The sequence below is a fragment of the Lycium barbarum genome, chromosome 4 (genome assembly GCF_019175385.1).
Source record: "Lycium barbarum isolate Lr01 chromosome 4, ASM1917538v2, whole genome shotgun sequence".
Taxonomy (NCBI): domain Eukaryota; kingdom Viridiplantae; phylum Streptophyta; class Magnoliopsida; order Solanales; family Solanaceae; genus Lycium; species Lycium barbarum.
Window position 1 is genome coordinate 140,871,135 of NC_083340.1, and position 72,089 is coordinate 140,943,223.

A 72,089-nucleotide genomic window follows, 5' to 3' on the forward strand; every position below is an offset into this window, starting at 1 on the left:
TCGGTAACCTGAAAATTTGAGATTTGCAATTACACTTGTTACCGAGGGACTCTATCGGTAAGTCCCTCAGTATTTCTGGTATTATTTTGGCAAGCAGTACCTATTTTTTACCGCACCACCTGCTATATAAAAGATTTCAATAGAAACAAAAAAAGCCAATAATAGCCATCAAAACAATAATAAAAATACCCTGAAATGATTCAAGCATTAAAATTAAGCCAACAAACATCGTACATATCCAACCAACTTCGACGTTATGCAAACATATATCAAAAGCATCCCACTAGACTTCAAACAATCCAAAATAACAGAAGTCAGAAAAAAAAATAACAATTGACACCCAATACTCCATTTTTGCCTCTCGATGCTCTCTATTCTCCTGATCCTCATCGTCTCCATGCTTCTGATCACCTCACCTCTACATCCTCTCCAGATTATATCGATTCTACATGAAAAGTAAACTTTAGAATATAAACAAACGGTATAAAAGAAATTCTGAAAAGGGAAAAAAACAATACAAGATAACTTCATTTTACTTGAGTAGCTTTTTAGCAAGCTGCCCAGCCGATGTTCGGATGGGCAGAATATCGAAAGTTTCAGAATATTTGAATCTTAAACCAAGGTGTCATGCAAGATAAATCTTGTTTTCACTTGTCAACATATATTTTCAAAGCAGGTTTATGTCAATGTGAATAAGACTAATATAAGTATGAAATGTCCAAGCTTCAAAGGTATTAACCTGCAATCTCTTTCTATCTTGCCACATATATTTGCAGAGTCAATAGAAAAGGCCCGTATACATCTCAGGTGAAAAAAGTAAGTCTATGAGTATTTCGTGGTATAAGCATGTTATTAGGTAGGTATAAGAAGTGAACGTCTTGAAATACACAGTTTTGCATCTGTTTTCAATTTGATAGTGCAATAAGAAACTGAGAAGTGATAATCAAAAAATGTATGCCATTGCAGTTTTGCATTTGATTTCAATTTGAGAAAGTAGGTAAGACTAAGTGACAGCTAACAAATACATTTGTCCTTCAGCAAAGATTAATAGACAAGGTTCATTTTTATGGATCAGGGAGGTAAGAAATGATAGCCAAAATCATCGATAAATGGCAGAAAAGTATTACCAAAAATCAAGCATTGCTCTAGTTTGCCTCAACACCAAGATGAGGAGATAATCTAGGAAGTACCTCCTGCACAATACATTCAATGACGACAATTAATAATTCAACATTTCCTAATTTGCTATAAACATCGTTATATAAATGAAAGAATAACTGCACGAAATAAACCAAAAGTTCAGAGGGTAGAGGATGTATAGCCTATGGCAGCTTCAATTCTTTAGAAGAGCTTACAGTTCATACAAGGCTTGTCATAACGTGTCCATTTTCAAGTTTTCCCATAGTCTTTTTCTTTTCCTATTCCCTAGCCTTACTAGACACAAGTAATCTTGTCTATTGGAACCAAATAAGCAAAAGCCAAATCACCAGTTTGATAAAATTCTAACATGCCTTAGCTAACGATGCGTGATGCATTAATCAACAAATATCTCAGGTTTTACTGCTGTAATCTCTTGCTATCTTGCCACATATATTTGCAGTCGGTAGAAAAGGCCCGTATACATCTCAGGTGAAAAAAGTAAGTCAATGAGTATTTCGTGGTATAAGCATGCCGTTAGGTAAGTATAAGAAGTGAACGTCTTGAAATACACAGTTTTGCATCTGTTTTCAATTTGATAGAGCAAAATATAGAAGTAGAGTCTTAACTCTTACCAGGAACTATAAAATAATATTACTAGTCAAATATATTCCAAGTAAGTTTAGAGCTTACATAGGTATCCTCTGCCCATGGCTCGACCCAAACTTCTTTTCCGTCTTCGATTTTCGTATAGGTCTTCTTCCATACCTCATGACGGGTGGGTGGTCTATCAAGAGAAACTTCCTGCAAATGAAATAAACAAAGTTAATGTTGTTTAAGTCATTATTTGTATTTGCTACCATCTAAATGCTGAAACACATACCAATTTTCTCCGAGCAGTCCCCATGGACACTGAACCACAAGGGTGTAATGAGCCACCCTTCTTAGACTTTCGTGCTGCCTTTGTCTTGGCGCTCTTCTTTTGAAACTCTGGCGTAGCCCAATATTGATTAAGCTCCTTCCAGTAATCTGTCCCAAGTCAGCCAGGTTTTTGACCCTTTTTTGAGCTCGTCATAGTCTACAAACAAAAGGCTTAATCACATAAAAGGCAGGGAACAACTGGAAAAAGAGGTAAAGGAAATGTTCAATCAACAACAAAACAAAAAATATAAAGATTTCAGGAATTAGAAAACAACCCCCTAAACAGAGACGAGGGTGAAAAAAATCTCAGAGAACAAAACCAACTCATTACGAAAAAACCAGACTAGTTCATCATAGATTTTGAAAGAAACATTAATAGAATTCTTGGGGTTGGGGGGGAGGGAGGGGAAGGAGAGAAGGGAACCACGACTGGCGGGGGCAACGGCGAAAGGGTTATGGTCTTTCTTTTTCAGCAGCAGCAGCAATACCGAAGGCAAGAACTCTAACGGAAAGATGCTGAAAATTAAGCAACCACAATTTGCAAATTAAGCAACTACAATTTGCAATAAAATTTATACTTTATGGGTTAATTAATAACACAGTTAGATATCTTAAATATTATGCTGACTATGTTTAGTTGTAAAGTGAATTCCTAAAATTTCAGAAACTTAGAAGGATCTCCATAATTTGCAACCAATTCTTCATAATCCAAATGAGGGGGGGGAAGTGACATAGTCGTGAATAGACAAAAATTGGAAATCTTAATTTCAACAAACAAAGATAAGTCCCAAAAAAAATGAAAACTTTAGACACAGACAATATGAAATTTCGATTATATACATTCAGTATAACAAAAAATGCCCTAAAGAACAAAACATTTTGCATTTCAAATCCAGAAAAAATCAAAAAAAAGAACTATGTGATTGGAAACCTTAATTTCCCAAACAAAAAATAAATCACAAAAAGATGCAAACTTAAGACACAAACATCTGAAATTTCACGTATTTACATTAATAAGAAAAATTCCCTAAAAACACGAGAATTAGATATTCAAAATAAAAAGGCAGAAAAGGATTATCTAACACAGTTAAGATCAAATAAATTTCAATTCCGAACAAATTAGATAGAATTTCAGGGTATATTTCGCAATTAGGAAAATTATACCTGGTGTGGATTGATAGAAAGGGGTTTGGGGGAAGATCTAAAGAAAAGCTTCTAAATACCAATTGAATATGTTGCAACTTCAATCTTAGCTTCCCTCTGTTCGTAGTCTTGTCTTTTTTCACTTCTTTTCGTGAAAATGGAATGGATCAGTGAAAAAGAAGAGTGGAAAGGTTTTTGCGGAAAAAGAAGTGGAAAAACCTAAGTTGAAAAGGTTCCCTCTTTCTTTTTGCTGAAATTTTTGGCGCTTTAAGTTTCCAGCTTTTGTTCTTTTCCCTTTTAAGTTTTCTCTCAGTTTTTTTTTTTTTTTTGGCTCTAAGTATATAGCATTAAAAAATCTCTTATAATCTTGGAGATAATAAGTAAATAATTTTTTAAAATTTAGATAATAACCGTAAAATTATGTAGAAAAGTTACGAAAAACTCACTTTAAATATTTATAAGTTAAATCAGAACTGCTTTAGATCGAACAACCAGTTGAAAAAAAATTTAACTTGACAAAATATATTTTATACTCCCTCCGGATCAAAAAAAGAATCCACTTAGCCATTTGCATACCTCTTAAGAAAACACTAACTCCTAGACAAAAATAGGTAATTTGACTAAATTACCGCTAATTAAATAAGCATTGAGATTTAATCATATAACACTTAATAGGGGCAAATATGGAAAAACATGGTTAATTTTTTCTCGATTTGATAAGTGGACTCTTTTTTTTATCTAAGAAAAAAAGACTAAGTGGACTCTTTTTTTTTATCCGGATGGAGTATTTGTTAAGACAAAATTGAGATTCTTTTAATAAAAGATGAATTTATCCTAAAAGAGTGAAAAATATATTATTATTTTTTTTGAAAATGTCAAATCAAGTTTTCTCCAAACACAAAAAGACTCACTAAGGTCTTATTTGTTTTTATTAAGATTAAGAGGTCAGAATCTGAATGAACGTCTGAATATTGAGATTTGCATTAAGAATTATATGTCTAAATCTAAATACACATATGAATACTAAGATGTTGTATTAAGGTCTGAATACCACATTATCAAGAGTTAAGACTTAAGACTGTTTGTTTTCCGACGTCTGAATGTGTAAAATATTCTTTATTTTTAAAAATTAGTATGCAATTTAATACAATACAAAGTTAATCTAATATGTTATTAAAATAAAATTAAAAATATTATATGAAGGTTGGTGGTAGCAATGACTAGTTGTGGTGTTGTGGGTGTCAATTAAAGATGGTGTCGGCTAATGATGGTATTGTGGATAGTAGCTAGTGGTAATGAATGTCGGTAATAGAAGTTGATAGTAGTGATTGGTGGTGATGATTGATAGTGATAGCTAATAGTGTTGGTAAATGATGACGGTAATTGACGATTTATAGTGGTGAATGATGACGGTGATTAACAATATATAGTGGTGACTGATGGTGGTGATTGTAGGTAGTCATGAACGATGGTTATTGTAGAAACGGTGGTTAATGGTGGTGATTGTAAACAGTGACTAGTGACAACGTACGTTGATTGTAGTAATTGACAGTGGCAGTGGTTGTGAGTAGAGATAGTAGGTGATGATGATGTCACACCCCATTTTAACCGCGGGAGAGTTAATTTTAGAAGTATGACGTATTGGAGATTCCTATTTTTTGTGTTTGTTGTTAAGGAGTCGCCACCTAATTATTTACGGTGAATTAGGACACCTAAAGTTTATTAAAGTAGTTATCTAAAGTTGATATTATTGTAAAGTCTACGAAACCAAAAGATCTGAGTAAGGGTTCAACTAGTCTATAGGGAAGGTATTAGGCATCCTATAAGACCCATTAACAATGGTTAACCGACCAGACTTATAATTAGTTAGGCTAAGTGTAAATATTATAAAAAGAAAATAGCTTTGTAAGTATTGCTAAAGTTATGAATAGATATAGAATGTTATTCAAAATAAAACTTGTAGAAAAATAATAGTTGCATAAAGGTTTAAAATAAACTAAAAGAAACAGGACATGTGATATGTATTTGAAGGAAAAGTGAGTTATGCCGACTTGCATATTGAAAGAGTTATTGTAAGATTAATGTTAAATAATTTTTTAAGGTTTTCATATAAAGACTAATAGTTTAAATGTATATGTTCCACTAAGGTTGTTTCAACAAAAATATGCATTTCAAGTGTTGAAAAAGAATCGAAGTGAAAGCTATCCGTTAAAACTAATTGGCTTTTATTTCTTAGAATGAATTAATGTTAGTGTGAGATTTGTTATGTTTTAAACTTCTAAGATAGTAAGAGTGGATATTGATTCTTTTAGCTTGAAGATATGTAGGCATACCATTTTGAAAATATCAATTACTCCAAGTAAATATTATAGGTACTATAACAATTTAGAAAATAGAATGGAATGTAATTTTTGTGGAATTAACTACCCATAACTAAACTAAAACTCTTAATATTACTAAAGTTTATCTTAATTAACAAGCATAAATGTTAGTCATACAACATAAATTAGATGCACAAAAGTAAGATAGAAGAGCAAATAAATCAAATGGGCTCAGCCCATTTCCAGGGACTACTGCTGTGGGCTGTCCGTTTACTGTTGGCAGTTATTGGGCTTGGGCCCAAATTGTATTTTCCTCATTTGACTTTAGGTTGACTGACTTGGAAGAGAAATTTGCGTTGGGTTTTAGCCCAACACCGAATGCGGGAGAGAAACGAGTCGCTTGGACTCATGTGCGAGATGTCATGCATAAGATGAAAAGAAAAGGATTAGTATGCGATTAATAAATAAAGCTAAAATATACTCGCTACGAGCTAGAAATTTGGAGACACTGTTTATCAACAAACTAACTCGAATTTTAACGGAAAACGAAATGACCATAGGAGGGTAAAAGAAAGGGGAAGAAACCAGCGAACTAAATCATGCTTCTCAACAAGCGTTTCGGGGTAGAAAACCAAAAGTAAGGTACACATATGCTTTATAACTCCATTGTAACTTAAGCAGGAAATAAACAGGCAAAATGTCTAAACCAGTAGAATTCTAATATCAGAACTTCTATGGACAACAACTAAAGAAGAATTTCCAATGAAACAGCAAGCACGAAGCGGATTCAGACAATACATAAATAGGCAGAAAGCCGAGCCGTTTCTTTTCATCCAAGTCGAAACAAACATTATGCAAGAAAAACATACCAATCTAATTCGTGCAATGTCCCCAAGTGCATAAACAGATTCAAATTTACCAAGAGACAATCGTATAGAATGCGATCAATTTATTTGCTATTTAGGGAACATAGAAGAGATCTGTTAATTGCTCAAACCCTTAGTTAATCAGTGAAATGCTCAGAGTTAGTATGTTACGATTCCCAAGCCAGCAGTAAGAAAAGAGATTGGCAAATGCATCCTCGGATAACAAGATGCAGTCGAGAGTATGACACTTTGATCCAACAATTGATTATAGCAGAAACAGGTTCAAAACACAGTAACATGTGGCAGCTAAGTTTAAAAAGGAACTACTGCAGACCTGATCATTCAAAGACTTAGGCATGAGTCCTTATTGTTCTCTTGCCAAAGGATTTAGACTAGCAGCAATGAGGCAAAAAATATATTAATTTTCTGGACATAATCATTTTGATGGGGCAAAATAACATAGAAGAAAACAGGCAGGAAAATGTCAGGAGACTCACAGATATAAACATGGTTACATACTCACGGGCAGCTTGGGAATAACATTTGGTCAAACAGTGAGAACCACATGATTTGAAATGCATTTTTTATCTTAGTATAGAAATAGGTTTATCAACTTTTAATAGAGGATGGATCAAAACTTGATCAGTGAGTGTTCTTGCGAACTCAGATTGAAACAGTTTAGACTAGAAGCAATCACAAAAAATAGGAGAATTTTAAAGAACACTAAAGGGAGCTGAATACAAGTCCTAAGGACCCGTGTACTAACAAATGACAGCACAGTGATAAATCACATGGAGTTGCATCAGTTATCACTTAATAGTTCCATGATCATGAGAAAAGAAGGCTATGCAGATTCTTGGACATAATACAACCTACTTAATATTAGGTAAGTTTAGAGTTAGTACTTTTACTCCTTTGGTCAATCAGGGAGGTTTGGGAAGTGTAGCTTTAGATCAATATTTGACAGTTGACGCGCATGAACTACAAGAGCTATAAATACTTAATCAACAAACAAACATGCTTGAAATTACATTCCTATTCACTCTGTAAAACTACCAAGTTATGCCCTCATCATGGTTTTATAAAGAGAAGTTCATGTTTTTCGGTTTCATCAGAATCAGTGACTTTTCATAGAGGTCAGAACACCATTGCTTTAAGTCTACGAAACAGCTCTTACAGAAACCTTAAGGATGAAGGCAGCTAAACATCTAGGTGAAACAAGACGACACAAAGCAGGTGAAACACTCATAAACTATGGCATTAATCATTTTAAATGTCAATGAGGCATTTTGAGTCAATCTCATATATGCATATCCAAATGAACAAAAATCCAAACAACTAAAATGGCACCAAGAACTTTAAAGTGTCGAAAATTGACAAAATGTATGCAACTAACATCTAATACATGCTCCTAAACTAAACTCATATTAGTTAAGCAAGATGTGTGTATCCGAACAAACTTTCGAAACCAAAACTTTCGTATTCTTTTTGAGATGGATAAGATCCAGATAAAGCAACAAAGTAGAGACTAGACAGGATGTTCCCACATTCTCATTTTTATAGTCTTAAACATTATAGCAATCAGTGGGCATATCAGGCTGATCCTGAATTTCAATATGTAATTTTGAGGTTCCAAACGAGAGGACAATCACTCAAAACTACAGATTCAATTCAAATATGATCCAAAACAGAACCAATATTCAAACAAATATTAAACCACACCAAACCAACATATCTTTCACAAAACAGATCAGAAATCATCCATATTTTAACTCTATTATAGAATAACCAACTAATCTAGAATACATGTTTAGCACAAATTGATTACATAATGCTTGGAGATATATTTAGACTCGACAGGCTAAACTAACAAATGGCGACGCTTAACATAATAGACCATAACGCGTAGAATATATATATGATAATCTCATAATGATCCATGCGGTCAAATAAACCAGATTAAACCAACCCATTAATACGTGCTTAACTAACTAAACAGACACAATTATTTAAATTACGCTAGTACATAAACAAATTTCACAGCACCACAAAAACTGAACCTAACACAGAATCATTAACACCTCTCAAAATCTGAACCAAATGACAAGAGAAAAAATAGCGCTGACCTTTTGTTGGCGCAGTGAATTGGGGTCGATGTCTCGAATCTACTCGAACACGACGAGCTCGAAACCGATTGAAATAACTAAACTTCAAACCAAAAAAAAAAATAGAATGATATGTTGGCTATTTTTGTCGATTTTACTTGTGTCTTGTAGGGGATTTTCGTGGTTTCTTTTCCTAAAGTTGATTAGGTTTTCCGATTCCTCTCTTTTATTTTTTGTTCTTTGATTTTTGATTTCCAGATCTTTTTCGATCTGTTCGTCTCTTCCCCAAAATCCCGTCTGATTTTTTTGATCTCCCCTTTTCTCTTCCTCTGTTTTCTCTTCTTATAGGTTTTGTTTCTTTTTGTGCCGAGGAAAGGGGGAAGGAGGAGCGGGAGAGAGAGGGAACGAGGGAACAAGTGTGGGGAGCAAGCGGGGAACAGGGAATAGTGGGTGAGGCGGCCAGGGTTTGGTCGCGGAGGAGGGAGAAAAGAGAGAGGAGTGAGCGGCGGTGGTGGAAAGGGAAAGAGAGAGAGGGAGGCGGAAAAGAAAAACGGGAATGGAGGAGAAGAAGAAGGCGAAAAAGAAGGAGAAAAGGGAGAAAGGGAGATGGAGGCGGAAAGAATAAGAGAAAGAGAGAGAATAGGTTTAGGGGAAGAAGGAAAAAGAATGGGCCGGGTCGGGTATTTTTGTTTTGGGCTGGACCGGGTAGAATTAGGTAATGGGCTGGTAGGCTGATTTATTTCAATGGCTAATGGGTTGGGTATTTAAAATGTGGGGTTGTTTAATTGGGTAGGGGAATAACATTGTATTTGTATTTTAAGCCATTAATTTGGCTGAAAATTGTTGATCCTTCCTCCGCTATTTAATTATTTTTTGGGCTTCTAATTTAATAACTGGTATAATATATATTATGCAAAGATAATAAATAATTCATATATAGAAAAAAAAATATTTTACAAAGTGTTGTCTTGTAATTAATTTAACGAGTCCAAACCCGAAAAAATAAAATGATGACGAATCATCTAAAATTTGTAGTAAAGTAATGCTCGTAATGTTGAAAATAAGAGTAGCGAAAATAATAGTAGTGAAGTAAAAGTATTTAGCTCGTCAGTAAATTTAGAAAACCGGGTAAATTAAATAGGAGAGGGACAAAATTGGGTGTCAACAGATGATAATTGATAATGATGGGGGATGTCGTAGCGGTAGCGATGATTAAAGGGAGGAAGGGGTGAGCTGCCCTCTTTATAGAATTTTTTTAATTGACATGTTAATGATTTAAGACTTTGTTATAGATCTTTAATAATCATTCAGACTCATTAAGTGGTTGTAACATGATAGAATATCACAAATACAATTTCAATTACTATAAATATTGACGTATAGGCTATTCAATAAATAATATTTCTTAAAGATACCAATGATTGACTGTTACTTAGTGTATTGATCAGTTTATAAGTTACAATAATATTACTTAAGAATACCACTAATATACTTCTACCTTTTCCCAGAAAACGTTTTCACTTTATTTGAAAATCAATGTTTGGCCATGAAAATTCCAAGTTATATTTGGAATTTGGAAAACACCTAGAAACATGTTTTTCACTTTCAATATATTCAAACAACCAAATATTCTTTACAAAACTCTAACCAAACACAGCTTCATCTTTAACTCTAACTTCAACTCCAACTTTAAAATTTCAAATAACGTGAAAAATATTTAGTTTTCATGGCCAAATGCCAACTTAGTACAATAAATAAGTGGTACTACTAAATTTTCTTACGGTAAGTCTAGAACGGTAATGTAACTGAAAAAGGAAAAAATAAACCTTTAAGCAATTACCGAGGGACTTATCAATTGACAACTCGCTATATATATATATATATATATATATATATATATATATATATATATATATTAAATACTAAATTTTACATAATTAAATATACCGAGAGACATCCCTCGGTACTTTAAAAAAGAAAACTCAAAATAATTATATCTATTTTATCGAGAGACTCCCTCGGTACATTTTGTTTAATTTCATTTACTTTCTATGAATATACTGATGGTGTCCCTCGGTACAGGAAAAAAGAAATTCAGAATGTTTGTATTTATATTACCGAGGGTCTCTCTCAGAAATTTTAATTGTTTTTTATTATGTACCGAGAGAGTCCCTCGGTATAGTCAAATAAATGTTGACTGTAAAAAAGTCATATAATTTACCGAGGGACGTACCTCGGTATCTCTAAGAAATAATAAAAAATTAAAATATTTGAATTTTCCGAGGTACACCATGGCAAAGTCCCTCGGAATAGCTACATAGAATTTGTCCATCGGTAAGCCCACGTAGGTAAATAGCTAGTTTTTAGTAGTGTAAATAGCTGCATAATTTCATTCTTATAGCACTGGTTTGTAAACTCTTCAAGAAAACACTTGGAGCCCAATTTGCAAAGAGCAAGGTAATATTTTTTTTTCTCTGCTTTATTTTTTCTTGTTATATTATTTCATTTTTTTATTTTTTTTTATAGATCAAAAGGATCCATTCTTTAACCACAACGATGGAATGTTCATATCCATGTAATATCCATTATCGATGGAATGCCTTTATAAACAGAATGTCCTTATTGATGGAGTGTCCTCATCAACGGAATACCCACTTTGACGAGGTGTCCTTATTGACGGAATGTCCTTATGATGGAATGTTCATATTGCTGGAACTCTTATATTGACAGAATGTGTTTATCGACGGAGTACTCTTATCAACGGAATAACAAAGGATAAAATCATGTCTCCAAATTTTCATATCGATGGGACATCAAAGGACAAATTCACGACACCAAATATCCATATCGACGGAACATCAAAGGGTAAATCCACGATGCCAAATATCCATATCTTAAGGCATAGAAATTTAGAGATCCTCAGCTTGAAGACTGTACTTGGCAATCTTTGAAGGCTTCAACTTGTCACGTGTTGGGTTTGAGATTCCAACTTGAAGACTCAACGAATTTGAAGACTTCAACTTGCAAACATGGTGGTTTTGAAATTTCAAATTGAAGACTCGTTATATTTTAAGACTTCAACTTGCAAAGATGGTGGATTTGAAAGTTTAGCTTGAAGACTTGTTGTATTTTAAGACTTCAACTTGCAGACATGATGGATTTAAAACTTCAACTTGAAGACTTGTTGTATTTTAAGACTTCAACTTGCAGAGATGGTGGATTTGAAACTTCAACTTGAAGACTTGTTGTATTTTAAGACTTCAACTTGCAGACATGATGGATTTAAAACTTCAACTTGAAGACTGACAGATTTGAAGACTTCAACTTGCAGACATGGTGGATTTAAAACTTCAACTTGAACCGTGATAGATTTGAAGACTTCAACTTTCAGATGCAGTGGCTTTGGACTTCAACTTGCACACCCGGTGGATTTGAGGCCTTCAAATTGAAAATCGACGGATTTGCAGAATTCAACTTGCTTATTTGAACACTTGCTAAGAGATTACAATGATCCCATTGGAGAAACCCATTTGCTATGGAGATTCACCCCCATTGAACCGTCAGTGTCTAGTGAAGGTCCTAATTTCAACAAAGGATGCTTGTATATATGATCTGTATGTGTCTGGTCGCGAATTTCATTCCATCATAACAACACTTGGAGTGACGCATATTTTTAAACTTATGAGACTGAACTTAGAATAAAACTCTAAGTGTTTACGTACCTTTGTGAAGAATGCCTCTTGCGAGATTTTCAACCTAGCGAATATTTTTTTTTTTTTGCCATGCACAGTTTATACCCTTGGGGGCTAGGAGTAACATGAAGTTTATACTCGTACATCATGGAGTGTTTTAACTTGAAGATTTAGCTCAAATTTAAGGAGCTTCGCAATTTCAAGATTAGCGCGAATTTGATAAGCTTCGTGATTTGAAAATTTGTCTCCTAATTTGATGAGCTTCATGACTTAAAGATTTAGCTCGAACTTGAGGAGCTTTGCGACTTGAGATTTAATTCGAATTTGAAGAGCTTCTCGATTTCAAGATTTAGCTCGAATTTGAGGAGCTTTGCCACTTGAGATTTAGCTCGAATTGAGGAGATTCGCGATTTCAAGATTTGGCTCGTAGTTTGATGAGCTTCGTCACTTGAAGATTTAGATCAAATTTGAAGAGCTTCGTGACATGCAGTTTCAGCTCGTGCATTAATAAGCATTATAACTTGCAGATTAGGCTTGTACGTCGAGAAGCATTGTAACTTGCATTTTAGGCTCGTTCGATGAGAAGCATTGCAACTTCAGTTTAGGCTCATGCGATGAGAAGTATTATAACTTGCAGTTTAGGCTCGTGCGTCGAGGAGCATTGTAACTTGTAGTTTAGGCACGTGCCTCGAGGAGTATCGTACTTTGTAGTCTAAGCTCGTGCGATGAGGAGCACTGCAACTTGCAGTTTAGGCTCGTGCGATGAGAGCATTGTAACATACAAAGACTCTTCAGTTTCATCTTCAGATTCATACTTGCCGCCACCATGGGGTTGTTCTATATCTTCATCTTTGCGAGGCTCAAAGATTGGCAACCATTGATCTCCACTTGTAGCCATGCTCAATTCCATATCATGTGCACGGGTCGCCAACTCTTCAAATGTATTGGGCTTTATTCCTTGCAAGATGTAGCGAAGACCCCAATTATGCCTTGAATGCACATTTCAATGCTAGAAATTTCACTAAGGCGATCTTAGCAGTTGAGGGTCAAGCTCCTCTAGCAATTGATAAAGTCAATAACTGGCTCACCTTCATGTTGGCAGGCTCTTGTAAGTTCAATCATACTAACGATACGTCTTGTGCTATAAAAACGATTGAGGAATTCTTGCTCCAGCTGCTCCCAACTATCTATAGAACCAGGTTCAAGATCAGTGTACCAATCAAAAGCATTTTCTTTAAGAGATCGAACGAACTGCTTGATGAGATAATCACCATAAGTCCCAGCATTATTGCAAGTCGCGACGAAGTGCGCTATATGTTGTTTGGGATTTCCTTTACCATCAAATTGTTGCAACTTAGGAGGTTGATAGCCAGCATGCATCTTCAAGTTATCAATCCTTCGTGTATAGGGCTTTACATATGTAAGAGGTGATTTGGATGAGGACTCAAATTTATCATTGATGGCCCCCATGATGAAATTCTTTAATTGGTCAACAAGAATCAAACCTTTAGCCGAAGCTTGGATATCTTTGATCGTTTTTGTTTGCTTTATGGAATACTCTCTTTTCTCTTGAATTTCAAGAATCTTTATAGGTGTTTGACTCAATTCTCTCTCAGCCATACTTTCCATCTTATTTGTCAGCTTGAAAAGCTTAGCATCCTGTTCTTGCACATGTTTTGTCAAGCCTTCAACTGCCTTAGTCAAACTTGAAAGTTATTCTTCTATAGTGGATGCGTCAATCATCATTGTCTACACGACCATCATGGAGGATGAAGAGTGATATTGATCACTACTCGAATAGAGCTTGAATTGAGGAGTGACTTGATAGGAAGTTGGAGCATATCCATCGTTTAGGGCATCATCATCTTCTTGCAGGAAGGGGTTGTTCGACTTGCAATGGCATTCTTGCGGTTGATTAAGTTGAGCCAAAATTCTTTTAAGCACCTCAGCAATATTATTCCCTTCTTCTAGCATGCAGGATGGGGATATCATTCCTTTTGGAGAAGATGAACTAGAAACATGAGTTGGCTTGGAAAGTACTTGAAGCACTTGTTGTCCTTGCATTCCAGTTTTACTCCTTTTGATTTGTACAATGATCTCCATGGCAACTTCTAATCCACTTTTAGGTTGAGCAGTCACAATAGCATCAGATTTGGGGTTGATATTCATTTGAGTCATTTTGATGTTCGTCAACTTCTAATGGAAGAGATCAGAGGTAAAGATTGTCCCACTGGGCGTGCCAGAATTTGTAGACAATAAAATTCGCGTCGAGAAAATGATAATCAAGATAGGAAAATATCGCAACAATCGTATTATTTGATTTCAAATATGAGTGTTACAATCTCTATGATTCCTCAGATTCTTCTTTACAAATATAAATACAAGGGTTTTCGAGCTTAATCTTGAATTTGATGGATTTTGTACTTGAATTCAAGGGCCTTTGAGCTTGATCTTGAATTTGGTAGTCTTGATCTTGAACTTGTATTTGAATTCAAGGGCTTGAAGCTTGATCTTGAATATGGATTTGATTTTGACTTGAATTGATACATCACGAACACTTTGATGACCTCCATGAACAATAATTCTCAGACGAATAGGTGAATTTGATCTTGAATGCCTTGGTATTTAATTTGCCTTCGTTGACTTTGATCTTGAACGCCTTGCAATTTGATTTGCCTTCGTTCTTGATCTTCGGGTAATTGAAACTTGTAGAGGAGTGCTTGAATGCTTGCAGCTTGTAGAAAACTTATAGCGTTTGATCCACGAGCTCCCTCTGGCTTCTTGTTTTGAATTCTAGTCCCTCCTCTAAATTATAAGACCCCTATTTATAGTTGTAGGATGGAAGAGTTGTGATAAGGACAAATCCTTTCTGACCGATCAGAATGAAGTGACATGGCCACATTTGATTGGCCGGAACATGTCATTTGTACACTAGGCATGCTGCATCATTTTGACACGTGGCATGATCCAACTTGCTCCTTCGTTTGACTTGGCGTGCCACGTCATTTGACACGTGGCGCCAATTTGGGCCTCCCTGGATAAGATGACATTTTGGGCTTAACAAAGTGGGCTCATCATTTGTAACCCAATTAAAATAGGCTAGCCCAATGTATTTGGACCTTTTTAAAAATAAATCCATATTTGTTGGACTTATTAATTCAATTATATTAGCCACTCATTTATTTGGACCATTATATCTTGAATTTAATATAATCCAAATTATTTCACGGATTTGAATTTACTAAAATTTACAGGCTTACAGCCTACAATTGGACATGACGTTCCGAAAAAAGAAAAGAAAAAAACTAGAACTGTGGTCTTAAATTGATCATGACATTTTTGTGCCAATATAATGATATTAAGTAAAACATGAGAAATTTAGAATTAAATAATTTTTAAATATAAAAAGATATAATTTGTTTAAGTAGACTAAAAAGAATGAGGGTCACATAAAATGAATCATAGGAAATATTAATTTATAGTAAGGGGAAAAGTTAAATTGTAATTAGGAATTAATTTGACAAAAGAATTTCTATTAGAATTAAGGTAAAACTATTAAATGAAGTTAAAACACCCTCTTCCCTTTCCCTATCCCCTATTAAATTTTTTAAACAAATTTAAATGAATTTAAATTCTTAAAAATCTGAACATGAAAAATATTAGGCGTATTGTGCATGGGAGATGTTAAATATTTTGCAATGCTCAAAACATTTTATAAATTGAGATAGAGGTAATGCTTTTATATTGTACTGACATGTTTTCTTTTCAACTTAGCATTGTTATTGAAATTACCGAAAGAAAACTGATGAATCACTTTACAAATGAAAAAACATTCAGCCCATAAGACTTCTAAAATAAATAAATCCCTTTTTGTTTACATGTCAGTTTCCTCTTTGACACTGAATCTTAAAATCCCTTCTTGTATGATCCCTAAAAGGGGCAAAGGAAAAAACTTACATTTATAGCCTCTTATTCTGTGCAAATTAGATCTTTACTTTTGTATTCATTATGGGAAATTTCTGAGTCAAGATAAAAAAGAAGAAAAATATTGAGAGCAGTTATCACATGCAGAGTAATTTTGATAGTAATAAAGTATTTCAATTCCTAAGGAACATGCACAGCAATAACATTATTATTATGTCTAATTTTCTCATGCGTAGATTAACTTGCACGCACCTCAACTATTTCAACACATACCTACTACCTTTCACCAGCATAAATACCGGGAGACTCATTAGGGCTTAGATGGATTGTAAGAAATCACCTACGAGTAATACATTTCATCTCCATTAAGATTTGAACCTGAGACTTCATGTTCAACCTGTGCTATTCAACACTACTTGAAGGAGATAAATTGTTGTGGAAAACTCAATTAATTGGTTCAAATAGGGAACTTTTCTTTAAGAAGAAGCTTGTTAAGGCTCATTTGTAACATATTATCCATACAATGCGGAACTTATATAGAATTCTGTATAGTCCTTGAGCAGACACCAAACGTAAGCACTTCTTAACATTGATATTGTAATATATAATACTGTTACCGAGCTTAGCTACATGAATCAGAAACCAATATTCCAAACATAAGATCATTGAAACAAACAAACACTCATGAAAATATACTAACCATATACTATTGGTTTCTGTAGATCTAGTTCACTCTACAGTGGATGAGATTCGAGGACCTTTTTCGCGGCTCCAACGACGGATTCGGGCATACACATATTAGCATAATATTATGAAATTAAATAAGTACATGAAACTCATTTTTGTTACTTATTGGCACAAGGAAATTAAATAAATAACCTTATATGATATTGTACACACACTAGTACAAGGGCATGGAATCCTTCAGGATGAAACACTAAACAAGATAAGCACCTTAAATTACTTACTTCACAACCACTTGGTATCGAAGCTTATTCTATTTCATGGAAAGACACCTTTACATCTTGGGGAATATATAGGTCACCTTACATGGGGTTGTCTGATAAATAGGTGGATCCATTGATAACATATGAGAGATGAAGTACATTGTTGGCCTTGATTTTGGAGCTTTAAGCAAACAAGAACTTGCTAGCTTGATGATAAAAATCAAAACCTCTTTTACTTCATTTTCAGGATACGGAAGGCGTTCATCTAGCAAATCACTAAGCTGCACATCTCTGGTCGATGAGCTTGCTAGCAGAGTGATGTATTCCCCAAGATGCTTTCCTTTGATTACCTCCAAAGCTAATACTCCAAAGCTATAGACATCACACATTTCTGTAACTTTCAGTGTATAGGCAAGCTCTGAAACAATACAATGTCCAAAAAAGTACAACATTTTAGACTTGTAAATAAGATAAAAATTGTGTAGAGTGTGCAGCTATAGTTCATGAAGTTAAAGAATGGATAAAAATCATATCCTACCTGGTGCAACATAGCCAAATGTTCCTGCAAGCATAGTACAGTTGGATGAGTCTGGCTTGAGAAGCTTAGCTATTCCAAAGTCTGAAACACGAGCTTCATACTCGGCATCAAGCAAAACATTATTGCTTGATACGTCTCGATGAACAATCGGCAGTGAGCAATCATGATGCATGTAAGATAAAGCACAAGCAACACCTTTGATGATATTCACCCTTCTAAGCCAATCCAATTTCTTGGACTCTACTTCATTGCTCAAAACACTATATAAACTCCCCCTCTCCACGTACTCATAAACTAAGAACGAGTGTTGTGCATTTGAACAAAAGCCATAGAGTTTCACAATGTTCCGATGTTTAATCATTGTCAATGACCTTACCTCATTCGTGAAGCTTTTGTGATATGTAATCTCAAATGAAGAGTGAAGTCTCTTCATTGCTACATTCCCTAGTGATGGAAGGTATACCTTGTAAACACTTCCATACCCTCCTTGCCCAATGCAAAATGTTGCATCAAACACCTCTGTAGCGTTTAAGATATCCCGGTATAATGCACTTCCATGTAACATGGATATCGAAAGCAAACCATCATCTTCACCAACATCAATGGCATCCTGTCTTTGAATGTCTCTAGCTATTTTTCTTCGACCACACATGAGAAGAACACCAATGAAAGCAAAGACGAGTACTAGTGCTCCCATAATAGGTAGTACAATGATGAGAATGAGTTTACGTCCTTTCGCCATTGAGTGCTTCTTCACCAGAGAAGATGGACTATCGCACGGGTGGAATCCTGTTACATTGCCACAAAGACCTTTATTACCTTCTAATGAGGCATGCATAAAAGCTTCATTATATGGTATTGGACCTTCCAATTGATTGTACGACAAGACGACTTCCTGCAAACCAGTCAAACTTTCAAATTCTTCAGGAATGCGACCAAAGAATCTATTGTAGGAAAGATCTAAGTTTGCCAAGTCCTTCAGATTGGCTAACTGAGGGGTTATTTCTCCATCAAGAAGATTATGACTCAAATCGAGTACAGTAAGATGAGTTATTCCCCCTATCTCCATTGGAATTTTTTGGCCAAATTTATTGTTGCTCAGGTTCAAGTAAAACAGGTGCATGTAATCTCCAATAAATGTAGGGATTGACCCATTCAATCTATTGTCTGATAGATCAAGGGACTCTAATTTTGTCAGTGACCCCAGTTCCTTAGGTATGTTGCCAGAAATGTGGTTTTTCAGCACAGAAAATTTAACTAGAGTGGTCAATTTTCCGAATTCCTTAGGAATCTGCCCAACCAAATGATTTGATGAAAGATCAAGTCCCTGAAGCCTTTTGAGATTGGAAATCTCTGGAGGTATGCTACCACTAATGTTATTTCTAGCTATCCGCAGGTCAGTTAATTTCTTGCATTTCCCCCAATTACTGCCTAGTTCACCATGAAAATCATTGTCACTCAAATCAATGAAATGAAGCTCTGGATGGATACCAAAAGCTTCAGATAAATTGCCAGTGAAACTATTATTATCAAAGCGAATCCTCTTTAAACTCAAGCACTTCTTCAAGCTGCTTGGTATTGGCCCCGTCAGCTTGTTACTATACATCGATAAGTTCACAAGTTTCCCGCCTTGGAAAATTTGCTCTGGCAGATGGCCCGAGAACTGATTATCACCCATTGATAGCCTAACCAAGTTATCCAGATATGCAATTTCTTTTGGAATGGAACCAGAAAGTTTGTTGTCGCGAAGATTCAAAGTTTGCAAGTTTCTCAAATTGCCAAATGAAGGGGGAATTGAACCACTAAGATGATTTTTGTATAATCCCAAATAAGTAAGATCTTTCAGATTTCCCAATTCTCTGGGAATGGAATCAAAAAGTTGGTTAGCATAAAGGTATAGACGTTTGAGCTTAGTTAATTCACCTATAGTTTTTGGAATTGGACCAGAAAGATTGTTTGTGTGGAAGCTTAAATGTTCAAGTGACTTCATTTTCCCTATTTCAGCAGGAATGGGACCAGATAATTCATTGTAGGAAGCATGGAACAATTTTGCACTAATCAAGTTACCTATTTCCGAAGGAATATGACCTGTTAACTGGTTGTTTTTAAGACAAGCTTCAACAAGATTGGCAAGTTTTCCTATATTCTACAGGAATGGAACCATTTAGGTGATTGTCAGAGATGCAGAGGGTCTCAAGATTTGTTAGTGAGCCAATTTGTGGTGGGAGTGTGCCTGAAATCTGATTAGTCGACAAGTTAAGATAGACAAGATTAATGAGTTTACCAATCTCAGGTGGGATGGTACCAGAAAGCCGATTCATGCTAAGATCAACATATTCAAGAAAATGGAGAGATGAAAATGGAAAATCATAGAGTGTACCAATAATACTAGCATTTGTAACATTCAACATGTTTACCCTACCGTCAATGCATATAACTCCATACCAGTCCCTGCATGCATCAGAACTTCGCTCTCCAAGGCTCGAAGAATTCTTGGCACTAGCAAAACTTAGTGTCCATGAATCCAATAAGGAATTATCCTGGTTTTGGAAAGTCGATTTCCATTTCAGGAGAGCAGTTGCTTCGTCAGTGGAAGCGAAAGTAACTGAGAAAAGATATAAGAGAGTGAAATACTGAAGTAAAGAAAATATTCTGGGTGCCATCATCATGGCTAAATGATTATTTTGGTTTTTGATGAACTTGTGCAGAGTGCATAGTTTTATATTTATATATTAGCAAATAAGTAATTACAAGACTTGCAAGTCAATGGCATTTAAGTCTCAGCCTGTGAAATGTACACAGGTAAAATAGTCAGCATCTCATTTTCCATGGAAGTAGAGATCAAAGAAAATTAAGGAGTTTGGCGATTGATTACATCAAAGTTCAATTGCCCAAGCTTAAAGTCAAGGGTTGCTATCATCTTTGCGGGCCATGTAGTGTGGAATTATTGCATTTTTCCAAGAAGGAAAAGTCACATACACACACAAAGAGTACTTGTGCTCACTTGGTCAGAGAATCAACATGAAAGTTCTCCAAGCTGCCGCCTCTGCTGTTTAAATTATTTTCTAAAGTGTTTCAGTATTCGTTCTAAAACTTGTCTACTTCTGTTTAAGTTTCAGAGATAGTATTTAAATGGTAGTTATGAAGCCACTCGTTGTCATAGCAACAATATTACAGATATCAAAAGTCATAAAATTACAATGACGAAGGTGAAAAGAAGATAGACTCAATGAACTCATGTCTTGTGATTTTTGCTTACAATGCTTTATACCCTGTAGGAATATCCCCAGAGAAAACTACCTTTTCCTATTTCCAATTTATACAGCACATAAATTGGGAAAGAGTGAGTATAATTTATGTATTATGACAATTGGAACTTTTGACCTAATTAATACTCCCTCCATTCACTTTTACTTATCCACTTTGGACATTTCACACTGTTTAAAATATAAAAAATGAAGTGCATGATTTACCAATGTGCTCATATTAAGTAGTGCATATTTTTATTAAATTTGAAAAATAATTTGAAGTTAGTAATTAATATTATGGGTAAAATAGGAAAAATAAAATTATCCTCTCTTGATATGTTAAAAGTGACAAGTAAAAAAAAAATCTATTTTTAAAATACTGGACAAGTAAAAATGAAAGGAGTGAATACTACGTAAACATATAATGGTAATGCCTTCATATAAAATGATTCTTGTTTAGGAAAGTTCATATTACTTTTTGTAAGTTGCAACAGACTAAGAGCCTGTTTGGATGGACTTAGGCCCATAAGCTGCAAATAGCTTATAAGTTAAAAAAATAAGTTGGGTAGTCTAACTTATTTTTTTTGGCTTATAAGCTGTTTTCAACTTATAAACTGCTTTAGATAAGCTAAGTCAAATGGGTCCAATTATTTTTTTGAGCTTATTTTAGGCACAAAATAACTTTAAGCTGGCCAGCCAAACACTCAAAAAAGCTAAAAACAGCTTATAAGCAACTTATAAGCCAATCCAAACGGGCTCTAAAAGAAAGATTGCAAGACGTTTTATTTTGTATGGAGTAAATAACATCTTTATGCCATAAAAAAAAATATACCGAAGAAAAGTAGAATCTCCACTAGTCATAGCTCATAGTTTTGTACCATATCACTACAGTTGACAATTATGAGTATTGTTGTTTGTTTGACTCTCATTTTTCTCCATAAAAACTGCTCCATCTGCCCCAATTTATATGACACCATTCATCTAGACACAATTTAAAGGAAAAAAAAACAGTTTTGAAACTTGTTTGAAACTTAATCAATTGATTCATGTAGGAAACTTTTTTTTTTATGGAGGAGCTTGTCTACTGCAGGCTCATATGTAGCATATGATGCTGATCATGAGAACAGCTTCTCCATATATGCTGATTTAGTATAGAATTATGTAAAGTCCTTTAGCAGACACTAAATGTAAACACTTGTTAACATTGATAATGTAATATGTGATACTTTTACTGAGTTTAGCTACATGATCCAGAAACCAATATTCCAAACATAAGATGATTGAAACAAACAGCACACATGAAAATATATAACTATATATACACACACAAGCCAGAACTGTTTCTAAGCAACTAGAGGTTTCTCTTGAACTAGTTCACTCTGCACTTGATGAGATTCAAGGACCTTTTTCACAGCTCCCACAATTGATTTTCCACTGACATAGTGTTGTCGACAGACGGGCATATACATATTAGCACCACCTATAAGCTCCTTCTGCATCTCATCAGTTTTTCTCAAGGTGAAAAACGCTCGTTTGCCACATAATTCACATCTTGCTGTCAACTTTGTAACAGTATCTGCAATTGGAACGATATCAAGTACTGAGCCAAATTTCCTCCTGTAATAAGCAAAGCATGAATTCTCATCAGAATACAATATGTACTCAATAATTCTCATGTACAGACCTTATTGTCCAAAGATTAAGTAAAAACTAGGGTTCAAAAGTCAATAAATACCTTAAGTAGTCACCATCTAGGCCAGCAACAACTACAGTTTTCCCATCAATATCAGCAGCATTGCAACAGAAATCATAAAGGTCATCGAAAAACTGAGCTTCATCAATGCCAATCACATCCACCTGCTAACAAATAGACGCGTTGAGCAATAAAAGCAAAGCAAACCAGAAAAATAAACTGCAAAACAATGACGAGAAAGAATCACATCTAGATTAATATGTCAAAGTTTACATTTAGCATCTTCTTCACTACTAGACAAGATTGATTTTTCAAAACATCAATAGCTCTGATCAAACCTATTCACCTTCTCTATATGCTCAACTCTTCCCCTTCCCATTGGATTTTTTTGGCTCTGGTAAGTCACAATCTAACAGAGAGCTGAACAATGATTCTTTCCACTTTGAGCCTGTTTGGATGGGCTTATGCCTATAAGCTAAAAAAAAAAAGTTGGGATAATCTAACTTACTTTTTTTGGCTTATAAGCTGTTTTAGATAAACTAAGTCAAATGGGCCCAATTATTTTTTTGAGCTTATTTTAAGCACAAAATGACTTTAAGCTGACCAACCAAACACTCAAAAAAACTGAAAACAACTTATAAGCAACTTATAAGTCAATCCAAACGGGCTCTTTATTTCCTTCATGACTCGAATCCACGAATTTATGGTTGGAGGTGGAGGGTCCTCACCACTAGGCTAAAAGAAAAATCAAAATTCCAATAAAAGTATTGCCATATCTGATAAAAACCTTCAGCTCCTTCCCTTCCAGTAAAAAGGTGAAGGGAAGAGAACCCCAATTCTCATAGTACTCCAAGAATTTCAACTTAATGCAAGAAAGTCAACCTTTCTTTTTAACATCATGGATTTCCAATTTGATCAACATGGTTGCAACCACAGAAAAATGGGACCACCCATACACAAAGCAAAACCATTTTCAAGACTTTAATAACACACTACTCTTCTAAGACCACAAGCCTAGAATATCAAGAATAGGTACTAAGGGTGCGTTTGGTATGAAGGAACAAACATGTTTTCAAGATTTCTCATGTTTGGAAAACATTTCTCTAGGAAAACAAGTTCTTTAATGGAGAAAAATAACCTCCCAAGTGGGAGTAGGGAAAACAAGTTTCATAAGTGGCATTCCAAGCTCATTCCTCCCCAACTCCCAACTCCAACCTCTCACCACCCCCACCCCCAATGTTTTCCTAAATTACATATAAACCCTCTTGGAACAATATCTTTTTGCTTAATTATCAAACATCAGAAACTACATAAGAAAATCACTTATTTTCCTCAAAAAATATTTTCCTCGATGCTAAACACACCCTAGATCTAAATTCACATCAGTTTAGTCCAAGAATAGCACAAGGAGATAGGGAAGGAAGAAAAGGACTGCACCTTTTCATAGGCATCTGGACCAAATCTCTGTTTGAAAGATGATAAATCTGGCAATGACCAACATGGGAATTTTGTCCCATCGTGTGTTACCACTGCATCTACCGCATACCTTGTATCTTTGTTTGACTTGATCATCACCACATTCCTACTCACACAGTTAAAGAATACAAGTTACAGCACAAAAAGACGATATGGAAATTAATCACCTGAATTGGCAGCATAGGAACTACTTCAATTTAATAGATCAAAGTTCAAAATTTGCAGCATATACAACAATATTATAACCATCACCCAACTATTAACCAAAAAGAACCATCTATCTCATAAAAGATTGTCAAATTTATATATTTAGAATCTAGCTAAAATGTTAGCATTCCCATTTAACTTGTTTTAAACTCCACAAGATAAAGAAACAAATACTCCAATTTAGTACTAAGGTTTAAGTTTTGTATGTACAAATTTAGCTTATATTTTACTCTTCACTTAATTTAGTGACTTTAGCATTGAACGTTCCCAAAATGGGGACTATCAAGTAAATTCAATATAATAGACACATGTTGGCATTCTAGCCTTCTCCTTTCAAGACCTGTCCATAAGAGAACTCAATACTCTTGGTTGTGATTATCTAAACTAGTTGTTTGCTGTTAAAAAATTCCCGTTTAAGCAATTCATACCTTCCATACATAGTGTTTTGATCTAGGAGTTCAATTCTTCCACGGATCTAAAGTTCAAAATATGGAAGAAACACCAGTTTCCACGAAACTTTGTTTTGTATCAATAAAGTCACTCAATTTAAGGGCTTATCTCTTATAAAACCACTTAGCCAAATTTATCATTAAAAAACTTCACTTTGCCCCCTTAACATTTTGGTTTTGGGAAATAATACCCCATTCACATAATGAATGGGATAATAAACTCCCTTGATTTTAAATCGATGGCTAGAAGTGAGTTGAATTATTACATATATTTTTAAAATGTCTTGATTGCTAATAATATATTTTTTGTAGCTCTGTATATCACATAGACTCAGATGGTAATTAGTTCACATGAAGTACCACTTATGCCAATCATGCCAAGAAATTCAACAAACAACAGCATAACTAGTTGGGGCCGACTATATGAATTCTCACTGACCATATACTTCAATTAAAAAAAACAAATAATTGGTACCTGCCCAATTTGGATTCAGAATTGACACGACGAAGTAAAGCAGTAGTTTTACCAGCAAACATAGGCCCAAATATTACATGGATTTCACCAGTAGGAAGATTATTATTAATATTATGGCCTCTTTGATCTGTTCCATTTGGTACAGAAATTGGGTTTTTGAAGGATGAACTAGAAAAAGACATGGTCAAGATTATAATATTTTTGGAGCTATGTTTGTAATAATTGTGAGAAGCGAAGATGAAGAAGGGATTTCAAGAGCTTTATAAAAGGGGTTTGATTTTAAATTTTGAATTTTGGAGGAAAGAGTCAAAGGCATATGAATTTTTGTTTTTTTAGATTTGGAGGGAAAAATTAAAATATTCAATTTTTCCAACCAATATATGGCGTTGTGGTTTTATTTTTTCTTTCCTTTTTTAGAAGTAGACAGTTAAGTACTTAAGGGGTGTTTGGTAGGAGAGATTAGGTGGATTATTTCTGTTTAGAATTTGGAATTAATTTATCTCATACTTGGTTGTTGGTACTTATTATTTATTAATATCTGAACTACAATCTGGATAACTTACATAGAGTATAGAAGGTGGATAAGTTATCCAAGTTATAATTCTAGTTTTAATCTCAGGATTATAATACAGTCAACCCTCTCTATACCAGCATCGTTAGGTTCAAAATTTTTAGCGAATTGCTATTATATACTTATAACAGCATTGACATTTAAATAATATTTTACTGTTATAGCAAAAAAAGATGCATAAAATCTAATTTTTCATTTTTAATTATCAAATCCTAAGCTTAATTATACTTTGTATAACGAAGAGAAAACTTTTAATGATGAAAAATATATTCGTATAATATTTTTTGTCATAAATAGTGTATTAAATTTCAAAATATTTGGTCAAAATCTCTACACTTATTATTGATAATTATAGATATTCTATTTTTATAAAAATGGTTAATTATTATATTACTAAAAAAAAAAGATAGTTATTATATGGGGTAATTTTACAAAGAACATACTGTTATAAATACTATATATTTTGATATGTTCCATTTGATACAGATAACAAGGAAGATTATTATTATGGCCACTTTGATCTGTTCCACTTGATACAGAAACTGTGTTTTTGAAGGATGAAGTAGAAAAAGACACGGCCAAGATTATATATATATATATATATATATATATATATATATATATATATATTAGAGCTATGCTTGTAATAATTGTGAGAGGGAAAGATGAAGAAGGGATTTTAAGAGCGTTTATAAAAGGGGTTTGATTTTAAATTTTGAATTTTGGAGGAAAGAGATTTAAGTTTTTTGGTTTGGAGGGAAAAGTTAAGATATTCAACTTTCCAACCAAAATATGGCGTTGTGAGTGTGTGTGTTTTTTTTCCTTTTTTTAATTAGACAGTTAATGCCTAAGGGTAGTTTGGTGGATATATGGTATTAGAATAATGAGTCATAATATTAAAAATAATCATAAAATAATAGAGTGTTTGATTGGTCGCGTCATATATAATTAATGCAATATTTGGTTATTGGTAGGGGCAGATTTAGGTCTTAAAGTATGGGTTCACGGAAATTTAATGACGTTTATTCATACACTATATTTGTATCAAGAAATTCACAAAACATTTAGGTTAATTTGAGATTATTATAGAAATTCGTAAACTTTAAAATCTGAATCCACCTCTATGTATTGGTAATGAATAATATGCATTAAGGTATGTGGAACAAGAATATTTATATCAGCAATGGGGGACCAAATAAACTATTTAAAGTAAATATTTCATATATAACAATCTTTTTATTTATTAATTACCACATATATAGAAATTCTTTTATTATTAATCGTTGTATAAAAAGTTCATGTGTTATAATTTATGCATAACTAGTATGTGAACCAAACGACTTTGTAGTAATAGAGAAATTTTAATTTGAACTAAATTGTAATTCACTCTTTAAGATGTTAGAAATAACAATATGTAAGTCCAAAAAATTTATCTATTTTTTTTTTTTTAGGAAAACCTTTCACTCAACTCTTTATTTTTTTCGTGGTCTCTTGGCAAGTTGTAACATTTTAGTGATTTGCACGTTGCAAGTAAACCGCCAAACACTACGTCCAACTTTCGTAAATCACCAAATAAAGTTTTTCTAGCTGCTAATTTTCATGTACTTATTATTAGAAACAACTAGATGGCTTATGCCCGTGCGCCCAACACTTCGGATTATAGTGTATCTATGTATATGTAGTTGTGTTTAGATAGTGATAATATATATATATATATATATATATATATATATATATATATATATATATATATATATATATATATATATATATATATATATATATATATATATATATATATATGTATGTATGTATTATGTTCAAAATACGATTAATATAACATTGTAGTTTGTGCTCCGTATCTAAAACTTTATTTTATTTGTGTTTGCTAGGAAAATTTATTAATATTTTTAAAAGAGAAAACTTGTTTAAAAGAAAACTATTTTCCTTTCTTTGAGATAAAATAATAGCAATATTTAAGCATCAGTTGATACTTTCAATTTTAATTCGATTAATTTAAAAGTGTAAAATACTTATTATTTTTTATCAAATTTTGATTTGGATAATTGTAATTCAAATTATTAAATTAATTTTACATGTTTGAAACGAAACAAAGTAGAAATTAATTTTCTATTTAAACGAAATGCTATTTTTTAATTTTTGATAAATATTCTCGGTTTAACTCATTTTACTTGTCATGTTGTCTTTTGCATGGATTTTTAAGGAAACGTGAATTAGAATTATAATTTGACTAATTTACCTTATTCATTATTTGATCTTCATTTGATATTAATCTCTTTTCACATTTATTAGAGTAAGAATAAAAATAAAAAAGTAATTAAATTGTATCTTATTTTTTAAATATATAAATATTTTAAGTATATTTATTTTAGTAAACATAACAAATAAATGACATGGCGGAATAGCAAATACAACAATTAAATATTTTGAAGAAAAGTAATAATATGAGGTCCATGTTTTTTGTTGCGCAATAATTTCATTTGCTCTCACTAATAGGTTAATATGCATGTGACAATGAATCCACTATTATTGACTTGATGGGGATAGTTTGGGAATTACATGAATATTGTTTGATTTTTTAGTATATGGGGTGCACGTTTTTTTTTTTTTTGATGTTGCCTTTTTTCTTTTTTTTTTTAATATTGGGTCCATCTTTTTTTTTCATGAGTTTAGGGAGGGTGGGGTCCAGTTTTTTTTTTTTTTTTAAGAGTGACTGTCGACGAAGCATGGGTAAACCGATACTTCTATATAGTAGAAAAATAGAAATATAATAAAGTATTTCTATCTAATTTTTAGAAGAGTTGGTAATATAAAGTATAAAATGACATTTTTTTGCCCTTAAATAAAAAAGTGGGTGGGACCACAAAGGATTTTTTTACTCTTAAATAAAAAAGTACGACCGAACACGGACGACAATCTTGCCTCTACAAACCGGCCCTTCTATATAGTAGTAATAGTGAAGTAATACATACTAATTCAAATTATTATATTAATTTTACATGTTTAAGATGAAACAAAGTAGAAATTTGATTTTTTATCTAAATGAAGTACTTCTATTTTTTAATTTTTAGTAATATTTTTTGTTTAACTCATTTTACTTGTCATGTTGTTTTTACACGGTTTTTTAAGGAAATGTCAATTAGAAATATAATTTCACTAATTTACCTTTTTAATTATTTGATCTCCAATTAATATTATTTTTTCTTTTATGACATTAATCTCTTTTCACATTTATTAGAGTAAGGAAAAAATAAAAAAGTAATTAAATTCTATCTTATTTTAATATATAAGTATTTTAAGTATGTTGTTGTACAATAATTTCATTTGCTCCCACTAATGGGTTGATACACATGTGGCAATGAGTCCATCATTATTAATTTAATTGTTTGATTTTCTAAGCATTTGTTTTTTAACATTGTTTGTTTTATTAATATGGGATTCACTTTTTTTTTTTTTAATATTGCTTGCTTCTGTTAATATGGGGTCCACTTTTTTTTCCCGTGAGTTTGGATGTGGTGGGTTCCACTTTTTTTTTCTTCTCTCTTTTTTTTAATACTGGTTGGTGTTTAATATGGGCCCAGATTTTTTTTTTAACATTGTTTGTTTTTTTAATTTGGGATTCACTTTTTTTTTTAATATTGTTTGATTTTGTTAATATGGGGTCCACTTTTTTTTCCCGTGAGTTTGGATGTGGTGGGTTTCATTTCTTTTCTTCCTTTTTTTTTTAATACTGGTTGGTGTTTAATATGGGGCCCACAATTTTTTTTTAAATATTAGTCGTTGTTTAATATATATGGGGCCCACAATTTGTTTTGCTTGATTCTGTTAATATGGAGTTCACTTTTTTTTTCCGTGAGTTTGGATGTGGTGGGTTTCACTAGTTGGTGTTTAATATGGGGCCCACAATTTTTTTTAAATATTAGTTGTTGTTTAATAAATATGGGGCCCACAATTTTTTTTGCTTGATTCTATTAATATGAGGTTCACTTTTTTTTTCCTATGAGTTTGGATGTGGTGGGTTCCACTTTTTTTTCTTCTCCTTTTTTTTTAATACTGGTTCAATTTTTTTTTAACATTGTTTTTTTTTAATATGGGATTCACTTTTTTTTAATATTGTTTGATTTTGTTAATATGGGGTCCACCTTGTTTTTCCCGTGAGTTTGGATGTGGTGGGTTCCAATTTGTTTTTTTTTTGTTATGGGCCTGTTTAATATGGGCCAATATTTTTTTTTTAGGACGACGAAGAGTGAGTAACTCTTCTAAATAGTAGTAAAGTAATAAAATTTTCTATGGTCGCTTTGTTATTGAACGTGTCTCGTCCGGATTGATTAATCTAATTCACATCTTAAGGAGACATTTTCCTTATTGAGTTTGAGTGTCAACATAAATGTGATTTATGAAAATCAGGTTTGATTCGATAAAATTATAACGTCACCACTAGGGGTGTACAAAGCAAACCAACAAACCGCACCAAACCGATAAACTGAGTCAAACCGAGAAAAAAACCCGACTAGTGGTTTGGTTTGACTTTGTTTGGTATTAAAAAAAAACCCGATCATAATTGGTTTGGTCTGATTTTAGCTAAAAAAAGTCAAACCGACTCGACATGACATGTATTCGATTTTTAAAATATTTTCTACATAGAAATATTTATTTGTAATGTAATTTGTAAATATTTCCTAAAATTTTTCATAGTTTTTTGTCTTTTATCATATTATTTTAAGCTTGAACTTAGAATTTAGAATTTTGACTGCCAATAAGTTTTATATCCCATGGATGTTAGTAACTCAAATAAAGTCCTAATCAAAACCAACTCAACACGAATGCTAACAAAAAAAATTCAATTCTAACACTGGGAATGACAGTAATGTTGGATATCTATTCTTTAGTTTTGCATAATTGGTTTAGAGCATAAAAATACATAGCTTAATTTTTTTTCTTTGTCATTAATTAATACTTATTTTAGGATAACTTTGTATTTAGATTAGAGTCATTTTCTTTATGGCTTATTAATTAGCAATACTTATTTTAACCGATTTTATTATCTTTTTGTTGAATATTTTAATACGATGTCATCACCCATTTCACAATTTGTGTTATTTTCTTAAGAAACACCTTAGTTATATAGTTGTATTTTACTAGGACTAAAGAAACATTTGAAGTAAAAGTCATATGTTTTGTATGAAGACTTTTTCGGGAAAAAACCCGAAAAAATCGAATAACCCGAAAAAATCGAATAACCCGAGAAAATCGAATAACCCGAGAAAACCCGAAATTGAAAAACCCGAATTTTATTGGTTTGGTTTGGTTTATAAATTTAAAAACCCGACGCATTTGGTTTGGTTTGGTATTTGAAAAATCTGAACCAACCGGTCCATGTACACCCCTAGTCACCACAACAGGATCTTGGAAGATACTTCGTAACAAGAACTAAATTTCCACCTTGCCCCTAATCTTGATCGAGGTGTTTTCCTTTGAATTTTTCTTCTTTTTTTTTTTTTAAAAAAAAAAACTATTTTTTTATTACATAGGGGGTAGGGGAAGGGGAAAATTGGGGGGTGGGGTGGAGGGAGGGGAAATTACAACATGGGGATTCAAACCCTCACCAATAAGGTGAAAATTTAGGTAGTCAACCAACTGAACTACTAGATCCCTACAAAAAGGGAGCATTTGAAATTTTTCTTTGAATTTGGAATGAAAAGCCCCCAAGTTATTTTCACTAGAACTTCATAAAATGGTTAAGGGTGTGTTTGGTATGGAGGCAAACATTTTTCCATGTTTGGTTGGTCAAAATTTTTTTAAAAAATGAGGAAAATATCTTCACTAGGGAAAATAGAGAAAACAAGTTCTACAAGTGACATTCCACATTGATCGTGTCCTCCCCACTCTCCAACAAACCTCATCTTCACCTCCTAACCCCTCTACCGGCCACTCGCACAGCCCTACCCTGCCCCCATCTCCCATAGTATTTGTCTAGATTATATACAAATGCTTTTAGGATAGCATTTTTTGCTTACATACTAACACAAGAAAATAAGTAAGAAACCCAGTTATTTTCTAGAAAAATATTTGCCATGAAAAGCATTTTCCTTCATACCAAACGCACCCTAAAGAATTTGGAGTTTTTAACCAAAATTATTCCTTATATCTGGGGCTAGGTCTATTTTTATCCTTTAAGTTTATACATGAGCACACATCATCCCTTAAGTTTACTAAACTTGAGAAGATATAGTCCACTTAACCGAACTAAAAAAACCCGTTACCTTTTACGTGTTGTTTGCAATTAGTTTTGTTAAGCGGACTATATCTCCTCAAGTTTAGTGAACTTAATGGATGATATGTGCTCATGTGTATGTTTAAAGGAAAATGAACTTAACCTCAAACACAAGGGATAACTTTGGGAAAAACTCAAGAATTTTGTTTGACTGAATTTACTTGTACCAACGACAATATACCTGGATAGTATTTGGTTGAAGTTAAAAAGAGGAATGTTAGTTAAAAAACAAGTATTTAGAAGTAGAAATTATATTTAAATATAAATTTTAATTACTTGTCAAATTGTTCAAAAAATTTGACGGATGAACAAATTTTGATTGTGTTATTCAATTATTCACAAGCTTTATCGGGTATCATTCCATTATACTTGTCTTGTTAAATTATTCATATGTTTTTCTGGATGGGTGAATCTTGCATGTGTTGTTCAATGTTTACGAGCTTGGTCGAACATATATTATCTTCATTTTATCTATCTGTTAAATTATTAACAAATTTTGAGCATGTTTGGAAAGTCACCATGTAATTTGATTTGGTGTAATTGAGTGTAATTACATCATTTTGACATGTTTATCTGACCAAGAATTACTTGGTCAGCATGTAATTTGTTGTAATAAAGAGGGAGTAATTACACTTAATAATAGGAATTTGTTAAATGCTGACAGAAATAAAAAATGTTCACTATTTGCAAATTTAAAGTCAGTGGTATACAACTTAAGAGGACTATATATTTTAAATCTACCCAAAAATAAAGGGGACCATTTTTGTTAACGTTCAAAATCTATATGTCAACTGATAAGTGATAAAAGTTGCACCAGTGCTTAATTTTTCTGAACTTGATCATCTAAATGTCGTATAATTAAGTCATCGGATTTTAAGACTTCCAAGTTCAAAATGGAATACTATATTTTATTTTCCTACTTTAAATAACTCGAAACGCAAGATATAATTTCCATTAGTAACTCTCTTTTCTTTATTGATGCATGTTCAACTACATTAATTCTGTTCATTGCTTCTCGTTTTTCTTTTTCCATTTTGTAAACGTTTATTAATTGATGGTGTACTTTGAATAGTAGTCACTGGCCAATATTCCATTAATACCTTCAGGCTTCAAGGTAACCTATATCCGGAATCAAAATGATTCAATAAAAAACCAATTGAACCAAAATACCCTAAAAAAAAAAAAGGGACACTAAAATACCTTTAACGCATCTTTTTTATGCGTTATGTAAAAAGGTGTTAACAGTCAACGTTAACATTTGTTAACCGAGCTTTAAAAAAAAAAACTTGCATAGCGTAGTAAATAGATGCGCTATGTGAATCTTCAACAATTTCTGACAAGATTGTTGTTCTATAATTTTGTTGCCAACTTTCTGACAAATGGCATCATTGTAAGTATTACTCCCTCTGTTTCAATTTATATGAACATATTTAACTGGGCAAGACATTTAAAAAATAGTGAAAACTTTTGAAATTTGTGGATCAAAATAAGTCTTAAATATTTGTGTGACTGTAAATCATTTTTATAAAGTGAGTTTGTTTCCAAATTAGGAAAGAGGTCATTCATTTTGACATAGACTAAAAAGGAAATAGGTTCACATAAATTGAAATAGAAGGAGTATAATTTTGTTGTCTTAGAAAATGATTATAATTATTTTCTAAATATTATATTTTCGATTGCCTAATACACTTAAATTAATAAGGAGGGGAAGTTATTTTTCGTAAGCATAAGCTAAGTATTATTTTTGGCTGTCTTAGAAAATGATTATAATTATTTTATAAAAATAAATATAAGCCACTTAAATTGATACAGAGATAATTATAATTATTTTCTTATAAAAAATGTAACGCGCTTAAATTGACACGGAGGGATATTATTTTTTCGAAGCATAAGTTAAGTGTTATATTTTTTTGTTGTCATAGAAAATGATAATAATTATTTTCTAAATCTTATATCATCGGTTGGTCTAAAAAATGATTAAATTATTTTTCTAAAAAGAAAAGCAAGACACTTCAATTGATACGAATTTGGGATATTTTTCGTAGGCATAAGCTAATTTTATATGTTTGGTTATCTTAAAAATTAATTATAATTATTTTTATAAAAATGTAAGACACTTAAATTGACATGAAGGGGATATTATTTCGAAGCATAAGCTAAGTGTTATATTTCTTGTTGTCATAGAAAATGATTATGATTATTTTCTAAATCTTATATCTTCAGTTGCTTTAAAAAATGATTAAATTATTTTCTAGCCTAGTTTTATATGTTTGGTTATCTTAAAAATTATTTATATAATTATTTTTATAAAAATGTAAGACACTTAAATTGATATGAAGGAGATATTATTTCGAAGCATAAACTAGTGTTATATTTCTTGTTGTCATAGAAAATGATTATGATTATTTTCTAAATCTTATATCTTCAGTTGTTTTAAAAAATGATTAAATTATTTTCTAAAAATAAAAGCAAAACACTTAAATTGATACGAATGGGATATTTTTTTCACAAGCATAAGCTAAATCTTATATTTTTGGTTGTCTTAAAAAAATCTACAATTATTTTCTATAAAAGAAAGTAAGACACTTAAATTGATACAGAAAGGATATTGTTTTTCCTAAGCATATGCTAGGTATTATAATTTTATTATCTTAGAAATGATTATAATTATTCCTGAATATTACATTTTTGTTGCCTTAAAAAATAATTATAATTATTTCTAAAAAGAAAAGTAAGACACTTAATTAATACGGAGGGGATATTATTTTTCATAAGCTATGTCTCTTTTTTGGTTGTCTTAGAAAATGATTATAATTATTTTCTAAAAAGAAGTATAAAACACTTAAAATGATACAAATATGTTATTATTTTCTTAAGCATAAGTAAGTATAACTTATATGTTTGGTTATCTTATAAATAAGTATAACTATTTTTTATAAAAAAAAAAGTAAGACACTTAAAATTAATACGAGGGATATTATTTTTTCTAAGCATAAGCTAAGTGTTATATTTTTGGTTGTCTTAGAAATGATTATAATTATTTTTTAGAAAGAAAAGTAAGACACGTAAATTAATACGAGGGGATAAGTATATATTTTTTTTAGAAAATATCTATGATCTTTTTTAAGACAATCAATAAATATAAAACTTAGCTCATTAATGATGCAACACAAATAGACACGACAAACCTTCATTAATACTCCCTCCGTTTCAATTTATGTGAACCTATTTCATTTTTAATCCGTGCCAAAAAGAATGACCCCTTTTCATATTTGAAAACAATTTACTTTTATGCAATGATTTATAGCCACACAAAATATATGTGCCTCATTTTACGTCACAAGTTCAAAAGCCTTTTTTTTTCCTTAAACTCCGTAGTCATTCAAATAGGTTCACATAAATTAAAACGGAAGAAGTATATAAGTTGATGTCGTAGCCTATTCTTAGACCGTGGATTAGTCTGGAATAATTTGTCTTTGCATAGCGCATCTATTTGCTGCGTTATGCAAAGTTCGTTTTTTTTTAAAGCTCTGGTAACGAATGTTAACGGGGGATGTTAACACCTTTTTACATAACGCATAAAAAAGGTTAAAGATATTTTGGTATTCCTTTTTTTTCTTGCGGTATTTTGGTTCAATTGTTTTTTTTATTAAGTCATTTTGATTCCGGACTCTATAACCTCCTTCCTATACAGATATTTCATAGTACCTCAAATCGTACAATCTACTTAATATATACTTTAGCTCTTCCTCATGGCTACTCCAGCATTCAGCCTCACAAAACAAAGACCAAGAAAGCAAAGTAAGATATATTCCTCTTCCTTCTTCTGTGATATATATATATATATATAAACAAAATGTTTTCTCAATAATTAAAAGTGGATCTTGGTGCCATCCGGAATATTCACTAATTTCAAAGTATAAAAAAAAGGCAACAGACAGCCAAAAAGATTCAACATATGTTATATATACTTCAAAAAAAAATTCATCTTACATATACAGTGATGGAAGAGGTTTGGATGAACCCCTTGCGCGTCTTAGCTCTGCCCTTGATTGCAAGTCCTAGTAATTGGTATTCCATTTTTGTGGCAAACAATGTTGTCATTGATGAGTCGTAAAATTACGGGATATTCGACGCCAACTACTTAGTCTTTTGTGACTCTTTAAGCACTTTTGTTGTTACTTTTTGTGTATTTATGTTGTTTTGTAAGGATAAGATGCCCAGAGAGCATAACGGAGCAAAACGGACCAAAATAGAGCAAAAATAGAACAAAAAACACTTTCTGACATCACATGCTAGTAGCACTTGCTGCAGCATGTTGAACATGCGAGCAGCATGTTGTGTAGCATGTGCTGACAGAGAAATTGGCACAACATGCGACTAGCATGTTGTGCACGAGGGTATTGTTGTCCAGATTTTGTTCCCGTTTTTGGAATGATATAAATACTCTTTTAGGGTTTGTAAAATACATCTTTGGCAGTTTTTCATCAAGTTTGGAGACTAGGTTTCTATACCACACTTTGGGGTTGAAGATTTGAAGATTTGGTTGAGCATTTCTTAAACCTTTAATTCATTTCTTCAATTCCTTGCTTTGTATTGATTATCTAAGTGTGTAGCTTTCTATTCCATTACTTGAATCTTGTTTATGAAAACATTCTTGATTAAAGTTTGGTTTGAAACTCTTGTTATGCTTATGTATTGAATGATTTTTATTGCTATTGAAATGGGTCTTTGTTGATTTAATTAATCTCGTTCTTGAATGTTTTCAAAGGGATTAGCTAACCCTAGGACTCACCCATTTACTTAGATTGAGCTCGGAAGAGGAAATCTAGGTTGGGAAAGATTAATTAACAAGAATTTGGGTCATTAAACCCATCTAATAACTTGAGCTCGGAAGAGGATAGTTACTTGAGGTTAAATTGATTGTGCCCAATATCACACTCTAAGGCTTGAAAAAGCTTAGATTGAAATTCATTGATTTGGTTGGAAGACTTTTAATGAGATTTTAGAAATCATTATCTATTAACATAAACCCGCTCTTAGTTGTAAAATCGTGAAATACATTGGATCGTTACTTGAGTGTAATCTCCTATTATCCATGCTTGTGGCCATTGATCATTTTATTTGCTTTGTAGGTTAGTTTACATTTCCGCATTAGTTATAATATTCTCCAAAAATCAAAATATTATCCATCGTTTGGCTTTAGCTTAGTTGGTGAAAGTTCGTTACTTTCTTAATCGCCTAGCATATTGTTCCCTGTGGGATCGACCCCGACTCATAGTTGGATAAAATATATTGCATACGACTGTGTACACTTTCTCTTTGAGGAGTGGATTTGGACGTTATCAGTCACCACAAGAACTTTTGTTTTATGACTCGCAACAAGAAGTCCTCATTAAGAATTTCTTTTCTTGTAGTGATACTTTGGAAGTATAGGTGGAGCTACGTACCTAATCGAAGGAGTTTTGACTCCTCTTAAAAAAGAGAGTACTATACAAATAAAATAAAAATAATTATAATATAAAAAATATTGAATCCCTTTTAACTCTACAGAAACTTTTAATGTAATAGTAAAGGAGGTTTTAAAAACTGGCTCAGGTCGAAATCCAGATGTTTATTTTTGTAATTTTTTAAAATCCGCTTGATAATATTCCTATAGTGGTTGGAAGGCTACAGTTTTTACTGCTCTTAATATTTTTCACTGTGGTTGAATGTCTCGATTTCTAAAACCAATTATTATGTTGTTTTTTCTGTGCAGTGCTAACAGTGGATGCAAAAATGAGATGCAAGTTGATGTTTGTTGTAGTTCTTGGAATTCTAGTGCAAACTTGCTCTGCAAGGAAGTTTCTTGAGGATCCATTATTACCTAATATACCTAACTTCAACGGTGGATTTGATCAAATTATTGGAGGCCTTGGTGGCGGCAGCCGTGGCGGAGGTGGAGGTGGAGGTAGTGATGGTGGATTTGATGCTGGCTTCCATATAATAAGTGAAAAGCAGATTAAAAGCAATAATTGGCTATAGGAATCATTTTTCATCCTAATTTTTAGTGTGTGCTGCTCCGCCAGTGGTTCTCGAACAGTACTAACATTTTGCTACTGCAATTTGTTGACATGATGTAATTCAACTCTTTTATGGACTCCTTCTAATCTACAAGGAGATAAATCATCAAGAAGTCTACACTTCAAACGATAGAATTATGAGTTCAAGTTTTGTGTATGAAAACATTTGGTTAAGTTTATAAACTAGTTAAATTGGTTCTGAATTTTTTTTTGATTTATCTTTGCATTTGGTAAATACTCAAAGTATTGATAAGCTAAAATCTGTTAAATAAGTTGATCATCCCCAATTTATGATTTTTCGGTTTATAAGTACTTTTGGTTTGATAAGCAACTTTTTTATTATTTTATTCTTGATATTTTTATTAATTCTCAAAGCATAATCCTTGCTTACTTTTTGTTTCAACACTTTAATAGCAACAATTAACTGTTTATTTATAAAATCATTTTTAACACTTTCAAGTGCCTTTCAGCAATTAATTATGCTTAGCATTTATGATCAGCTAATCCAAACGGGATTTAAGACTAGAAGTTCGGAAGACAATGTGGTGCATTAAACAAATCTTTAGTACCACAAAATGCAAACGTTTTTACCGTTATTATACTTGAAACACAATCAAACCAGTTGTTCAAATTTTTTCACAATCAAACCAGTTGTTCAAACTTTTTCAAAATAAAGTGTATAATGTATGAATAAAAGTTGTTGCAATATATATATATATATATATATATATATATATATATATATATATATATATATATATATATATATACACACAGGTGTAAACTAAATATATGATTATGTGGGTGCAATGTGTTCTGTTAGGCCGTATATATCTTTGAAAAACTCCCTTTGAAAATGCTCTTTTAGTGTAGATAATTTATGTATACAGTCCTTTTATTTGTTAATTACCATATAGGATCCCTTTATTTTTAATTGATGCATAGAGGTCATATATTATAATTTTTGCATAACTAGCACGTCAACTAAACTGCTCTTTAATGATTAAAACAATTATTCGAACCAAATTGTAACTCACTCTTTAAAATGTTGGAAATAACAATATGTAAGTCCAATAAATTTTCGGTGATTTTTTTTTTTGAAAACTTTTTCACTCCATTTTTTTTTGTTTCTTGGTCACTTAGCAAATTGTATTATTTTAGTGATTTGCAAATAAATGGCCAAATACTAGGTCCAACGGTCCAACTTTCGTAAATTTACCAAATAAAGTTTTTCGACTTGCTAAAATATAAATTTTCATTTACTAATTAGTAGAATAATAAAATTTCTCTGATCGTTTTTTCATTGAACATGCTCGACCGGATTGATTAATCTAATTCAAATCTTAAGGAGACTTTTTCATTATTGAGTCAACTTTAAATGTGATTTATGAAAATTAGGTTGATTTGGTAATATTATAAGGTCACCAAAATATATAGGAGCTTGGAAGAGAACAAGAAGAATTAAACTTCCATCTTGCCCCTAGTCTTGATGGAGGTGTTTTTAAGCTTCTAAGTTATCTTTATCAGAACTATTCATAAGAAGGTTAAAGATTAATTTTTTCTGACTTCTACTTGTACCAACGATATGATATATACTTGGATAATATATGGTTGAGGTTAAAAAGAGGAGTATAGTAGTTAGAATTGAAGAAAGGTATTTAGAGGTCGAAATTTTATTAAAATATAAATTTTAGTTACTTCGTACTATTTTTATTTTACATATCCTGTGAAATTATTCACAATTGCTGGATGGACAAACCTTGAATATGTTATTCAATTATTCCCAAGTTTTATCAGGTACCGGCGAATCATTAGTACCATTTTCATTATAGGTATCATGTTAAATTGTTCATATATTTTTCCGGATGGACGAATCGTGAATGTGCTGCTCAATTGTTCACTAGTTTTATCAAACATATAATCTCCTTTCTATCTATCTTGTTAAATTATATACAAGTTTTGTGAAAAGGGTATCTTGTCAGTGTTTTTCAATTGTTTGCAAGTTTTGGAGCTGCGCGTACAACTTGGTACTAATCTTCGCTCTATCTATCATGTCAAATTATTTACAAGTTTTGCGGGACAAATTCAATTGTTCACAAGTTTTGATGGACGGCCAAAACTTGATACTCTTTTCATTCTACTTATATCTTGTTAATACATCGATGGCGTAAAGAAATTTGCACTAGTAAGACATCCATTGCAGATAACTTTTTAATTCTCCATAACAGGTGGAATTTGTAATTTTAACAACGGAAAAGGCCCAAAATTACCTCTGAACTTTGGAAAATAGTTTATCCATACCCTTCGTTATACTTTAGGGCCAATTATACCCTTACTGTTATACTATAGGGTCAATTATACCCTTATGTCTAACAGTTACCACGTGGCATTATCCCAGCCCTTCAAAATTATTTTCTCCTCAAATAATTTTTTACCCACTAAAATAACCCAACCCGACCCGATTTTTTTTTCCAGCCAAACTGATACGGACCCAACCCATTACCCTTGGCTGGAAAAAAAATTTCGGGTCGGGTTGGGTTATTTTAGTGGGTAAAAAATTATTTGAGGGGAAAATAATTTTGAAGGGCTGGGATGATGCCACGTGGCAGCTGTTAGACATAAGGGTATAATTGACCTCATAGTATAACGGTAAGGGTATAATTGACCCTAAAGTATAACGAAGCGTATGGATGAACTATTTCCCAAAGTTCAGGGGTAATTTTGGCCCTTTTCCGTTTTAACAATAAGACAAGTTACCTATTATAACAAGTAAAGATGACCTAATAGGGATATATAGCTAGTGTAAAAAAAATTCACACCGTCATAAAATTAGCTAAACTCAGTTTTAATGCCTACGTAGCTTATCTACATATAAACTGATAGTGATAAGAGTTATACCAATACTTAATTTTTGCTGAACTTGATCATCTAAATGTCGAGTAAGTTAATCACTGGATTTTAATATCTCCGTAAGTTTAAAATGAAAAAAAAAAATATTGTGTCGCAAATAATGTTGTCAACGTTTAATAAATAAAGCGAAACGCAAGATATAGTTTCCTTTTAGTAACTCACTTTTCTTTATTGATGTTCAACTACGTATACATTCAGTTCATTCTCATTTTTTCCGTTTTGCAAACGTTTATTAATTAATTGTACTTTCATTAATAATAGTACTAACTATTCCATTAATACCTCCAGGCTTCAAGGTACCTATATAACCTCCTTCCTATGCATATATTTTCATAGTACCTCAAATTTTCATACAATCTAAGTAGTATTTTAGCATTTTCATGGCTACTCAAGCATTCAGCCTCGCAAAGCAAAGACCAAGAAAGCAAAGTAAGATATATTCCTCTTCCTTCTCTTAATGTGAGATATATGGATAGAAACAACAAGTCTTCTCATTAATCAAAAGCAGATCTTAGTGGCAGAGTCAAAATTTTCACCTTGAGATTTCATAATATAAAGAGCTAAATTCACGCAAAGTCAAGAAAACTCAATATTTATATATTACATATAAATGAAAAGTAATTTTATCTTAAATATACAGCGGTGATGGAGGTTCGGATGAACCGCATGCGCTCCTGAACTACACCCTTGATTGGAAGTGATCCTAGCTATTGGTATTCCATTTTTATGGCGAACAGTGGTCACCACAAAAACTCTTGTTTTGATTGGCGACCTCATGGCTCCCCGCAAAAAGTCAGTCATTGAAAATCTCATTTCGGAAGCAAGGGTGGTGCTACCTAATGGAAGGGGTTTTGAATCCTATTCGTTGAAAAATAGTAATACTACACAAAAAGGATAAAAGTTTGTAGTAAAAGTTTTGAATCCCTTTAACTTTAGAGAAACTTTTAATGTAATAGTAAAAGTAGTTTGAAACGTTGCTTACACCGCACATTCAAATTCCAAAAGTTTTATTTTTTTTCATTTTTAAAAACTTTCTTGATAAAATTTTTAGCTCCATCACTGATCGAAAGGCTAAATATTTTACTGCTCTTCATAATTTTCATTGTGGTATAACTAACAATACAATTTTCTTTTTTGTACAGTGCTAACTGCAGATTCAAAAATGATCAGATGCAAGTTTATGCTTGTTGTTGTTCTGGGAGTTCTAGTGCAAACTTCCTCTGCAAGGAAGCTTCTTGGGGATCCATTATTATCCAATATGCCTAACTTCAATGGTGGATTTGACCAAATTATTGGAGGCCTTGGTGGCAATGGCGGCGGCGGTGGCGGTGGCGGTGGCGGAGGTGGAGGAGGAGGTAGTGATGGTGGATTTGGTTCTGGCTTCGGATTTGGTGAGGGTCATGGATCGGGTGCAAATGATGGATCTGACCAAATTATAGGAGGTGTAGTTGGTGGTGGCGGCGGCGGTGGAGGTGGCGGAGGAGGTAGTAATGGTGGATTTGGTGCTGGCTTCGGATTTGGCGAGGGTCATGGATCAGGTTCAAATGGTGGATCTAATCAAATTATAGGAGGTATTGTTGGGGGCGGCGGCGGCGGCGGTGGTGGAGGAGGTAGTAATGGTGGATCTGGTGCTGGCTTCGGATTTGGCGAGGGTTATGGATCCGGTGCAAATGGTGGATCTGACCAAATTATAGGAGGTATTGGTGGTGGTGGAGGCGGTGGTGGCGGTGGCGGCGGAGGTGGAGGAGGAGGTAGTGATAGTGGATTTGGTTCTGGCTTTGGATATGGTGAGGGTCACGCCTCAGAAGCAAATGGTGGTGGCAGCGGTGGCGGTGGTGGAGGTGACGGCGGTGACGACAGTGGTCCAAATGGTGGTAGTGGTTTTGGTGCCGGAGCAGGATTTGACAATGGTGGTGGTGGATTGTGATCTCACCATTTGCTCATATAATGTTTTTTCCCCATATAATAAGTGAAAAACAAATTAAAAGCAATAATAATTGGCAATAGGGATTATTCTTCGCCCTAATTATTAGTGTGTGCTATTTTATTAGTGGTTCATGAATAGAAACATTTTAGTAGTGCAGTTTTTTTTATTATTAAAGACAATGTTGACATGATGTAATTCAACTCTTGTATGAACTTTTTCTAATCTATATACAAGGAAATATATGATCAAGAAGTTTATCGATGAAACAATCGATAGGATTATTAGTTCATGTTTGTGTATGATGATGTTTGGTTATGTTTATAAGTTGGTGAAATTGACTCAACTAATTTTTGCCTTATTTTCCCATTTGATAAATACTCAAAGTATTTATAAGTCAAAATCAATTAAAAGTCATAAGTTGATTATCCTCAACATAATGCTTTTTTTTTTCATGTTATAAACACTTTTGAGTTGACAAGCAACCATTTTACTATTTAATTTTTCATATTTTTTTATAAGTCTCAAAATACCATTCTCCAAATAGAATCTTGAGCTTTCTCTTCACTTCATATCCATCGATCTTCTTTTTCTTTATAATGATACTTTCAAATTTACAGTTCTTAATAATTAAAGATATTATAATTATTTTAACAAAAGAACAACTTATCAACAATTTTTTCTACCCAACACATTTTCTGCTTATTTTCAGTTGCTTTACTTTTAACCAAACACGTAATTGTTTTTTTATAAAAAACTTAAAGATATTTTTAAACACTGAAGGCTTATCAACTGTTTACAACCAGCTAATCCGAACGGGCTCTAAGGCTACAAAATTCAGATGATAATGTGGTACATTATACAAATTTTTAACTTAAGACCACAAAATATAAAAATCTTTCCTAAGTGAAAATGCAATAATTTTTATTTTTGAAGTTTTGAGAGTGAAAATTATTATTATACTTGAAATATAGTTCAAGCCATTTTCTCAAACTTTTTTTAATCATATATTATTCAGAAATCACTATCCGACTAATTCATATGTCTTTATTTTCAAAGTTTGAACCCGAATATCAAGACTGAAAATACCCCATCCATCCACCACATTTCTTGGTGGCCAAGTTTTCAATTTCAAACTAAACTTCAAATTGAGATTAAAATAATACACACAATTACAAATCGAACATTGATTAACTATTTAATTATTTGCAAATTTAACTTACCTCTTAACTTATTATAATAAATTTATGCTTCTTTTTTCCTTTTTGATTTTGTCCACTTTTTGGGTCCAAAATGAAAAAAAAAATCCTTTTATTATTCACAACCCCCTTCTATCTATCTAAACACCAAACCAGAGACCAACCAAACACTTCAAACTCAAACCATTTCCTCTCTTTTTTCCTTCCACATTACACCAAAATTTTCCCAGAAAAGTGTATATATATAGGGTGTGTTCGGTATGAAGGAAAATATGTTCTTAGAAAATAAGTGAATTTCTACCTATTTTCTCATGTTCGTTTGGGTAGCGGAAAATAAGTGAATTTCGTACTTATTTTCTCATGTTTATTTGGTTGGTAGAAAATATTTTCAGAAAAATATCCACTCAAGCCCCATAACTCCACCCAAACCCCACCCCCACCCCCACCCAAAACCATAAAAAAAAATCAAAACTTTTTTTTCAAAACAATTTTTTTTTGGGAGGGGGGTGGGGTGGGGCCAGGGTGGGGGTGGGGTGGTGCAAAAGACCAAAAAAAAATTCAAAACTTTTTTTTCAAAACAAAATTAATCTAGCGGGGGGGGGAGGGTGGTGCAAGGGGTAGGGTGGTGGTGGAGTGGTGCAAAAAACCAAAAAAAAAAAAATTCAAAACTATTTTTTCAAAACAAAATTAATTTTTTTAGGAGGGGGGTGGGGGCAGGGGTGGGGTGGTGCAAAAAACCAAAAAAAAAAAAATCAAAACAATTTTTTTTTTGGGGGGGGAGGGTGGGAGTGGGATGGGGTGGGGTGGTGCAAAAAACAAAAAATTCAAATCTTTCTTTTCAAAACAAAATTAATTTTTTTTTGGGAGGGGGTGGGGTGGGGGCTGGGGTGGGTTGGGGTAGGGGTGGGTGGAGTAGGGTGGGTGATGTGGCGTGAATTTACACCATAATCGATGCTTTTTAACTATAAGTTTTACTTGTTTTTGAGCAAGTCTGTGTTATTTTACGTGGTTTTTGTCATGTTTCAGGTTATATGAGGTCCCTAGAGCCTAAGTGTGGAAAACAAGCAAAAAAGTTGCAAAACTGGGGATAACTGGAAGTTCTGGAAAATTTCGCGGAAAATTACTCTGCGCGATCGCGCCGTGTACTCACGCGATCGCGCCATAGCACGAAATTAATTCCACGCGACCGCGCCGAGACTTCACGCGACCGCGCCCACGCGCTATTTAAATGACACGCGATCGCGTCGACTCAAACCGCGATCGCGATTGAGGGACAGGGGACGCTGACGTCATGAACGCGATCGCGCTGTCTCGTGGCGCGATCGCACTGAAGGAATTATGAGCGTTTTCGACCAGAACCTGGGATTCGCCGATTTCTTCCATTCCAGTTCATATAAATAGAAAACTAGGGCAAATTTTCAGTTCATCTTTTGCCATTTTGCAAGCTTGGAGGCTAGGGTTCATCTACACCACACTTTGGGGTTGAAGATTTGAAGATTTGGTTGAGCATTTCTTAAACCTTTAATTCATTTCTTCAATCTCTTGTTTTGTATTGTATATCTAAGTGTGTAGTATTTCATTTCAATACTTGAATCTTGTTTATGAAAATATTCTTGATTAAAGTTTGGATTGAATCTCTTGTTATGCTTATGTATTGAATGATTTTTATTTCTAATGAAGTGGGTTTATTGTTTTTCTATTAACTCTTCATGCTTAAATATCTCCTAATGGTTGCAAACATTATTTGTGCCTAAGCACTTTTACTTTGCTTGAGAAAGAAAGTGAAAGTTAGGAAAAGAGTTTGATAGCAAGGATTTGGGTCATTAAACCCATCTAATAACTTGAGCTAGAGATAGGATAGTTAACTTGAGGTTGAATTGATTGTGTTTAACATCACACTCTAAGGCTTGAGAAAGCTTAGAGTGAAATTCATTGATTTGGTTGAGAAACTTTCAATGAGATTTTAGAAATCATTATCTATTAACATAGACCCGCTCTTAGTTGTAATATCATAAAATATATTGGATCGTTACTTGAGTGTAATTTCCTTTGTATCCATGCTTGTGGCCATTGATCAATTTACTTGCTTTCTAGGTTAGTTTATATATTTTCGCATTAGTCATAAATTTCTCAAAAACCCAAAATATCATTTATCGTTTGGCAGAGCTTAGTTAGTAAAAATTCCTTACTTTCTTAATCGCCTAGCACATTGTTCCCTGTGGGATCGACCCCGACTCATAGTTGGGTAAATATATTGCATACGACCGTGTACACTTTCTCTTTGAGGAGTGTATTTGGACGTTATCAAAAATGGCGCCGCTGCCGGGGAACAATTTGGCGTATTTGAGTTAGTTTGGGATTTAAGCTTGCTTGCTTTGGTCTAAATTCGTAAATATTAGTGTAGTTGTTTTCTTTGCTTGATTTTATTTTTATATAAAAAAAAAAATTAAAAAAAAAAAAATATGGCATCATTCCATGAAAATGGGTCGGATGGAAGTTGTTTATACTTTGATGACCCTTGTCCCTATTGTGGAGGACCCCACTCTTGGCAAAATTGTTTAAAGTCTCCCGGGGGAGGATTGTGCGCACAATCTCGAACCCATGAGTGGAGCATATGTGATAGATGTGGTGGTCAAAATGGCCATTGGGCTAATTGTGCTTATTTGTCCTTCCCTTCCCCGAACCCCCACTATGACGATTCTACTTTTTGTTGTGACAATGATAGGGAAATGGAAGTGGAAGAAGTTGAGAATGGACAAAATGGAGAGTTCAAGCTCATGATGGAATGCCTACTTGAAGGAGGAAATGAAAAGCAAAAAGCTTTGGAGGAGTACTTGGAAACTAGTCTCCAAAATGGCTTGATGAATGAATACAAAAACCTTCCGTGGGCATTTGAACAAAATCAAGAAGAATTCTCAAATGCTCAATATGAGGAGAGAATGCCCATGTTGGAGGCCAATCATGAAAAGGAGGAATCAAGAATTGAAAATCCTCCAAACGAATCCATTTTCATTATAGATGCCAAAGAAGAAAAGAAATTAGAGTCAACAGTTATCTTGAGAAAAATGGTGGAAGTTGACTCTAGTTTGGGGGAAAATGAGAATGTCAAAATCCAAAAAAATTTGCAAATTGGGAGGTTGAAGTCTCATTCCAAGCATTTTTCAACATTGGATTTGTATGTTGATATGGGAATTAAGCCACATACATCCATGTTGGATGGTGAAGAAGAAAGACAAGTGCCTTACATCTTGCAATTCGAAAGAGTAAGAAGGCAAAATGACATTCCTCATTTGAAAGCCAAGAAGTGCAAAATGAAGAAATTAACGTTTGGCTTGTTCATCTACTTACCACCCCCCATCGCTCGTGGTCACAAACTTGATTCCAAGTTAGGTGCCCAATTCATAAGCTCCAAATGGCGAGAAAAGCGGTAAAGTTGGTATCCGTCGTGCCGCGACGTTAACTTAAGCGCTTGGTGGGAGGCAACCCATCGTTTTTAAATTTTTTTTTATCATTTTTGAAATTTGATTTTTTAAAATTGTTTAGTTTATGATTTGTGACTAATCTGCAAAATTTCACAATTTGAATAGGTTGAGTTTTCAGAATAGCCACAAATCAGTAGTTGCTGGTTTCTGCTTATTTTCTGAACTGCTGGTTGTTTGCCGAATTTTACTCTAGGCGATCGCGCCACAAAATCACGCGATCGCGGCACAAAAAAAAAAAAAAAAAAAAAAAAAAAAAAAGGGACGTTACCCATCGCGATCGCGCCATAAAGTCACGCGATCGCGAGGAAGCCCGATTCCAGGTAACTAAACAGATAAAAGAAGGCAAAACGGCTCAAAACACTAATTCCTCCACTTTTCCTCCAAAATCTTACTTTTCTCTCAAACTCAACTTCAAAATTCCGGTAAATTTCATCAACTTGCAACCACAAGGTATGTGATTCCTCCATTATCTTGTTCCTAGGGTTGTTTTTATCATCTTTCCATGTTAGAAATTGTGAGTTAAATTTTTTTTTTTTTTTTCCTCCATTTATTTAAGCTTGAAAAGGTGATGAAATTGTTGAAATTCTTGTGATATAAATTGTTGTTTGTTGTTGAGTGATGTGAGTTGAGTGTTGGTTGCTGATATAAAAAAAAAAAAATTGGGCAAAACACAAGCTTGAAATCGTTGAATTGAAGGCACAAAATTGATGCCCATAACCTGTTTGTGAAAATGCTTAGCTGAATCTGTAACGATTCAGCGCGATCGCGGCTTGTACTGGCGCGATCGCGCTGAGTAAATGAACAAAATTGCCGCGATCGCGGCTGTTCCTCGCGCGATCGCGATTGAGGAATAATGCAAAATGGCGCGATCGCGTCGGCTCTTCACGCGATCGCGCTGAAGGAAAAGTAGCAGTTTTCAGACAGAATGCTCGCACAGAGCTGTTACAAGCTTGGGTGCCCAAATGTCCTTAACCCAACTCCTCATTATACATCATTGTAGGTGCTCATATGCATTGTGTTTGTTTTGTAGGTACTTAAATTCACAAAAATGGCTTCATCATCCAGTGCTGCCCAAGTACCATTGATTGAATATTATGACACCACCACCTTCCAGTCAGCAAAATGTTCAAAGCTCTATGATAGACTGCTGGGAAAGAGCTTCATTGAAGAGAGGGGCTTTGTAACAGAGAGTTTGGAAGAAAAGATGCCCGAGTTCTATGGAAGGTTGGTGACAAGCGGCTGGATACGCTTTGCAGATGAACCAATCAGGGCAAATCATACCCTGGTACGGGAATTCTACGCAAATGCTGCAGAGGCAGACATTACACATAGGGCAATTGTCAAGGTCAGAGGTGTAAATGTTCTGTGCAATGCCTCAAGAATCAATGCCTATTATAATCTGCAGGATGGTGACAACAGCGAGATGGCACAGATGTACGAAAACCTGCGGCAACAATGGTTTGTGACCCACCTTCACGGTGGGGAACAACCAAAGTGGCTCAATACAATGCAGAAAAGGATTGACTCTGCAGAGTTCACCGCTGAAGCCAAAACTTGGCTTGATATTGTCACATCCAGGGTGCTGCCTTCAAAACATGATTCAGAGGTGCCGCTTGAGAGGGCTAAAGTAATTTGTGCTGTGATGGAAGGATTGCCTGTTGACGTGGGGAGGCTCATTATGCAGGAAATCCGGGAGGTGGTGCTTGAACGGACCAAGAGCTTATTCTTCCCATCACTAATCACTTACTTGTGCTCCACTGATGGAGTGCCCACAAGACCAGGCGACAGAGAAAAAGGGCCTGGTGGACCGATTTATCCGTTGAAAAAGAGAGGGCCTGGTAATGTACAAAAGAAAAGGAAGATTAATATAGATGCATCATCATTTGAGCAGTTCACAGCTACTGCATCAGATTCTATGGGTGGGGCATCTGCCCCTTCCATGGCTATACCAATCTTGCCACCATTACAAGAAGCCGCCAGGCCTTTCCAATATATCTCCACCCAGGTCCATGGGGTGGACAATCGGATCCAGCAGCTAGTAGCTAGTCTCCCTGCGGGCCCACATGGCGAAGGCACATCTACAGCTCCCTCAGTTCCTATTGGTCCGACATTAGCAGGTGTGGTGGAGGACATGAAGCATATCAAAGAAAAGCAAGGAAAAATTGAGAGGAGGCAGAAAAAGGCGAGGGAGCATGCGAAGAAGCAAAGCAAATTCCTGAACAAAATGATGAGCATTCTGAGGAGTGTATGCGGAGCGCAGCACGACGAGGAGGAAAATGAGGACGATTTTGTCCTGCCAGAGCCCAGCAGCTCCAGTTCAGAGAGTGAGCAGAGATGATCATAGCACGCAGTGCTAGCAGGTATAAAAAAAAAAAAAAAAAAAAAAAAAAAAAAAGTTTTTTTTGTGTGTTGATGTACTGCAGTGAGGACACTGCAAGTTTTTTGGTTAGGGGTAGGAACCTCCTCGGTTTTTCTTTGCCAGAATTCTTTTCCCGAGGGGAGTTTATTTTGTTGAAACTGGCATGTTTAGGATGTTACTTAGGTTGAATAGAATAATTTTGTTTTATTTGGTACGACTTGATAACTAATGGCATGTATTGTGTTTGTGCAAATTGTTGGACCCCTCGAAAAAAAAAAAATTTGAAAAATGCATACTTAGAACAGTTATTGTCTGACATGATTGATTCTTTATATGACATTGTGATTATTGGGGTGTTGTGTGTGATGAATTACTACTTAGGAGGTCACAAGTGTGAAAATTATTGTCCTTATGCCGATGTGTGTGTGAAGTGTTAGTTTGATTCTGTTTATGCATGTATAATCTAGAACTTGCCCGGTTGGTCTTGTTTGAAATGCGAAAGTGAGTTTGGTTGTGAAATGATCTTAGGCTTTCTTTGTGTAAATAAGTCACTGTGCCTAAATAAGCCTCTCCAAAAGCTGAAAATACCCCTAGTTTCCCTTTTTGAGCCTTTTTGACCTTTTTCTTGGCTAGCTAATTATGAAACCTTACCCTTTGTGAAATTAATCCATCTTCACACCCGTTCCCTCCTTGATGCTATTAATTAGATGAGGCAAAATGTCTAAGTTGGAGGTGAAGTAAATGTGAAGTACATGTTCAAAACATAAGTTGGGGGTGGTGGAGTTTGCTAGTGAAGATTCGATGTGGTAGTTGCGTATATACAAAAAAAAAAAAAAAAAAAAAAAAAAAAAAAAAAAAAAAAAAAAAAAAAATCAGAAAACTGTAACGCAAAAAGAATTCTAGGTTGGTTAGAAGTAAAACCACATCGAGGTTGAAAACTGAAAGAAAATAAAGGGGTGGAAAGAAAAGAGGCGAACTAAGGTGACAAGATGTTGTAGTGTTCAAGGAGGGTGAGTCACTAATATCCAAAAAGTATCCGACCCGTCCCTAAACCTACATTACAAGCCGAAACAAGTCCTAATGAGATCACAACCGAACAATCCTAGGATGAGAACATAGAAAATAAGGGCAAGCCTATGGTATTTGCATGTGTAAATATGAATTTTCTTTGTGAGTGTGAGTGTTTTTCTCTTCTCTTTCGTCTTCGTCCCATTCTTGTCGTATATATGTGTGTTGGGACATTTTTTTGGTCTATGTGAGGGCATAAGGATGAAAATTGAACAAAATAGAGTGACCGCCTAAAGTAGCGTTTGTGTGCACAATAATATGTTCGATAATATGATGTCATTTATTGAAGCTTCATGGTTAGTTGTAGTGTTCTTGAGTTGTTTATGTTGCTTTAAAACAGAAATTGGGGTGGTCCTTGGAAGAAAAAAATGCATGCCGGTAGTTCAGAGTCAAAACCAATATAGACATTGTTATTTTATGATATCTAGGTATTAGATTGAGTCGTGGTTTTGTATGGCTTGCTTGAGGACAAGCAAATACTTTAAGTTGGGGGTGTTGATGTGGCGTGAATTTACACCATAATCGATGCTTTTTAACTATAAGTTTTACTTGTTTTTGAGCAAGTCTGTGTTATTTTACGTGGTTTTTGTCATGTTTCAGGTTATATGAGGTCCCTAGAGCCTAAGTGTGGAAAACAAGCAAAAAAGTTGCAAAACTGGGGATAACTGGAAGTTCTGGAAAATTTCGCGGAAAATTACTCTGCGCGATCGCGCCGTGTACTCACGCGATCGCGCCATAGCACGAAATTAATTCCACGCGACCGCGCCGAGACTTCACGCGACCGCGCCCACGCGCTATTTAAATGACACGCGATCGCGTCGACTCAAACCGCGATCGCGATTGAGGGACAGGGGACGCTGACGTCATGAACGCGATCGCGCTGTCTCGTGGCGCGATCGCACTGAAGGAATTATGAGCGTTTTCGACCAGAACCTGGGATTCGCCGATTTCTTCCATTCCAGTTCATATAAATAGAAAACTAGGGCAAATTTTCAGTTCATCTTTTGCCATTTTGCAAGCTTGGAGGCTAGGGTTCATCTACACCACACTTTGGGGTTGAAGATTTGAAGATTTGGTTGAGCATTTCTTAAACCTTTAATTCATTTCTTCAATCTCTTGTTTTGTATTGTATATCTAAGTGTGTAGTATTTCATTTCAATACTTGAATCTTGTTTATGAAAATATTCTTGATTAAAGTTTGGATTGAATCTCTTGTTATGCTTATGTATTGAATGATTTTTATTTCTAATGAAGTGGGTTTATTGTTTTTCTATTAACTCTTCATGCTTAAATATCTCCTAATGGTTGCAAACATTATTTGTGCCTAAGCACTTTTACTTTGCTTGAGAAAGAAAGTGAAAGTTAGGAAAAGAGTTTGATAGCAAGGATTTGGGTCATTAAACCCATCTAATAACTTGAGCTAGAGATAGGATAGTTAACTTGAGGTTGAATTGATTGTGTTTAACATCACACTCTAAGGCTTGAGAAAGCTTAGAGTGAAATTCATTGATTTGGTTGAGAAACTTTCAATGAGATTTTAGAAATCATTATCTATTAACATAGACCCGCTCTTAGTTGTAATATCATAAAATATATTGGATCGTTACTTGAGTGTAATTTCCTTTGTATCCATGCTTGTGGCCATTGATCAATTTACTTGCTTTCTAGGTTAGTTTATATATTTTCGCATTAGTCATAAATTTCTCAAAAACCCAAAATATCATTTATCGTTTGGCAGAGCTTAGTTAGTAAAAATTCCTTACTTTCTTAATCGCCTAGCACATTGTTCCCTGTGGGATCGACCCCGACTCATAGTTGGGTAAATATATTGCATACGACCGTGTACACTTTCTCTTTGAGGAGTGTATTTGGACGTTATCAGTGGGGTGGTGCAAAAAAAAAATCAAAATGTTTTCCCTATAGACTTGTTGGTGGGGGTGGGAGTGGTTGGAGAGTGGGTTGGATGGTTGGTGGAATGAACTTATAGACTTGTTTTCCCTACTTTTATTAGGGAAGTCATTTTCTTCATTTTTGAGGAACTTGTTTTCCTAAAGAAAATTTTTTCCAAAATTTTTGACCAAACGAACATGGAAAAATTGAAAAACATTTTCCGGAAAATGTTTTCCTTCATACCGAACACACCCATAATGAAGGAAATTGGAGGACAAGAAAAACCAAATCCTTCACATCAAATCACACCCCGGAAAATGTTTTCCTCCATACCGAACACACTCATAATGAAGGAACTTGGAGGACAAGAAAAACCAAATCCTTCACATCAAATCACACCAAATTCTTCTCTCCCATTACAACAAAAAGATTGAAAAATTTAAATCAAAAGAAAAAATTTTTTATCAAAAAATCAAAACTTTAAAAGGGTTGAATCAATTTGTTATTTACGAACATAGTTTGTACAAAATCTTGAATTAACAAAAAGTGGGAACAAAAAAGTAGAGAGCAGTATAAAGGAGGAAGAACATTGCCCTCGATTCTAGTACAATGCACGGGACTGTTTATAGTTGTTAGCCTTAGCAACAGGGTGTACTAAACCCGTCAACCGGTTCGGTTAAACTGGTTAAAACCGGTAACCGGACCGGTAAAACCGGAACCGGTTAACCGTTTAAAAGGTTACCGGTCCGGTTCCGATATTTTTGAAACCGGAACCGGACCGGTTAAACCGGTGAAATTAAAAAAAAATAGCCGTTGGGCGGTTGCCTGTCCGTTAATGGACCGTTGGCAACGGTCCATTTGCAAAAATGGCCGTTGCCAAACGGTCATAAAATGATTTTTTGGCCCCCCAACCCCCCAAACTTTTTTTTTAACACTTTAACCCATCCCCCACCCCTATATAAACCCTTCTTCATTTTCATTTTAATTCACACCAATTCACTCTTCTTCATCTTTCTCTCAAATCTCAAATTCTCAATCTCTCAATTATAGTCACTTTGCAATAATTAGTCACATAGTCTTATTATAGTTTCAACTTTCAATTATTAATTTTGCAATTATAATATTGTTGGTGGAGTTGGTGATTTTGCAACAATCCGAAGTAGCTTTGGTGGATTTGCAATTCTAGCCGCCTTCACTTTGTTGGAAATTAATCCGGCAATTTGGTACCTTCGTTCCAACTCTATCTTTATTTTTCGCAATTTAATTCTAGCAATTTATTTTTCGCAATTTAATTTACGCAATTTAATTTGTTGTAATTTATTTTCTTGTAATTTATTTGATTGTGATGTAAATTAATTCTATTTAATAATGTCAAAGAGATTAAGACGTGGTGCAAGTAGTAGTAGTGGTATTGTTAGGGGTAGGCTTAATGAGGAAACATTTGTGGAAGAAACACCTAATTTAGGTATTGATGTTGGTGGAAATAATCCACTTTTAGGTCATGAGGCAATGCAACAACATTTTACCGACACTTTTAATGAAGACTTAGATGATGATGATGAAACACAACCCCCCGAAAATCTCATAGGAGATACATGCCCTGCACAATCACATACACAAGACAAACCGCCTAGAACTCGTAAGCCAACAGCTAAAGTTTGGAAATTTATGACTAAGAATAGGGAAAATCAATCAGCTACATGTACCATATGTGGACAAGTATTTAGTTTTAATCAAGGAACTGGTAAGGATGGTGGAACGGGTACACTAAATGCTCATATGAGAACCAAACATATGGATGTTTGGGGAGAGCAAACGGGTTCAAATGTGTGTGGGGGGGGGGGGGGGGGGAGATTCAAATGACGATAGACCCACGAACCGGTAGAAATTTTAAGTATGACAAGAAAAAAGAGCGTGTAGAAATAGCTAAACTGGTAGCTTATGATTGTTTACCATTTTCCTTTCCCTCAGGTTTGGGGTTTGTTACTTACATTCAACGTTGTTATAATCCGTTATTTGAGGGTATTCCTAGAAGTACTTGTAGAGCCGATGTTATAGATTTGTTTAAAAAATATAGATTTTATTTGCGCCATGTATTTAATTCTTTAAATTGTAATGTTTGTCTTACCGCTGATTTGGGTCTTAGTCTTAACAAGTTAGATTTTTTTGCTATTACATGTCATTGGTTTGATGACAACTGGGTTATGCAAAAAAGAATTATAACTTTTTTATATGATGAAGGAAAAGGTCGTCACGATGGAAATTTTTTAGCCGATTCAATGTCTACTATTATGAGATTTTTTAACATTTATAGAAAAACACTTTGTATTGCTTTAGATAATGCTTCTAATAATACAAAGGCGATAGGTCTTATAAAAATATAACTAAACCCTCCGCTAAGAAATATTTTTCATGTAAGATGTAGTTGTCACATTTTAAACTTAATTGTTAAAGATGGTCTTGTGCATTTTGAAGATTCTGTTCAAAAAGTTAGAGATGCGGTTGCGTTTCTTTTTTGTAATGCTAATAGGGGAAGAATTAGAGATTTTAAGAATGCTTGTGTGGAAAATAACCTTAGACCTAAGAAAATTTAAGTAGAAATTGAGACTAGGTGGAACTACACTTACATTATGCTACAACAAGCATATGAGTATAGGATTTCCATACAACAAGTTCACAACAAATATAATATTAATAGTGAGGATTGGTTAACTTTTATGCATTGGGAAGATGTTAAAGAATGTATTGACCTCTTAGAAATTTTTTATAATGCAACTCTTGCTTTTTCTAGACAATTCTATCCCACGGTAACCGGAATTTTAGCCTACTTAGCGGAAATAGCTAGAGTTTTACAAGAGTATAAATATAAACCCGGTTATCAAGTGGCTATTTTTGAAATGATAATCAAATTTAAGAAGTATTTTTTTCCCATCCCAACTTTATTTATATTGGGTTCTCTTTTAAATCCTTGTTTAAAAGTGTCTTATACTAAAAATTTGGTTAGTCAAATTTATACATTTTTAGAAATTGAAGAGGGAGTTCAACCATCTGTAGCTGAAGCCGAACTCGCTATTGATGATGAGTTTAGAAAAGTTTTTACCCATTATTCTAGTTTGGAAGAACGTGCTACACCCGTTGCTCCACGCCCTACTACTTCTCAGAGTAGCAAAAAGGGTTTGTCGGGTTTAAAAGTTTTACATTCACAGCCAACTTCTTCTTCTACTGCAAACGTTGATGAATATAACTTTTATTTGATGCCGCCAAATGTGGATATCAAGGAACTGGATGACTTGGACGTCTTAGCATGGTGGAAGAAGTACAAGGCAAGATATCCGGTACTTTCAAGAATGGCTCGAGATATCTTTACGGTTCAAGTATCAATCGTGGCTTCGGAGAGCGCATTTAGCCAAGGAAGACAGCAAATTGGAGACCATAGACATTCATTATCCGGCTTTAGCTTGCAAGTACTAGTGTGCATTCGCGATTGGATTAGATCGGAGCGACGCAACCAAAACTTAGAAGCGGAGGAAGGTGAAGAGGAAGAAATTGAAGATTTGATAGCTAGTGGACCGGACCAAATGGAAGACTTTGAAGATATTTCCATGACCGAATATGATGTGGGGGAAATTAACGAAATGGTTCAAAATTGGTGATTTTATTATTCTACTATGTTTGTACAACTCATGTATTATTTGCAAGTTAAAAAAAACTACAACTTGCAAATAAATGTTATCGAAGAATGAATAAAATATATGGCTCATTGAGCTTTCTTCTATATACTTGTGTTCATATTTTTACTTTTATTAAGTTAGGAATATACCTAAAATATACTAAGAATATACTTAAATTAAAAACTAAAAAGTTATATATTTGAAAAATAACTAAAATATACTAAGAATATACTTGTAATGTATAGTATACTATAAGTATAACTTAATATATATATATGTATATTTTAGTTATTTTAGTTATATATATATATATATATATACACGTATATTCTGTATTGCTGACTTGCTGTTAGCCTGTTAGTCAGTAAATATTTAAACTTTACTTATAAACTTGTATAACATATGTAAATATACCTACAATATACTAATAAATACTATAATATATATATAATACAAAAAACAAAAACAAAAACATGTTTTGGACACTTTGAACCGGACCGGTTAAACGGTTCCGATTTTTTAACCGGAAACCGGCCGGTTCCCTAACCGGTTACCAGTTAAACCGGTTGCCAGGTTTAGGGTGTACTCTAGAACGATATTTAATATCATGAAAAAGGCCCAAAGTGATTGATGAGTCTTGAAATTCCACCACCTCTTGTATCTATGCAAAAGAGTCACTAATTTCTTCCAATCTTCTCATACAAACACCCTTTCTATAGGGTAACACAAGTTAGCCCAAGAGCTCTAGCGATACTTTTTTTTTTTTTAAGAATAAAAAAATTTAGCCATAAGCACCTCCCCTAGTGGATTTGTTTTTTTTTTTAAAAAAAAAAAATACAGTCAAACCTCTCTATAATTGTCATTCGTTATAACAACATTTCACTATAACGACCTGATTTTCTCCGGAACTGATTTTTCATATTATATTTTACTTCTCTATAACAGCATTCTGCCTATAACAACAATGACATCCATTATAGCGGTACACTCTTTGTAAAATTACCTCTCTATAACAGCCATACTCAAGCAGCGTGTAATAATATTTTGTAAGAAATATATTAGGTGACAACAAAAGTGTCGATGAAGAGCCTCAACCTACTACTACTTGGAGATAGAAGAGTCAACTGTTAAACACTTAGACAACTTCAAGGGAAAGCTATTGAATTTCCTTTTGTTGAAAGTTTGGAAAAAATTCTTCATCAGTTCAATCGTTATATTATCACTAAGAGACTAGAATTTAACAGCCTGCAATTGTAGAGTTCTTGCATCAAACTTGAAATATTTAAATTCTCGATTAATTTAAAATGCATATGTTCCATAGATTTTAGTTCTTTATATGTGTGGTACAACTAGTTATGGTTTAGTCGTAATTTATTAGTCTTTTCAACTTTTAGTTTACGAGATATGAAAATCAATTGAGATTTTAAAATTTACAAGTATATTGTTTTCGTTTATAACATAAAAAGCACAAAAAGTTAATTGTTTGCGTACTTTTGTTTATAACAGCTAAATGAGATCTAAATATCGAATGCCAGTATACATGCATAACAACACCTCACTATAGCAGCCATGAAATTTCCGGACAAACGCTGTCACTATAGAGAGGTTTGACTGTACTTGTTCTTTTCTATATTGGTTTTCCAGAAGACCTAGCTAGATATCTCTCAATCAACTTGCGTAAGCCCATAGGACAGCTTGTAGAACATGTTTGCACTACAAGAAAAAAGATATTTGGCAATAATTTTTTTTTGTTGTCATAGATTTATTATTGTTGCAAAAAATACTTTTGACAACAACAAAAAAAAAATTGTTGCATAAACTTTTCCCAACGGTTGTTATCGCAACGACGTGCAACAACTTTTTTTTTTTGTTGTCAAAAGTACTTTTTGCAACAAGAATCAATACTATGGCAACAAAATTAAATTGTTTGGCAACAAAAAAGTTCATTTGCCAACAATAAAACTAAGTTATTGCGAAATATTAAATTTTTTGTTGTCATTTCTATACTTTCTTGTAGTAGTGTTGATCAATGTTTTTTTCGGTCAACATGTTTGATCAATGTTACCCTGACCCCATAAAATAGGAGTTTGTTTTACCAGCCTAATATTCTTCTGATAATCTTTGTCAGGAGCTTTTCAAAGTATGCCATTTTCTTCCTTTCTGTGTACAAGGGGCATCCTAGTTAATTAAAAGGGGAATTGCTGGTGTATAAACCTTGTCCAAGTATCTTGTTAATTTTGGAGAAAGAGGCCTTTGAAGAGGTGCAAAATAAGTTTTTGTCATTCACTATATCACTATTAAAAATATAGGAACTAGTGTGGACAAATTTTGTAGCTAAATAGCAAAATCTGTCGCTAATCCTATTTAATGACGGATTATCGAAAAATTATGTTAGCTACGAGTGATTCAGTAACGGATTAACGACTAAATTCATAGCTAATTTCAGTTTTATTTGTATTACATTTGACCTCAGCTCTTTTCATATAGCCTCACTTGTTTCATAATTAACTTAATTGCACTATCTTTCAGCACCGAAAATAAGAATATTATCTCCATAGGCCAGGTGGTATATATGAGCCCTCTAGTATTCATGGAGAAAGGCACAAAACAAATTTGGGGTTACTGTACAAACTATTCAACATAAAGATGTGAATAACCCCTTTCCGGAGCAATTTATTATACTAATTGATCAGTGCTAAACTTAATCTTCAGATGACATGAATCCACCAATTATTGAAGCCAAACTGCCTTAACACAGATGTGATAAATGTCCATAACATTTATAACGGATACACCGTAAACAATAACAACATACCCAGTGTAATCCCATAAGTGGAGTCTGGGGAGAGTAGGATGTACCATCTTCCTGATAGAACTCACAGATAGGCACTTTACCGATTGCAATTTGAACATAAACTATAGTGTCAAAACTAATCGAAATTTAACCACTCTTTCATGGAGAAATAATATTCGAACAAAAATACCCAAACTTAAAAAAGCGACAAAGATCCACTTATTCATTTTTATTTTTTTTCCAACTGGAGAATTCTACGCTAGAATTTTAAGCTATGAAAATGAACTCCATTAAAAATCTACACTAATGCTTAATTTTTCTAACTTGATTATCTAAATGTCGAGTAGTTAAAGTCATGAAATTTTAAGACTTCGAAGTTCAAAATGGATACAAATAATGTTTTCTACTTTCAATAAATAAAGCGAAACGCAAGATATAATTCCCTTTAGTAACTCCTCTTCATTGATGTTCAACCATGTACATTCACTTCATTCTTGTGTTTCATTAACGTTCTGCAAGCGTTTATATATTAATTAATGTTAATATCAATAATAGTACTTACTATTCTATTAATAACTTCAGGCTTCAAGCTCCTATATAACCTCCATATGCAGATTTTTCATAGTACCTCAAATATTCATACAATCTAAGTAATATTTTAGCATTTTCATGGCTACTTCAGCATTCAGCCTCACTAAACAAAGACCAGGAAAGCAAAGTAAGATATATTACTCTTCCTTCTTCACACACACACATACATATAAATACTTTTCATTTATATATATATAATGACGAAGGGATGAACCACTTACGTTCCCTAGCTCCGCCCTTGTGTGGAAGTCCTAGCGATTGCATTCCAATTTTGTGGCGGACGGTATTGTCACCACCAAAGTCTTGTTTTTATTGGTGACCTCATGGCTCGCCACAAAAAGTCATCATTGAAAATTTCATTGTATGTAGTGATGTTGTCGGAAGCAGGGGTGGAACTACTTATTTGTTGAAAAGTAATACTGGACAAATAGGATAAAAATAATTATATATATGAATTGTTAAATCCCTTTCACATTGTAGAACCTTAATGTAGTATAGTAAATGTGGTTTAAAAAATTGTTTAAATCACACATTCAAATTCCAGGTGTTGCATTTTTGTAGTTTTTAAAATCTCCTTGATAGAATTTCTAGCTCCATCATTGATAAGAATACATTTTTCACTGCCCTTTCATAATTTTCATCGTGGTTTAATGTCTTATTGTCTTAACTAGCAATTATTTTTTGTGTAGTGGTGACAGTAGTTACAAAAATGAGATGCAAGTTGATGCTGCTTGTAGTTCTGGGAGTTCTAGTGCAAACTTCCTCTGCAAGGAAGCTACTTGGGGATCCAATATTACCCAATTTCAACGGTGGATTCGACCAAATTTTAGGTGGTCTTGGCGGCAGTGGTGGCGGTGGCAGTGGTGGAGGTGGAGGAGGAGGAGGAGATAGTAATGGTGGATCTGGTGCTGGATTCGGATTTGGCGAGGGTCATGGATCGGGTGCAAATGATGGATTTGACCAAATTGTGGGAGGTATTGTTGGTGATGGTGGTGGCGGCGGTGGTGGAGGTGGAGGTGGAGGTGGAGGTGGAGGTGGTGGTAGTGATGGTGGATTTGGTGAGGGTCATGGATCGGGTGCAAATGATGGATCTGACCAAATTGTGGGAGGTATTGTTGGTGGCGGCGGCGGTGGAGGTGGTGGCGGAGGTGGTGGTGGCGGCGGCGGAGGTGGAGGTAGTGATGGTGGATTTGGTTCTGGATTTGGATATGGTGAGGGTCATGGATCGGGTGCAAATGATGGATCTGACCAAATTGTGGGAGGTATTGTTGGTGGCGGCGGCGGTGGAGGTGGTGGCGGCGGCGGAGGCGGAGGTAGTGATGGTGGATTTGGTTCTGGATTTGGATATGGTGAGGGTCATGGAGCGGGTGCAAACGGCAGCGACGATGGTGGTGGAGGTGGCGGCGGTGGCGGTGGTCAAAATGGCGGTAGTGGTTTTGGCGCCGGAGCAGGATTTGGCCAAGGTGGTGGTAGAATTTGATTTCACCATTTGCTCAAACATTTTTTTTTCCCGTATAAATAAGTGAAAAGCAAATTAAAAGCATTAATTTGCTATAGGGGCTTATTCTTCATCCTAATTTTTAGCATGTGCAATTCCGCAAGTGATTTTCTTGAATAACATTTTGCCACTGCATTGTTTTTTATTATTAGAGACATGTTAACAATGTTGAGATATGATGTAAGTCAACTCTTGTTTGATCAATTTATCTATTATAGTAATGAACCTCTTTTAATCTACGAGGAGATAATTAAATGATCAAAAGGTCTACCATTCAAATGATTGAACTATGAGTTTAAGTTGTGTGGAAGAATATAGAATATGAGGCTGTTCGATTAAGTTTATAAGCAGGTCATTAAATTATACGCATGTTTTGACTTATGTATACGTGTGATAAATATCAAAAGTATTTATAAGATAACGGGTCGTTTGATATGCGAATTAAATTATCCCGGATTATAATCTTGGGACTAATTTATTCCATAGGTGGGATAAAATAATCCCAAAGGTTAATGGGGATAATTTGGGATATCCATCTTTAAGTTTGAGCTTCATTTTATACCCTGATAAGTTTATATCTTCTGCCAAACAGAGTACAAAATTAATCTCAAACTTAGTAATGGGATATTCCACCTTATCCCGTGTACCAAACAATCCCTAAGGGGTCGTTTGGTTTAAGGACTCATTAGTCCCGGGATTATAATCCCGGGACTAATTTATCCCATCAATTGGGATTATTTTATACCATCTAAAAGATGGTATAAAATAATTCCAGTATAAGTGAGTTAAGAAGGTATAAGCTGAGTTATTCCAGCACTAATTTTTATACCATGTTTGGTACAAAATATAAATTTATCCCAGCACTAATTTATACCTTATAACAAACATGGTATAAAAATTAGTGCTGGGATAACCCAGCTTATACCTTAAACCAAACGACCCCTAAGTGTTTAATCAATCAAAAATTATAAGTTAATTTGACAAGCAACCATTTTATTATTTTATTATTAATATCATTTCTAATTTTCAAAACACCCTTCTCAAAACAAAATTCCAAACTTTCTCTTCACCAGATGTCCATCGTTCTTCCTTCTCTTAAAGATTATTAACTATTTAAGATTAACTAATTCATAGACCACAAAATTTAAATGATAGTGTGGTTATACAAATGTTTATTTTAAAACCAAAAAATATAAAAGTCCTTCTTACTTTTCTAAGCTCTATGTCGAATCAAACCAAGATACATAAAATGAAAAGATAATATTTAATTTAAGACCGAAGATATTTCATCCATCCACCACATTTCTTGGTGGGAAAGTATTCAATTTTAAACTAAACTTTAAATCGAGATTAAAATAATACATACAATTACAAATCAAACATTGATTAACTATTTAATTGTTTGCAAATTGAACTCACCTCTTAACTTATTGCAACTTTATGCTTCTTTTTCCCTTTTTGATTTTGTCCATTTTTGGGTCCAAAATGGAAAAAATAATTTTCTTTTATTATTCACAACACCCTTCATCTATCTAAACACCAAACCAGAAAAAAAAAAAAAAAAACTTCAAACAAACCATCTCCTCTCTTTTTTCCTTCCACATTACACCAATTTTCCCAGAAAAGTATATATTTAAGGAAGGAAATTGGAGGACAAGCAAAACCAAATCCTTCATATCAAATCACACCAAATTCTTCTCTCTCATTACCACAAAAACATTGAAAATTTTCAATCAAAAGAATTTTTTTTTATCAAAAAATCAAAACTTTAAAAGGGTTGAATCAATATCTTATTGTTAACATAGTGTGTACAAAGTCGATGCGATCAAGCCTGTCGGGTTTTCAATGAAAAATCGACGCAATCCGTCTGTTTTGGCCCTCGATTTTGGGTAATTTTTTAGTAATGTAGTCTTGATGGAGGTGTTTTTCTTTGAATTTGGAATGAAAAGCCTCTAAGTTATTTTCAATGAACTATTCATAAAAAGGTTAAAGGTTTTTTTTTGACTTTACTTCTACGGTTCTACTAACGACATATACTTGGATAATATTTGGTTGAAGTTAAAAAGACGATAGTTATAATTGAAAAAAGTATTTAGATTTCCAAATTATATAAATTTTAATAATTTGGTGTTATCTTTATTCTACATATTTTGTGAAATCATTCACAAGTTTTGCCGGATGGGCAAATCTTATCTATGCTATTCAATTATTCACAAGTTTTATGGAGCGGCCACAACTCAGAACCATCTTCATTATATTTGTCTTGTCAAATTGTTCATATGTTTTTTTTTTTTTTGGATGGGTGTATCTTGCATGAGTTGTTCAATTGTTCAAAAATTTTGCCGGACATGTTATTTTGGCATAATACATAAATAGGCCCTCAAAGTTAGCCTCAGCTGGCAAGTACGCCCTCCAACTTTGGGTGTGCACAAGTAGGCACCTGAACTTGTTTAAAGTTGAACACGTAAACACAAATGTTGATGTGGCACTCACATGAAACATAAATTTTGGAGGTGCCTAGATAATCATTTTGTAAGTTGGAGTGTTCAACTGACAAAGTGGAGACAAGTTGAGGTGCCTACTTGTGCGCACCCAAAGTTGGAGGGCATATACTTGCCAGCTGAGGCCAAATTTGAGAGTCTGTTCATATATTATGCCTATTATTTTCATTCTACCTATTTTGTTACAAGTTTTGCCAAAAAGGTATCTTGCATGTGTTGTTCAATTGTTCACAAGTTCTGTTATGCGATCACAACTTGTTACAATATTTATTCTACCTATTATGTTAAATCATTTAAAAGTTTTATAGGACAAATACAATCGTTCACAAGTTTTGCTAGCGGACGGGCAAAATTGATAGTATTTGCCTTTTTAATACAGATGGTGTAAAGAAATTTGCACTAACAAGTCATCCAAAAGATACAAATTACTCTTAAATTCTCCATAATTGGTGATTTGTAGTTTGATAATAAGACAAGTTATCTCCCTGTAACAAATAAAGATCATCTAATTGTGTACGAATTTCTTGCTCCGTTAGTGAATAATACAGTATTAATTAGTTAAACTCAATTTTATATGCCTACGTAGCTCATCTACATAGCAACTGATAAGTGATAAAAGTTACACCAATGTAATGCTTAATTGTTGCTGAACTTGATCATCTAATGTCGAGTAATTATGTCATTGGATTTTAAGATTTCCATAAGTTTAACATGAAGACGATAAACATATTTGTGTGGCAAATAATGTTTTCTACTTTCAATAAATAAAGCGAAACGCAAGATATAATTTCCTTTTAGTAACTCACTTTTCTTTATTGATGTTCAACTACGTATACATTCAGTTCATAGTCATTTTTTTCGGTTTTGCAAACGTTTATTAATAAATTAATTAATTGTACTTGCAGTAATAATATTACTAACTATTCCATTGATACCTCCAGGCTTCAAGGTACCTATATAACCTCCTTCCTGTGCATATATTTTCATAGTACCTCAAATATTCATTCAATCTAAGTAATATTTTAGAATTTTCATGGCTACTCAAGCATTCAGCCTCACAAAGCAAAAACCAAGAAAGCAAACTAAGATATATTCCTCTTCCCTCTCCTTAATATGATATATATGGATAGAAATAAGAAGTCTTCTCACTAATTAGAAGCTGACCTTAGTGGCAGAGTCGGACTTTTTGAGAGATTTCAGAATATAAAGAATTAAACACACAACAAAGTCAAGAAAACTCAATATTTGTTGCATATAAATGAAAATAATTTTATCTTAAATATACAGCGGTGAAGGAGGCTCGGATGAACCGCATGCGCCCTTGAAGATCCACCAATTGATTGGAGGTGATCCTAGCTATTGGTATTCCATTTTTGTGGCGAATAGTGGTTACCACAAAAATTCTTGTTTTGATTGGCGACCTCATGGCTCGCCACCAAAAGTCATCATTGAAAATCTCATTTCGGAAGCAAGGTTGGTGCTACCTAACGGAAGGGGTTTTGAATCCTATTCATTGAAAAATAATAGTACTACACAAATAGGATAAAATTAGTAGTAAAGTTTTGAATCCCTTTAACTTTAGCAGTAAAAGTTTTGAATCCCTTTAACTTTAGAGAAACTTTTAATGTAACAGTAAAAGTAGTTTGAAAATTGACTTAGACCGCCGCACATTCAAATTCCAAAAGTTTTATATTTTTCATTTTTAAAATTTTCTTTGATAAAATTTCTAGCTCTGTTACTGACAAAAGGCTAAATGTTCTACTGCTCTTCATAATTTTCATTGTGGTATAACTAACAATATGATTTTTTATTTTTTTTTGTGCAGTGCTAATAGTAGATTCAAAAATGATCAAATGCAAGTTGATGCTTGTTGTTGTTCTGGGAGTTCTAGTGCAAACTTCCTCCGCAATGAAGCTTCTTGGGGATCCATTATTACCCAATATACCTAACCTAAATGATGGATTTGACCAAATTATTGGAGGCCTTGGAGGTAGTGGCGGCGGCGGCGGAGGTGGAGGAGGAGGAGGGGTAATAATGGATTTGGTTCTGGCTTCGGATTTGGCGAGGGACATGGATCGGGTGCAAATGGTGGATCTGACCAAATTATAGGAGGTGTTGTTGGTGGTGGCGGCAGCGGTAGCGGCGGTGGAGGTTGTCACGCCCCGAACCATGGCCTGGGCGAAACACGGCACTCGGTGCCTTACTGCATGTGACCGAGCGAACCACATGGCTTGCTGAATCTTCATGAGGCATAACATGAGCGGAATCTAACGTGAATGCATGATGAGCCTTTATAAAACGTAGTAAGTCATAATACTTAATAAAATATACTTGTTTAAACATGAGTGCGGAAATAACATGAATGAGCCAAAATGGCTATACGACTCTGAATGTCTAATATAACATAACTGACTTGTCTAATCTATGAAACTTCTATCATGAGTCTGACTGGAAAACATACTTACCGGGACAAGGCCCCCAGCATACCTTAGATGCATAACTAATCATAAAACAAAAGTTGACTAAACCCCGAATGAGATGGGGCTCACCAATATGCTGATACGAATGCTGTCCTACCGAGAAGATGTGTCGTCCTGTATATCAGTACCTGTATCGTGAAATGCAGGCCCCCGGGCAATAAAAGGGGACGTCAGCACATTGAATGTACTGGTATGTAAAGCAACTGACAGAAATAACATGGGACATGGAATAACATAATAAGAACTGAAACTGAAAAACCTGGACATGAGCATGAGCATAAGCATGGGTACATATATATATATATATATATATATATATATATATATATATATATATATATATATATAACATAAGTAAAACATGATAAGTAGGGAGAGCATTTCATAAACCGACATGTGATATCACCACGTGGGTACGTGGAGTCTGGTACCTCGCCGGACCAGCAGAGCCCCCATACCTTGCCAGGGTATAAGGTGGTAACGTGCCTGATGGATCCATTCAGTGTAAAATTAAGGTATCGTCCTAACTGGGCGGAGCGATCCTTGTCCTATGGTGGCTACATAGTTTCAGGCTATCTGAGCCTTCTCGGTAATTCGTGCAACTCCCAAAAACATGAACATAATATAGTTGGCTAAGAAGCCCATGATTTTCGTGAATTAACTTGTACTTGTCTTGTAATCATGATTTCACGAAATAACTTGTAAACATGGTTTCATGAAATAACTTGTAAATATGGTTTCATGAAATAACTTGTATTTAACATGTATGTATCTTGTATCATAACATGAAAGTAATTATATAATATAGTTGCATGAAAACTTGTAGACATGTAGGATATTCATGAAATAATCATTTTTATTTAAAAACATGCATGCAAGAACCCATGGAATACGAGATATGGGTTTTCATGGATTACAGACTGATTCTCAATAATCATATGGAGTTATTAAGAACACAATGATAGAATCATAGCAATTCATACTATAATCATGGACATGGACCTAGGGTTATCATGAGCATAGTATAGAATAGAAACCCTAGTTTTTTAAAGTTTCATACTTTATGGATTAGGAGGCGTGGGGAAGAATAATGATGTTCCCACACGTAGATAGTAACTCTACATACCTTAGTCGCTCCAAAACTTGAATTAAAGACTTGAGCTTTGAAGAAGATTTCCAAAATCTTGAATTCTTGAACCTTGAGATAGGTTTTCTTGAAAACCCTAGTTTAGGAATGATGATTTCTTGTTTAGATTATTAGAGTATATGCTAGAATTGAGTTGGAATAATTAGAGTAGGCTTACCTTGGTGTTCTTGATGATGGAGGAGGGTAGGAGGTTCGTTCTAGGGCTTGAAGGAATGAAAAATAATGATGTGAACTAATACGGACGAATATATACTGTTCTGGAAAATTAAAATTTCCGCCCAGTTAAATACTGGCCGTATTTTGAAATACGGGCCGTATTTTGAAATACGGACTGCACTGCGTTTCTTCGGTAAAATGGTCATAACTCTTTGCAAAGATGTCCGTTTGACCCCTATAATATACCGTTGGAAAGGTATTTCAAAGCTCTACAACTTTCATCAAGGAAGTTTTCCAAAATTAAAAATATGTTTTGAAATACGGGCCGTATTTTGAAATACGATCCGTATTTAACCATTTGACATCCAAATGCCAAATTCCAGAATGCTCAGAAATCCTTGGTACCAGTAGTCACGCTCCGAACCATGGCCTGGAATAACACGGCACTCGGTGCCTGACTGCATGCGACCGAGCGAACCACATGACTTGCTGAATCATCATGATACATAACATAAGCGGAATATAACGTGAATGCATGATGAGCCTTTATAGAACGTAGTAAATCATAATACTTAATAAAAATACTTGTCTAAACATGAGTGCGGAAATAACATGAATGAGCCAAAAATAGCTATACGACCCCGAATGTCTGACATGATATAACTGACTTGTCTAGTCTATAAAACCTCTATCATGAGTCTGACTGGAAAACATGCTTACTGGGACAAGGCCCCCAGCATACCTTAGATGCATAACAAACCATAAAACAAAAGTAGACTAAACCCCGAATGATATGGGGCTCACCAATAAGCTGATACGGATGCTGTCCTACTGAGCAGATGTGTCGTCCTGTATATCAGTACCTGCATCGTGAAATGCAGGCCCCCGGGCGATAAAAGGGGACGTCAGTACTTTGAATGTACTAGTATGTAAACACATGAGAGAAATAGCAGGCACATGATACATGAACATGAAATTGAAACTGAAACTGGATACTGAAACTGATCATAAACATGAGTGCTGTCAACATGAAGAAATCTGTAATAATCTGTAATGATCTGTAATATTCTGTAATAATCTGTAATATTCTGTAATACCGACATGAACCACCACGGGGAGAAACGTGGAGTCTGATCTTTGCCCGATCAGCTAAGCCATCTCGTACCTTGCCGGGACACGAGACATGAACATGACATGAATGGATCCAAAATCCCTCAATGGGAAAAATATGAAGGAATCGTCCTAACTGGGCGGAGCGATCCTTATCCTACGTTGGCATACGTAGTTTCAGGCTATCTGAGCCTTCTCGGTAATAATACAACTCCCGAACATGAAAATAACTGAAAACATGATTTCTGAATCTTGACATGAACATGGGTACATGAAGACATGACAATAAATACATATATAAAAGTTTTTCATGAAAATAAGCATAATATCTCATATCTTGTGTTATAGAACCCATGGAATGCAAGTTATGGGTTTTTCATAGATTACGGACCGAGTCTCAATTACCAAAACAGTAAATTAAGACTAATCAAACGGAATTGTAACTGACCATATAATATACATCATGGTTCAAGTGTCTAGGGTTCAACATGAATATGCCTAGAATCCTAAAACTTGGTGTGTAATCATGGAATATTGAAACATGGGGAAGAACAAGGATGTTCCCACACGTGGATAGCGCATACATACCTTGACTTCCTGCTTTTGAGCGTATCACAATGTCCTTCAATCCCTTTAACTTCAATCTATAGCAATACATGTCATAGGGATTATATATTAGCAACAATATCCATGCTTTGTTCATCTAAGCATTTTATCAAACACTTGGTGGGCATGAAGCTCCACAACCCTCACTAATGGTGTTTTCTTCACCCAATACCCATTCTATTACTTCTAGCTACTTCTACAATCTCAATTAGATGTAATTAACATCATTCTCCATCACTCATATGAATACAACAATCCCAAGTCAACAATCCAAAAACCCTAGCATAGTTCATATAATTCTCTTTATCAAACCCATTTACTATTCTCCCAAGAACTCATCAACACTTTAATCATCATGAGAAAGTCATGAAACTTACCTTAGATAGTGGTTGAACAAGTCTTGAGTGGAGTTACTCCTCTAGCACCAAAACCCTACTTCACTTCCCTTGGGTTTTCTTGAATTAGATGAACTTTGGCTAGATTTCATACATTTGGGTTCATAGATTTGGTGTTATTGATCATGGATTTCCCTTGAATTTTCTTGTGGATGAATGTTGGAGAGTATTTTAGAGGTTTTCTTGACCAAGAATGATGAAAAATATGATTTTGGTCGAGTTGGGTCTTATTTAAAGTTGTCCAGAAAATTCTGGACAAAATCTCTCTGGCACACTTTGCGGCGGAACTGCGGGGCCGCATGTCGTGTTTGCGGGCCGCATCTTGAGCCGCATAGTGTGACAGAGGGTGATATTCTGCCGAACAGTCTGTAGTAAAATGGCCATAACTTTTTGTACATAGCTCCGTTTAAGGCCCATAATATACCGTTAGAAAGCTATTTCAAAGGGCTACAACTTTCATCAAGGAAGTTTTCCCAAATTCTCAATTAATAAAGGGGTTATGGTCGTTGGAAGTAAGACCTTCTATAAACTCACTTGCAAACATGCTCCATAGAGTGGTTTTCAACTTTGCTTTGCCCAAAGACTCTTCTCATGTCTTGATTGGGTTTCAAACACCATTTATACACTACTCAAATTGGGTTCATCATACCCCCATCTTATAAGACAAATCTTAACCCGAAGCTACGAGGCGTTACACCAGTATACGACTTGAATTACGGCCCGTATACTGAAATACGGTCACTGTTCATAGGCGTAAACCCCCATCTTACAACTGAACAGGGAAATTCCAATTTCCACATTCTTTATCTGATATTCTAAGCCTAGGATCATAGTCGAAGCTTACGTTAAAGGTACGGGGTGTTACAGAGGTGGGGAAGTAGGTAGTAATGGTGGATCTGGTGCTCGCTTTGGATTTGGCGAGGGTCATGGATCAAGTGCAAATAGTGGATTTGACCAAATTATAGGAGGTATCATTGATGGTGGTGGTGACGGCAGCGGTAGAGGTGGGGGAGGAGGCAGTAATGGTAGATCTAGTGCTGGCTTCGGATTTGGCGAGGGTCATGGATCAAGTGCAAATGGTGAATCTGACCAAATTATATCAGGTATTGTTCGTGGCGGCGGTGGAGGTGAAGAAGGAGGTAGTGACGGTGGATTTGGTTCTGACTTTAGATATGGTGAGGGTCACGGATGGGGTGTGAATGGTAGTGGCAGCAGTGGCGATGGTGGAGGTGGCGGCGGTGGCGACAGTGGTCAAAATAGTGGTAGTGATTTTGGCGTCGGAGCTGGATTTGGGCAGGGTGGTGGTGGATTGTGATCTCACCATTTGCTAATATAATTTGTTTTGCATACAATAAGTGAAAAGCAAATTAAAAGCAATAATAATTGGCTATAGGGATTATTCTTCATCCTAATTTTAGTGTGTGCTATTTCTCCGGTGGTTCTTGAATTGTAACATTTTGATACTACCATTTTTTTGTTATTAAAGACAGTGTTGACATGATGTAATTCAACTCTTGTATGAACTTCTTCTAATCTATATACAAGGAAATAAATGATCAAGAAGTCTATCGATGAAATGATGGGATTATGAGTTCAAGTTTTGTGTATTATGATGTTTGGTTATATTTATCAGTTGGTGAAATTGGCTCATAACTATTTTTTGGCTTATTTTCGCGTTTGATAAATACTCAAAGTATTTGTAAATTATAATCAATCAAAAGCCATAAACTGGTTATCCTCAACTTTTGTTTTTTCAGGTTGTAAACACTTTTGAGTTGACAAGCAACCTTTTTACTATTTCATTTTTCATATTTTTTTATAGTTCTCAAAATACCATTCTCCGGACAGAATCTCGAGCTTTTAGATCTTTAATTTAAGACCACAAAATATGAAAATCTTTTTTAAGTTCTATGTCGAATCAGACTAAGACACATAAATAAAACAAATGGAGTAATTTTTATTTTTGAAGTTTTGAAAGTGAAATTGCTATTTTACTTGAAATACAGTTCAAACCAATTTTTCAATTTTTTTTTTTAGTTAATCATATATTATTCAGAAATCATTATCCGATTAATTCTTATGTCTTTATTTCCAAAGTTCGAGCCCAAGTATCAAGACCGAAAATACCTCATCCATCCACCACATTTCTTAGTGGCCAAGCATCAATTTCAAACTAAACTTCAAATCGAGATTAAACTAATACACACAATTTCAAATCAAACATTGATTAACTATTTA

General features: G+C 34.2%; 5 protein-coding genes, 1 long non-coding RNA gene and 1 pseudogene across 6 annotated transcripts; 4 read left to right on the forward strand and 3 right to left on the reverse strand.

Moving 5' to 3' along the window:
* Positions 1-180: 180 nt before the first annotated feature.
* LOC132638733 (uncharacterized) lies at positions 181-3,666 on the reverse strand. The gene is made up of 5 exons (XR_009581869.1): positions 3,223-3,666; positions 2,021-2,215; positions 1,831-1,941; positions 1,128-1,193; positions 181-445 (listed from the first exon to the last, which is right to left on the reverse strand). It is a non-coding gene; the product is annotated as an uncharacterized LOC132638733 (long non-coding RNA).
* A 13,314-nt stretch (positions 3,667-16,980) lies between these two features.
* LOC132636685 (MDIS1-interacting receptor like kinase 2-like) lies at positions 16,981-20,270 on the reverse strand (annotated as a pseudogene).
* A 1,754-nt stretch (positions 20,271-22,024) lies between these two features.
* On the reverse strand, positions 22,025-25,383 carry LOC132636686 (thymidine kinase-like). The gene is made up of 4 exons (XM_060353675.1): positions 25,143-25,383; positions 23,973-24,117; positions 22,578-22,699; positions 22,025-22,459 (listed from the first exon to the last, which is right to left on the reverse strand). Exons 1-4 carry the CDS (start codon positions 25,322-25,324, stop codon positions 22,186-22,188), a joined length of 723 nt encoding a protein of 240 aa, XP_060209658.1. The 5' UTR covers positions 25,325-25,383; the 3' UTR covers positions 22,025-22,185.
* A 16,342-nt stretch (positions 25,384-41,725) lies between these two features.
* On the forward strand, positions 41,726-43,159 carry LOC132638734 (putative glycine-rich cell wall structural protein 1). Its single transcript, XM_060355513.1, has 2 exons — positions 41,726-41,855; positions 42,123-43,159. The coding sequence occupies exons 1-2, from the start codon at positions 41,756-41,758 to the stop codon at positions 42,905-42,907; spliced, it is 885 nt and encodes a 294-aa protein (XP_060211496.1). The 5' UTR covers positions 41,726-41,755; the 3' UTR covers positions 42,908-43,159.
* Positions 43,160-47,936: 4,777 nt separating this feature from the next.
* LOC132636687 (uncharacterized) lies at positions 47,937-52,016 on the forward strand. The gene is made up of 2 exons (XM_060353676.1): positions 47,937-48,035; positions 48,616-52,016. The coding sequence occupies exon 2, from the start codon at positions 48,634-48,636 to the stop codon at positions 49,921-49,923; it is 1,290 nt and encodes a 429-aa protein (XP_060209659.1). The 5' UTR covers positions 47,937-48,035; positions 48,616-48,633; the 3' UTR covers positions 49,924-52,016.
* An 8,534-nt stretch (positions 52,017-60,550) lies between these two features.
* LOC132638735 (glycine-rich cell wall structural protein 2-like) lies at positions 60,551-61,657 on the forward strand. Its single transcript, XM_060355514.1, has one exon. The coding sequence runs from the start codon at positions 60,668-60,670 to the stop codon at positions 61,436-61,438; it is 771 nt and encodes a 256-aa protein (XP_060211497.1). The 5' UTR covers positions 60,551-60,667; the 3' UTR covers positions 61,439-61,657.
* A 4,145-nt stretch (positions 61,658-65,802) lies between these two features.
* On the forward strand, positions 65,803-71,166 carry LOC132637934 (putative glycine-rich cell wall structural protein 1). Its single transcript, XM_060354945.1, has 2 exons — positions 65,803-65,985; positions 70,672-71,166. The coding sequence occupies exons 1-2, from the start codon at positions 65,803-65,805 to the stop codon at positions 71,164-71,166; spliced, it is 678 nt and encodes a 225-aa protein (XP_060210928.1).
* The last annotated feature ends 923 nt before the right edge of the window (positions 71,167-72,089 follow it).

Bases quoted from the DNA above. Each gene is read 5' to 3' on its own strand.
- LOC132636686 (XM_060353675.1), bottom strand. From the start codon at position 25,324: ATGTCTTTTTCTAGTTCATCCTTCAAAAACCCAATTTCTGTACCAAAT. The intron at 24,118-25,142 runs GTACCAATTATT...CTGTGTGAGTAG, and splicing joins TCTGAATCCAAATTGGGCAG to GAATGTGGTGATGATCAAGT. The intron at 22,460-22,577 runs GTATTTATTGAC...TGCTTATTACAG, and splicing joins CTAGATGGTGACTACTTAAG to GAGGAAATTTGGCTCAGTAC.
- LOC132638734 (XM_060355513.1), top strand. From the start codon at position 41,756: ATGGCTCCCCGCAAAAAGTCAGTCATTGAAAATCTCATTTCGGAAGCA. The intron at 41,856-42,122 runs GTAATACTACAC...TTTTTTGTACAG, and splicing joins ATCCTATTCGTTGAAAAATA to TGCTAACTGCAGATTCAAAA.
- LOC132636687 (XM_060353676.1), top strand. From the start codon at position 48,634: ATGGCTTCATCATCCAGTGCTGCCCAAGTACCATTGATTGAATATTAT.
- LOC132638735 (XM_060355514.1), top strand. From the start codon at position 60,668: ATGAGATGCAAGTTGATGCTGCTTGTAGTTCTGGGAGTTCTAGTGCAA.
- LOC132637934 (XM_060354945.1), top strand. From the start codon at position 65,803: ATGATCAAATGCAAGTTGATGCTTGTTGTTGTTCTGGGAGTTCTAGTG. The intron at 65,986-70,671 runs GTAATAATGGAT...TGATATTCTAAG, and splicing joins GAGGTGGAGGAGGAGGAGGG to CCTAGGATCATAGTCGAAGC.